This window comes from Vipera berus (assembly GCF_964194415.1).
Source record: "Vipera berus genome assembly, chromosome: 15".
NCBI lineage: Eukaryota > Metazoa > Chordata > Lepidosauria > Squamata > Viperidae > Vipera > Vipera berus.
Window position 1 is genome coordinate 3,675,561 of NC_138218.1, and position 69,167 is coordinate 3,744,727.

General features: G+C 47.9%; 4 protein-coding genes and 1 long non-coding RNA gene across 6 annotated transcripts; 2 read left to right on the forward strand and 3 right to left on the reverse strand.

The window, feature by feature from the left end:
- The first annotated feature begins 8,130 nt into the window (after positions 1–8,130).
- Positions 8,131–19,399, forward strand: DIPK1B (divergent protein kinase domain 1B). The gene is made up of 4 exons (XM_081340100.1): positions 8,131–8,343; positions 11,668–11,775; positions 13,977–14,153; positions 18,294–19,399. Exons 1-4 carry the CDS (start codon positions 8,278–8,280, stop codon positions 19,104–19,106), a joined length of 1,164 nt encoding a protein of 387 aa, XP_081196226.1. The 5' UTR covers positions 8,131–8,277; the 3' UTR covers positions 19,107–19,399.
- Positions 19,400–24,199: 4,800 nt separating this feature from the next.
- LOC308675034 lies at positions 24,200–25,615 on the reverse strand. Its single transcript, XR_014028043.1, has 3 exons — positions 25,544–25,615; positions 24,813–24,967; positions 24,200–24,460 (listed from the first exon to the last, which is right to left on the reverse strand). It is a non-coding gene; the product is annotated as an uncharacterized lncRNA (long non-coding RNA).
- An 8,043-nt stretch (positions 25,616–33,658) lies between these two features.
- On the reverse strand, positions 33,659–41,019 carry MRPS2 (mitochondrial ribosomal protein S2). Of its 2 annotated transcripts, none has more exons than XM_081339769.1 (4): positions 40,957–41,019; positions 39,155–39,262; positions 38,877–39,006; positions 33,659–35,803 (listed from the first exon to the last, which is right to left on the reverse strand). In XM_081339769.1, the coding sequence occupies exons 1-4, from the start codon at positions 40,985–40,987 to the stop codon at positions 35,194–35,196; spliced, it is 879 nt and encodes a 292-aa protein (XP_081195895.1). In that variant the 5' UTR covers positions 40,988–41,019; the 3' UTR covers positions 33,659–35,193. The 2 variants fall into 2 exon arrangements, with proteins under 2 accessions (XP_081195895.1, XP_081195896.1); XM_081339770.1 differs by lacking the exon at positions 40,957–41,019 and adding an exon at positions 40,501–40,832.
- Positions 41,020–42,873: 1,854 nt separating this feature from the next.
- On the forward strand, positions 42,874–46,831 carry PIERCE1 (piercer of microtubule wall 1). Its single transcript, XM_081339451.1, has 3 exons — positions 42,874–43,644; positions 45,271–45,349; positions 46,597–46,831. Exons 1-3 carry the CDS (start codon positions 43,493–43,495, stop codon positions 46,783–46,785), a joined length of 420 nt encoding a protein of 139 aa, XP_081195577.1. The 5' UTR covers positions 42,874–43,492; the 3' UTR covers positions 46,786–46,831.
- Positions 46,832–49,474: 2,643 nt separating this feature from the next.
- On the reverse strand, positions 49,475–57,625 carry PPP1R26 (protein phosphatase 1 regulatory subunit 26). The gene is made up of 2 exons (XM_081339768.1): positions 57,303–57,625; positions 49,475–54,825 (listed from the first exon to the last, which is right to left on the reverse strand). The coding sequence occupies exon 2, from the start codon at positions 54,761–54,763 to the stop codon at positions 51,398–51,400; it is 3,366 nt and encodes a 1,121-aa protein (XP_081195894.1). The 5' UTR covers positions 54,764–54,825; positions 57,303–57,625; the 3' UTR covers positions 49,475–51,397.
- Positions 57,626–69,167: the final 11,542 nt, after the last annotated feature.

The following is a 69,167-nucleotide window of genomic DNA, read 5'->3' on the forward strand; positions in this document are numbered from 1 at the left end:
GGAGGAAGAGGTGGAGCAAGAGGAGGAAGAAGAGAAGGAGCAGGAGGAAGAAGAGAAGGAGGAAGAGGAGGAAGAGGTGGAGCAAGAGGAGGAAGAGAAGGAGCAGGAGGAGGAAGAAGAGCAGGAGGAGGAGGAGGAGGAAGAGGTGGAGCAAGAGGAGGAAGAAGAGAAGGAGCAGGAGGAAGAAGAGGAGGAGGAGGAGGAAGAAGAGCAGGAAGAGGAGGAGGAGGAAGAGGTGGAGCAAGAGGAGGAAGAAGAGAAGGAGCAGGAGGAAGAAGAGAAGGAGGAAGAGGAGGAAGAGGTGGAGCAAGAGGAGGAAGAGAAGGAGCAGGAGGAGGAAGAAGAGCAGGAGGAGGAGGAGGAGGAGGAAGAGGTGGAGCAAGAGGAGGAAGAAGAGAAGGAGCAGGAGGAAGAAGAGGAGGAGGAGGAGGAAGAAGAGCAGGAAGAGGAGGAGGAGGAAGAGGTGGAGCAAGAGGAGGAAGAAGAGAAGGAGCAGGAGGAAGAAGAGAAGGAGGAGGAGGAGGAGGAAGAGGTGGAGCAAGAGGAGGAAGAGAAGGAGCAGGAGGAGGAAGAAGAGCAGGAGGAGGAGGAGGAGGAAGAGGTGGAGCAAGAGGAGGAAGAAGAGAAGGAGCAGGAGGAAGAAGAGGAGGAGGAGGAGGAAGAAGAGCAGGAAGAGGAGGAGGAAGAGGTGGAGCAAGAGGAGGAAGAAGAGAAGGAGCAGGAGGAAGAAGAGGAGGAGGAGGAGGAAGAAGAGCAGGAAGAGGAGGAGGAAGAGGTGGAGCAAGAGGAGGAAGAAGAGGAGCAGGAGGAGCAGGAGGACGAAGAGGAGGAGGAGCAGGAGAAGGAGGAGGAAGAGGAAGAGGAGGAGAGGAAGAAGAGCAGCAGCAGCAGGAGGAGGAGGAGGAAGAGGAGCAGGAGGAGGAAGAAGAGCAGGAGGAGGAGGAGGAAGAGGTGGAGCAAGAGGAGGAAGAAGAGAAGAAGGAACAGGAGGACGAAGAGGAGGAGGAGGAGGAAGAAGATTTAAGATTTAAGATTTATTGAGATTTTTATACCGCCCTTCTCCCAAAGGGACTCAGGGCGGTTCACAGGGCATAAATATAAACAACAGTACAAACATTAAAAGATAATTAAATTAATGCCCAAGTTAAAACCAGAATAATAAAACAAACCTATAAAAAACCCAAGTACCCCCATCAGGCCAGACCCGCTAGTTCGAATAAATGGGTCTTCAACCCGCGACGGAAGGATCGGAGGTCTGATGCCATCCGGAGCTCAACCGGCAGTTGGTTCCATAACGCCGGAGCACCCACAGAGAAGGCCCTCCCCCTGGGGGCCACCAGTCGACATTCCTTGACAGGAGGCACCCTGAGGAGGCCCTCTCTGTGGGCGCGCACAGGGCGGAGGGGAGTCGACGCCGGCAGCAGGTGGTCCTCGAGGTATCGCGGACCCATGCCATGTAGGGACTTAAAGATCATAACCAAAACCTTGAACCTTACCCGGAAGACAACTGGTAACCAATGCAGCTCACGGAGCAAAGGTGTAACATGGGAGTACCGGGAAACTCCCAAGACAACTCTCACGGCCGCATTCTGTACCAGTTGGAGCCTCCGAGTAGTCTTCAAGGGAAGTCCCATGTAGAGAGCGTTACAGTAGTCTAGGCGAGAGGTCACGAGCGCATGAGTGACCGTACACAAGGCCTCCCGGTCCAGATAGGGCCGCAACTGGCGCACCAGGCGAACCTGGGCAAAAGCCCCCCTAGTCACGGCCACTATGTGATCCTCCAAAGTGAGTCGTGAATCTAGGAGGACTCCCAAGTTGCGAGCCCTATCCACAGGGGGTAAAAGCTCACCCCCCATAGAAAGAGGTGGAACATCCCAGGTGTCTCGGGAAGCCGGAATGTACAGCCACTCAGTCTTGTCAGGGTTGAGTTGAAGTCTGTTCCTCCCCATCCAGACCCGAACCGCCTCCAGGCAACGGGACATCACAGCGAGGGCATCACTGGGGTGGTTTGGGGTCGAAATAAAAAGTTGGGTATCATCAGCATATTGATGATACCCAACTCCAAAACCACGAATGATCTCACCCAGCGGTTTCATATAGATGTTGAACAGGAGAGGCGAGAGGACCGACCCCTGAGGAACTCCACAAGCGAGAGTCCTAGGGGTCGACCTAGAAGAAGAAGAGCAGGAAGAGGAGGAGGAGGAAGAGGTGGAGCAAGAGGAGGAAGAAGAGGAGCAGGAGCAGCAGGAGGACGAAGAGGAGGAGGATCAGGAGAAGGAGGAGGAAGAGGAAGAGGAGGAGAGGAAGAAGAGCAGCAGCAGCAGGAGGAGGAGGAGGAAGAGGAGCAGGAGGAGGAGGAGGAGGAAGAGGTGGAGCAAGAGGAGGAAGAAGAGAAGAAGGAGCAGGAGGACGAAGAGGAGGAGGAGGAGGAAGAGGAGGAGAAGAAGAGCAGCAGCAACAGGAGGAAGAGGAGGAGGAGGAGGAGGAGGCGAGGCGGGCGGGCGGGCCCCGCAGGAGCAGCCGCTGCGGCAGGCGCGCCGAGGGGCCGGCGGCGGCCGAGAGGGAAGGAGGGAGGCCAGGGCTGCCTCGCCCCTCGCCCGCCTCCCTCCGCCTCGCCGGCTCCATCCTCGCCGAGAGAACGAGCGAGCGCAGCGCCGCCTCCGCCCGGGGCCCGCCGAGAGCCCGCCGCGCCGGGGCCAGAGCCGGCAGGGACGCCCGGCCCGCCCAGCATGCGGCGGCTGCGGCGGCTGGTGCCGCGGCTGCTCTTCTGCCCGCCCGCTCGGGGCCCGCAGGTGAGGCCGGGGAGGCGCGCGGGGGGCCGGGCCGCTTTGGGAAGCGCGGCCGGAGCCGGGTCGGTTCCGCTTCTCCCGCCGGCCGCTGAGCCTCCCGAGGTGGCGGCGGCGGGCCTGGGCTGCCCCGGGCCGGCGCCTGAAGCCGGAGCGCGCCTGGCGCTGCTGCTTCCTGGGAGCGGCGCGGATTCTGCGGGAACGCGGGTGATGCCGGAGGCCGGGAAGCCGGGAGTCGTCGGGCGTGGGAAGCCGGCCTGCGCTGGGCGGAAAGGCTCTTGCAACCGTTGACCTGATGCCCTTCATCTCCATAAGGGCTTCTGTGTGTGTGTGTGTGTGTGTGTGTGTGTGTGTGTGTGTGTGTGTGTGTGTGTGTGTGTTTGTCTGTGTGTTTGTGTGTGTGTGTGTGTGTGTGTGTGGTGTGTGTGTGCGTGTGCGTGTGTGTGCGCGCCTCCTTTTCTTTGCCTTGCTTTTTGCAGCAACTGTAGCCGTAAGAAAGCGCCTTAACCTGGATTGTTCCCAAATGGACTGTTCTCCTTTTTCCTGGACTTCTGTCTATTCTTCTCCAGACCGGCCTGAACTTCAGCTTGCGTGAAGCAGGCAGATTTTTATTTTATTATTTTATTTGGCAGACCTAGATGGAAAATCAACCTGGTTTCTTTGGTGCCCAGAAAGGGGAAGTTGTTGTCCCTACTCCAGCTGGGAGGGAGGGAGGGAGGGAGGGGGCGGCTGAAATGAAGGTCAGGACTATCCTAGGAAAACAACAAGCCCCAGGATGGATTTTACAGTAGACACTTTCTTTCTTTCTTTCTTTCTTTCTTTCTTTCTTTCTTTCTTTCTTTCTTTCTTTCTTTCTTCTTTCTTTCTTTGTTTGTTTATTTATTTATTTATTTATTTATTTATTTATTTTAATTCCATTTATATCCCGCCCTTCTCCGAAGACTCGGGGCGGCTTACAAGCTTAGCAAGCCAACATTGGTCCGGCCGTTTTATTCTTTAGCCTGGTAAAGATAAAAAGTTGGCTTGTTCCTGGGAACGCGATGCAGGGGTCACCGTGCGAAGGGAGCAATCCTTTCCTCCCACCGACTCTAAAATAAAAAATGAGCACTTCCCACCAGGAGCTGTCAGGATTGTGCTTGTCTGGAAATTGTCCCTAATATTTTTTATGAAGCAACCTGAGAGAGAAATCACAGCTGTAGCTTCATTTGGTGGCTGTTCAAAGTTACAGCATCCCTGAAAAAAAAGGGGGCGGCTTATGAGTGTTTTTCACACTTACGACCTTTGCAGCCTCCCCAGGATCATGGGATCAAAATTCAGAATACAGTAATATAAAAGAAATAGGAAAAAAAGAAAGTAGAAAAAAGGAATATTACAAACAGGAAAAAAAATAAGTAACTTCCTTCTTTGTCTCAACAAGTATAAACAATTTGAACATCAAATTCTTATTAAAATACAAGTTACTTCATCCCATATCTCATGTTTTATATATATATATATATATATATATATATATATATATATATATATATATATATATATATATATATATATATATATATATATATATATATATATATATATATATAGGGACGCGGTGGCTCAGTGGGTTAGGACGCTGAGCTTGTCGATCAGATGGTCGGCAGTTTGGCGGGTTGAATCCCGAGTGCCGCGTAACAGAGTGAGCGCCTGTTACTCGTCCCAGCTTCTGCCAACCTAGCAGTTCGAAAGCACGTAAAAATGCAAGTAGAAAAATAGGGACCACTCCGGTGGGAAGGTAACAGCGTTCCGTGCGCCTTTGGCATCTAGTCATGCCGGCCACATGACCACGGAGACGTCCTCGGACAAGCGCTGGCTCTTCGGCTTTGAAACGGAGATGAGCACCGGCCCCTAAAGTCGGAAACGACTAGCACGCATGTGCGGGGGAACCTTTACACTTACCTTTATATATATATATATATATATATATATATATATACATATATATATATATACATACATATATATAGGTAAAGGTAAAGGTTCCCCCGCACATGCGTGCTAGTCGTTTCCGACTCTAGGGGCCGGTGCTCATCTCCGTTTCAAAGCCGAAGAGCCAGCGCTTGTCCGAGGACGTCTCCGTGGTCATGTGGCCGGCATGACTAGACGCCAAAGGCGCACGGAACGCTGTTACCTTCCCACTGTAGTGGTCCCTATTTTTCTACTTGCATTTTTACGTGCTTTCGAACTGCTAGGTTGGCAGAAGCTGGGACGAGTAACAGGCGCTCACTCTGCTACGCGGCACTCGGGATTTGACCCGCCAACCTGCCGACCTTCTGATCGACAAGCTCAGCGTCCTAACACACTGAGCCACCGCGTCCCTTATATATATATATATATATATAAATATATATATATATACATATATATACATATATATATATATATATATATATATATATATATATATATATATATATATATATATATATATATAGTGTATGGCATATCATACATAAGGGACGCGGTGGCTCAGTGGGTTAGCTTGTCGATCAGAAGGTCGGCAGTTTGGCGGGTCAAATCCCGAGTGCCGCGCAACAGAATGAGCGCCTGTTACTCATCCCAGCTTCTGCCAACCTAGCAGTTCGGAAGCACGTAAAAATGCAAGTAGAAAAATAGGGACCACTCCGGTGGGAAGGTAACAGCGTTCCGTGCGCCTTTGGCATCTAGTCATGCCGGCCACATGACCACGGAGACGTCCTCGGACAAGCGCTGGCTCTTCGGCTTTGAAACGGAGATGAGCACCGGCCCCTAGAGTCGGAAACGACTAGCACATATGTGCGGGGGAACCTTTACCTATATATTTAGTATTTATAGCTCTCTTATCTTCCCATCCATCCATTTGATCTCTTCTCTTCTTCTCCTCTCCTCTTCCCATCCCATCCATCCATATGATCCCTTCTCCTCCCCATTTAGTCCTGGTCAGCAAAAGCCTACTAAGGATGACCAGAAATACCAACTTCTATTTTAACTTGGATCAAATAAGCCAATGTTACATTCCATCCATTTACATTTAACAATCTCGATCTTTAATCCCTTCAAATAATGTCCTAGATTAGAAGCTGATTGTTTTTTCTTTATCTCTTTTCACCAAAATTAAAACAGGTTTTAAAATCTACTTTCTGATCAGTGTCTTACTTGCCAGGTAAAAACGTGTTCCTCTTCCATTACATCGTTCACACAGATTCTATCTATAATGGCAGACTTCTTAAAATTTTCCTTCTGAGTTCATCATTCACATATATCCTTTAGCAGGGGTCTTCAAACTTGGCCCTTTTATGACTTGTGGACTTCAACTCCCAGAATTCCTCAGCCAGCCTGTCTGGCTAAGGAATTCTGGGAGTTGAAGTCCACAAGTCATAAAAGGGCCAAGTTTGAAGACCCTTGCTTTAGCACATTTTGTGTGAAGGTATTTTGCTCTATTCTGTGTTAGCAAATGAAAGAGAGATTCTGCTCCTTTAATTGTAATTTTATTTCCTTTTAGCTCCCTCTAGTGTCCAGCCTTCAAATTCCATCCTATTATGTCGGGTTTTCTCTCTCCAGAATGCAAAACACAGCCGTGAAGGAGTCAAATAATTTTAAAATTCCATTTAGACACATTACACATTTATAACTTTCCAAAACCAACATTCTAATCACAATTTCTATGTTTTTCCCCCAAACTGCTAAGTTTTTAAAGTCACACTTAAAATTTATTTTGTTGAGGATAGGAGATTCACCCAGTGATTGGCATCAAATTCGCTGTTCTGAAGGACAGTATTTAAGAAACAGTAGAAGAGTAATTCACCATTTAATGGCCATAGTTACAGAGCCTCTGTAGTGTAGTAGTAGTATGGTAGAGTGGTTAAAGGAGACTGAATTATAGGAAGTTTCAATAGAATTGTGTTATTAAATCCTGACTTGCATAACCATGGGCTGTTGAATAAGCAGTGATTAGTTGGAGCTATCCACACTTTGTTAAAATCTGATTCAAATCAAATTTGATTCCTGCTGACCCAATAGACAGGTATGATCAAACCTCCATTCCCATGCATATTTAGCAAGAATATGGAATTTGCAAGTATTGTTTTATTCTATTCTTATTATTACATTTTCCTACCATTGTGATTTTTATATGTTTTTATATTTTAACACTTTATTGTACACCACCCACAGTCCCTCCCTGAGGGAGATGGGCGATTCAGAAATGTGAAAAAGAAATAATTTCCGGTCTGCCCAAAAAGAGCCTTGGTGGAGCAGTGGGCTAATGCCTCCTTAAGTAACACCAGCTGCCTGCAATTAGTGCAGGTTCGCATCCCACCAGGCTCAAGGTTGACTCAGCCTTCCATCCTTCCGAGGTAGGTAAAATGAGGACCCAGATTGTTGGGGGCAATTAAGCTGACTTTGTAATAATGCCGCTTGGGGTGTGTATGAAAGCCCTAATAAGCAGGCATATACATAGAATGAAGGCTACTGCTAAGCTTGTAAGCCGCCCTGAGTCTTCGGAGAAGGGCGGGATATAAATGGAATTAAAATAAAATAAAAATAAAAAAAATCTGTGGGAGTTTCTTGATAGTCTCCCATCTTCCCATCCGCCAGTTCCAAGCCTGCTTTGCTTTCCTGCAAGTTCACACGCAAGCAAACCCCGTTCTGGCTTAGAGGAACCCATCTCTTAGTGAGCAAGGGAACATGAAGAGCTTTTGGGCTTACGTCTGGCTGGTTAGGAAAAACAACAGTTACTGCCTTTGCGTGACCTACGGTGGCCAAACAAATGAAATCAGCAATTGTTGGCAGGATGGTAAAAAATCTTCATTGTGGCAGGTTGTGGTTCCTGCTCTGTGGAGGGTTATCCTGGTGGCCCCTGGACCCGTGGCTGGTGATAGACACACAGATGGAGATCTGTGGAGGCAACCAACCCAGCAGGAGAGCCGGTTGAATGCTTATGCCTTGCTCCGTTGGCAAAGGGCTGATGTGGTTCCCATCTTCCAAGAAACCAGGAAACTATTAAGGGAAAACACTACCTGCTTCTCAGTTAATAGCGGTCTCCTAGGGAGGCCTCTTGCTTTGCATGCAAATTTCATTTAAAATGGTTTAATCAAGCAGTCAGTCACTAATACAACCACTGCAATTTCTGAACGGTTTGGCTCAAGAACTCAGTTCACACGACGCGCTAGATAGGGGGAAAAACTGGGGCACTTTGCAATTCATTTCAGAGTGGCCTCCTGCTTGAGCGGGGGGTTGGACTAGAAGACCTCCCAAGGTCCCTTCCCACTCTTGTTTATTCGATGTTATTCTGTGAATGGATCCAGCCAGAGCCGAAAGTCCTGAGTTAAACTTTTACCTGTCTTTCTTAGCCTTAGCTTGATTCCCTTTTTTTCTCTCTCTGTTTTGTTTCTTCCCCTATCAGAGCCGCCTTCCTGGCATCAAAGTGAAGTACCTCTTCTTCGCCTGGCTGGGCGTTTTTGTGGGCAGCTGGATGGTCTACATACATTATTCGTCCTACTCTGAGCTCTGCAGGGGACACGTCTGCCAGACGATCATTGTGAGTGTTTCTCTTGGGAAGGGGCTCAAGCACAAGGGGCAGGGCAGCTTTCAGGTGGACCACAACGCCCATCACGCTGAGCGGTGAGGAGAGGGCCTAAAGCAGACATGTCAAACACAAGGCCCGGGGGCCGGATCCAGCCCGCAAAGTGGTTTCATGCGGCCCGCGAAGCCATCCTGGAAACAGTGAGGGAACGGCCCCCGCTGCCTTGGCCCTGGCCCAGAGACCCTCATGCCAGAGACCCTCAGATCTGTCCCACTCCTGCCCAGGCCCCCATAGGCACCCTTGATGCGAACGATGTAGAGCTGGCCATGCTCACCTAGTAGGCTATATGCACTCTAGCCATGCCCACCCAGTAGGCCACGGCCACCCGGCCCCTTGAGGGCAACTGCAATGCTGATGTGGCCCTCAATGAAATTGAGTTTGACACCCCTGGCCTAAAGCCTCTCTCTCGAGCCTGTCCCAGAGTCTGCCTGGCAAGGCAGGGGAGCTCTTCCGGTGGGAACGGGGGGCTGGCTGGGCTCTGGGCCCCTGACCACCATCGGTTGGGACGGGTCTTGGCAGTTCCTTAATTAGGCTGTTGTTTGCTATTTGATTGTTGTTCTATAGATAGTCCAAGGCAACCTTGGCTCTTTTATGACTTGTGGACTTCAATACCCAGAATTCCTAAACCAGCCATGCTGGCTCAGGAATTTTGGGAGTTGAAGTCCACCAGTCATAAAAGAGCCAAGGTTGCCTACCCCTGGTCTAGACCAACAGTCAGGCGGTAAACAATCAAGAAACTAGCAACTCAGACAAACAATCCAACAGTAATTAACAGCCTAATCAAGGGACCACTGAAAACATTCCCACCAACGCTGACAGGGCAAACCATGGTATATAAATAGAGAATAAACCTCCCTCCCTCCGAGCACTGACGATGTTACCTAGTTGGGTCATGAAATGTCTGCAAGAAAACAACTAAGCTCAGAGACCACCAAGGATCCCACAGTAGTCGTCGTCATCATCATCGTCTTCCTCCTCCTCCTCCTCCCTTTCTTGTCCTCCACTCAACAAACCCAACTCCCTCCAAGCACTGATGATGTTACCTAGTTGGGTCATGAAATGTCTACAAGAAAACAAGAAAACAACCAAGCTCAGAGAGCACCGAGGACCTCACACTTCAACCCTGAGCTACATGTATTCTCTTCTGCTGGTGGCACATGTCCCCTGGCAGGCATCTGGCTTGCGCTGCTTGACAGGTTCAACTCAGACTGCTATTCCTGTTTTCGGTGGCTATTAAATATCAAATCGCCGTTGCTGGCTTTTTCTGACAACTCAAGTTCTTTCCTAGTGAAATCTAAAAAGGCAAGCAAAAGCGACTGCTTTGCACTCACGCACAATGAAAGCAAAAGTTCCTGTTTCTGACATCGCTCCCTTCGTGGGACTCATCGCCAGATGATGCATGTGGAGCTCTCTGTGCTCCAATTTAATCCTGGTTAAATAAGGCTGCAGCTGACTTGAAGTGAGGTTTGCACAGCAGCAATACCTGCCAAGATTTGGAACAGCAAACACGGTTTATTTTCCTCTCCTGACTGTGAAATGCCGCGACATTGCAACAGGAGGAAACATTGATTGATTGATTGATTGACATTTATAAGCCACCCGCCTCCTTAATCAGCCTGGGCAGCAACCAAAACAAAAACAAGACAATAATCCATAAAACAACGGCATCTCCTACACCCAAGTGACCAGAGCCGGTGGCTTTGAGAAATGCAGAGAAAGGCCTCTGCCCATGTCACTTGTCTGGAATGGTATAGGTTCTCCTGCTTGAGCAGGGGGTTGGACTAGAAGACCTCCAAGATCCCTTCCAGCTTCTATTCTATTCTATTCTATTCTATTCTAATTCTAATTCTATTCTATTCTATTCTAATTCTATTCTATTTTCTATTTTATTCTATTCTATTCCTTTATTTTATTATTCTATTCTATTCCATTCCATTCTATTGCATTTTCTATTTTCTATTCTATTCTATTCCATTCCATTCCATTCCTTTTATTATTCTATTCTATTCCTTTATTTTATTATTCTATTCTATTCTACTCTGGCAAATCTAGACAGCACACTAAAAAGCAGAGACATCACCCTGCCAACAAAAGTGCGTATAGTCAAGGCTATGGTCTTCCCAGTTGCAATGTATGGCTGTGAAAGTTGGACTATAAGAAAGGCTGAGCGCCAAAGAATGGAGGCCTTTGAACTGTGGTGCTGGAGAAGACTCCTGCGAGTCCCTTGGACTGCAAGGCGATCAAACCGGTCAGTCCTAGAGGAGATCAACCCTGACTGCTCTTTAGAAGGCCAGATCCTGAAGCTAAAACTCAAATACTTTGGCCACCTAATGAGAAGGAAGGACTCACTGAAGAAGAGCCTCATGCTGGGAAATGTTGAGGGCAAGAGAAGAAGGGGACAACGGAGAATGAGGTGGCTGGATGGAGTCACTGAAGCAGGAGACATGAGCTTAAAGGGACTCCAGAAGGTGGTAGAGGACAGGAAGGTCTGGAGGAACGTTGTCCATGGGGTCGCGAGGGGTCGGACACGACTTCGCAGCTAACAACAATTCTACTCTACTCCATTCCATATTCTATTCTATCCCTTTATTTTTATTCTATTCTATTCTATTCTGTTATCTTCTATTCTATTCTATTCTGCCCTGCCCTGCGTCAGGAAAGGCTGTCCCTTGCCCACTTTTGCAGCAGCCCAGCTGTGAGTGGGAAGGAGAGATGCCCGAGCGCTTGCAACTTTCCACTTTTACTCCAGGGGACTTCCCACCCTCTGTGGACCCCATGAAGAGGCTGAGCTTTAAGATGGTGATGATGATGTTCACCAGGTTTATGCACAGCCCATCACAAGATGGAAATCCCATGTAAGGCCAGCGTGGAAAGCAGCCATTCTGTTAAAACTCTAGCCAGTTTAACCCCGAGAGTGCCTGGGGAGAGAGAGGAATGGTTCAAGTTATCTTCTTGTGGCTTGAGTCCGAATTGTGATCATGTGACCTTGGGGATGCTGAAACATCGTTAAGTGTGTGAAACGGTCATAAGTCACTTTTTTTCCGCTGTAACTATGAACAGTCGCTAAACGAACTGTTGTAAGTTGAAGACCTCCTGTACTTAACAACTGATAAATTTGCTCAGCATCCCTTTTTTTTTTAAATTGATTTGAGGCAGTTTCTCGGTATCGGTAAGTAGATAAAATATTTGTAACCTGAGTTTATAAGACGGAAAGTGCTCGTGATTCCTCCTCATCCCAGCAAAAGGGATGGTCAGGGTTTCCCCCTCTCTCTCTTTCAGTGCGATCAATACAACAAAGGCATCATTTCGGGATCAATGTGCAAAGACCTTTGCGAGGACCACACCTTGGTTTTTGAACACTGCTTGTCACCTTCTCCCACCCAGCAGGTAGGTCCTGCGTATTTTACACTGAGGACAAATGACTTGTTTAGGACGGGCTGGGCCATCTCTGGAAGGATGTGGGGAAAAAGTCTTTTTCAGAAAAATAACTCCAGAGAACTGAAAAAATATGTAGCCTAATTAACACAGAATTGTACTCCAAGGTAATATTTTTGATCTGTAAGAGAACTCCAGTTTGCTGGGGTTTTGGCAGGTCTGTCATGGAAGATTTCATAATCTCTTCTCCAAGTTTATCTCTGAAATTGTGAGGACCTGCCTCAACTGGGTCCCCCAAGAAAGCAGAACTCTTGAAACAGGCATCGTTTCAAAAGGAACTTTTATTGAGTCAGTGATAGCAGAAGAGCAAAGCAAGGTCTGAATATTTCACGTGCGCATGGTTACATCAAAGGGCTTATTCAGGTCTCCACCTCCCAGTGTTCAACCGTCTGGTTGAAATCCAGCCAATCCATAGGGGCTTGGTTGTTTTGAGAAGCTAGTGATTTAGCGCCCCTCTCAAGCACTCTCTCAGTTTCGTTTCCCAACAGTCGCAGGCTCCATTGTCTGGAGATAAGGCAGATATTTTTCAGGCCACATTCCTTTCTTACGGAGGGAGGGCAAAGCAGAGCAAGGCAAACACATTCCCCTCCCAACAAAATGGAAGACCCCAAAAATGAATACATAAGCACAAGCAATAAACAGTAGACAAATCTATTGGAGGGGTCCTGACAGAAATCTTGTCCTTAAAAAGACTGCAATGACATGATAGCAATCTTCCAAAATTTGAGAAGCTGCCACAAACAAGGCGGCGTCAATCTATTCTCCAAAGAACCTGAAGGCAGGACAAGGAGTAAAGGATGGAAACTATTCAAGGAGAGAAGCAACCTAGAAGTAAGAGACATTTCCTAACTGTGAGAACAATTACTCAGTGAAACAGCTTATCTTCAGAAGCTGTGGTTGCATCATCGCTGGAGGTTTTCAAAAAGAAATTGGACAGCCATTTGTGCAGAATGATACAAGGTGTTTTGCCTGAGCAGTGGGTCGGACTAGAAGACCTCCAAGGTCCCTTCCAACTCTGTTAGTCTGCCATTTTATTCATTGAAAAGTTAATATTCAGGGTCTACAGCTGTTACCTAGGGACATCACGGACATCCAGATGCTAAGAGTAACATGTAGCTGACCCCTGGCTTAAATTAGACATGAAGTGGGACAGGATGAGATTTAGGAGAATCAGAAGCAACTGAGATCTGAGAGGTCTCCACGTGGGAGGAAACCAGTACAGGTCACCACGATGTAAACAAGATGTTGGGACTCTAGAAAGAGTACAGAGAAGAGCAACAAAAATGATTAGGGGACTAGAGGCTAAAACATATAAGGAACGGTTGCTGGAATTGGGGATGTCAAGTTTAATGAAGAGAAGGGCGAGGGGGGACATGATAGCAATGTTCCAGTATCTCAGGGGCTGCCCCAAAGAAGAGGGAGTCAAGCTATTCTCCAAAGCGCCCGAAGGCAGGACAAGAAGCAACGGATGGAAACTAACCAAGAAGAGAAGCAACCTGAAACTAAGGAGAAACTTCCTGACAGTTAGAACAATTAACCAGTGGAACAACCTGCCTCCAGAAGCGGTAAAGGCTCCAACACTGGAAGTTTTTAAGAAGAGACTGGACAGCCGTTTGTCTGAAATGGTATAGGGTTTCTTGCCTGAGCAGGGGGTTGGACTAGATGACCTCCAAGGTCCCTTCCAACTTCATTATTATTACTTATAATCAGACACTGAAAAAGGGACTTGTAAATACAAATTTAAAGTTCTGAAATTCCTCTCCCCCCTGAAGTCCTATGATTGCATTTGGCGTTATCCAGGTATGTTTACAGGGAAACGGTCACGACTGTGATTTGTATTTTCTAAAAAACAACAACAACAGCATTTACAAAATCAGTGCCCCATAGTGTGCAATGGGTTCAGTCAACAATCACCATGTCCCTTTAACCACCACTGCGCTTTCTTTGCAACTGCCGCCACGTTCATTTAACGACCGCCACAAAAAAGCCATAAAATCAGGATGATCCACTTTGTAACTTGTCAGGATTTGCCAAACAAAATTTCTGGGCTCAAATCACAGGAAGAAGTTGAGGCTATGTATGTTGTAAGTCTCCAGCTACTGAGGTTAAGGTAGCTAATGCAGTCCGGGCACCTTTTTTGTTCTACCTTGCAGGTCTACAGTGGCCTCTGGAAGGAGAAAGAGGTGATGATCAAATGTGGCCTGGAAGAAGCGCTGAAGGCCGACAGCAACCCAGATGCAGACCCCAGGAGAGACGTGGTTCTCTTCAACAAGCCAACAAGGGGGACATCCATGGACGAATTCCGAGAGATGCTTCTGCATTTCTTGAAAGTGAGTGCCTCTCCATCACTACCATATTTCCCTGAAAATTAAGACCTAGCCAGAAAATAAGCCCTAGCCTGATTTTTTCAGGATGCTCCTAATATAAGCCCCAGCCCCAAAATAAGCCCCAATTATGATTGTCAGCCAGATGGATGCAGGTAATATGTCTGTTGCAACACACGACAGGCGTATTGAATTATAAAATAATAATGTGTAATTAAGTATAAGGGACGCGGTGGCTCAGTGGGTTAGGACGCTGAGCTTGTCGATCAGAAGGTCAGCAGTTTGGCAGGTCGAATCCCGAGTGCCACGTAACAGAGTGAGCGACTAGCACGCATGTGCAGGGGAACCTTTACCTTTTACCTTTTAATTAAATATAAATACACAAATGTAGATCATTGCACATGGAAAAATAACACCTGAAAATAAGCCCTAATGCGTCATTTGGAGCAAAAATTCATTTAAGACCCGGTCTTATTTTCGGGAAAATGTGGGTATGAGAAGACCTTTGAACCACCTCTGCAAGGCCAATTCGTACGGGCCTTTGTGGCATTCAATCTGGCAGGCTGCCCTTGCTGCAGAATGTGTGAGCAGGTGAGCAGACAAGGACATGGGGTGGGAGGACGAGCATTTTTTTTTTAGGGGGGGATGCAATTGCCTCCATGGAAGGGGGAGCCCCCAAGATTAAATGACAAGTTTAGGTTTAGGTTTAGGTTTTATTTAATTTGTATACCGCCCTTCTCCCTAGGGACTCAGGGCGGTTCACAGGGCATATATAAATAACAATACAAAAGTTAAAAAAGATTAAACCAATGCCCAGTTAAAAACAATAATACAATTCTAAAACAACAATTTAAAAACCCATAATCCCCCATCAGGCCAGACCAGCTAATTCAAATAAGTGGGTCTTCAGACCGCGACGGAAGGTTCGGAGGTCTGATGCCATCCGGAGCTCCACCGGCAGTTGGTTCCATAATGCCGGAGCGCCCACAGAGAAGGCTCTCCCCCTGGGGGCCACCAGTCGGCATTCCCTGACTGGAGGCACCCTGAGGAGGCCCTCTCTGTGGGAACGCACAGGGCGGAGGGGAGTTGACGCCGGCAGCAGGTGGTCCCTGAGGTAACCCGGACCCATGCCATGTAAGGACTTAAAGATCATAACCAAGACCTTGAACCTCACCCGGAAGACAACTGGTAACCAATGCAGCTCGCGGAGCAAAGGTGTAACATGGGAGTACCGGGAAACTCCCAAGACAACTCTCGCGGCCGCATTCTGTACCAGTTGGAGCCTCCGAGTGGTCTTCAAGGGAAGCCCCATGTAGAGAGCATTACAGTAGTCAAGGCGAGAGGTCACGAGCGCATGAGTGACCGTACACAGGGCATCCCGGTCCAGATAGGGCCGCAACTGGCGCACCAGGCGAACCTGGGCGAAAGCCCCCCTAGTCACGGCCACTATATGATCTTCCAGGGTGAGCCGTGAATCTAGGAGGACTCCCAAGTTGCGAGCCCTATCCACGGGGGGTAAGAGCTCACCCCCCATAGAAAGAGATGGAACATTTTGAATGTCCCGGGATGCCGGAATGTACAGCCACTCAGTCTTGTCAGGGTTGAGTTGAAGTCTGTTCCTCCCCATCCAGACCCGAACCGCCTCCAGGCAACGGGACATCACAGCGAGGGCATCACTGGGGTGGTTTGGGGTCGAAAAGAAAAGTTGGGTATCATCGGCATATTGATGATACCCAACTCCAAAACCACGAATGATCTCACCCAGCGGTTTCATGTAGATGTTGAACAGGAGAGGCGAGAGAACCGACCCCTGAGGAACTCCACAAACGAGAGACCTAGGGGCCGATCTCTGCCCCCCTGCCAACACCGACTGCGAGCGTCCCAGGAGATAGGAGGAGAACCACTGAAGAACTGTGCCTCCCACTCCCAATCCCCTGAGACGCCGCAGCAAGATACCATGGTCGATGGTATCAAAAGCCGCCGAGAGGTCTAATAGGACTAGGACAGAGGAATATCCCGTCCCGAGCCCTCCAGAGATCATTCACCAGAGCGACCAATGCCGTCTCCGTGCTGTACCCGGGCCTGAAACCCGACTGGTAGGGGTCCAAATAATCCGCTTCATCCAGGACCAGAGGGAGCTGATGCGCCACCACACTCTCGACAACCTTCGCAAGAAAGCGAAGGTTGGAGACTGGACGAAAGTTGTTCAATACAGCTGGGTCCAAGGCAGGCTTCTTGAGGAGAGGTCTCACCACCGCCTCCTTCAAGACGGTGGGGAAATAACCCTCACTCAAGGAAGCAGATATAACCGCCTGGAGCCAGCCTCGTGTCCTCTCCCTAGCTGCATAACCAGCCAGGAAGGGCACGGGTCCAACAAACATGTGGAGGAGCTCAGCCTCCCCATAATCCTGTCCACTTCATCAGGGGTCACAGAATCAAACTCTTCCCAGGTAACATTGACAGTCTTGGAAATGATGAAATTATTATTATTAATTTGGTTTATATACTGCCCTACTCCCAAAGGACTCAGGGCGGTTTACAAGGCAAAATTTAAAAACAATACAATATAAAATTAAAATTAAATTAAGTCTAGCCCCAAAAAAATTAAAATCACAATTTAAAAACATTAAAACCCCTCAGTCCAGACCAGATAGCTCAAAGAGCCAGGTTTTTAGTTCCCAGCGAAATGAACGAAGGTCGCGGGCAGTCCGGAGTTCCGTTGGCAGTTGATTCCATAGGGCAGGCGCGCCCACAGAGAATGCCCTCCCCCTGGGGATCGCCCGTCGGCAATCCTTGACAGGCGGTACCCTGAGGAGGCCCTCCCTGTGGGAGCGCACAGGACGATGGGAAATTGACGCTGGCAGCAGGTGCTCCCTCAGATAATCTGGGCCCATGCCATTTAGGGCTTTATAGGTTATCACCAGCACCTTGAAATGAGTCTCCTCTTTTTATCCAAGCATGCAGGACGGCACTTAGCAACAATCCCAGGGTTGCTTCACTGTGTCAGTTCAAGGTGATGCTTGTCACCTTCTCAGACCCTTCCTTGCCCCAGGGCAGGTGGTCTGTAGGACTTGTCTCTCCTTGGAGGTTTCTGCTGGCTTCATCAGACCGGATAAAGTGGGGGAACTCCAGCCCCTGCCTCTCATCTAGTGGGACTTGGGCAGTGCTGCTTCTCAGTTGTGGCCCCGATCCTCCGCAGCCCCCTCCCTCTGACAGCCATCAGCCCCCACCCTTTGGGGAAGACCTTAAAAAGCTGGCTTCTTCCCAAGGACCGGGTGGGATCCGTTGAGGCTGGAGCACAGGCACGGTGGAGATCTGTGCGTCAGGGAGTGTTGTGGGTGCCAGGAGCTTTGGGGGGGGATGTTGAATTTTTGGATTGTGTGTGTCTTGTGTGTTGTGTTTCTTGTTGTTGTCATGAGCCACTTATAGGTAGAAAAGATGGGCAGCTATATAGGTTTCTTAAATAAATTCCTATTTTGTGCGCCGTTGGCTTCAACTAAAATAAGAAGAGTGGGGATCAAATGGTTTGGACCCAGAGGGTGCCCAGGTGGCATCTAGTTAAGACAGGCAGAAACCATCTGGGACTTATCCCAGGTCCCTACGTAACCTGGCTCCGTGGGCTTTCAAGCTGAAAATAGAGCCATCATTTGGTAAAGACCCATGGTCAACAGTTCCTCTCAACATTCAAAGTCTCCCCAAGCCACAAACAGTTGTCCCATTTTGGGTTTGGTTAATCTAGAGAAAAGGAAGGGCTAGGGAGTGACATGATAGCAGTATTCCAGCATTTGAGGGGCTGCCACAAAGAAGGGGGAGGGGGGTCAGCTTATTTCCCAGAGCATCAGAAGGCAGGACAAGAAACAACGGATGGAAACTAATCAAGGAGAGAAGCAACCTGGAATTAAGGAGAAACTTCCTAACCGTGATAACAATTAACCAGCGGAACAGCTTCTGTCCAGATGTTGTGGGTGCTCCATCACTGGACAGCCACTTGTCTCAAATTGTATAGATTCTCCTGCTTGAGCAAGGGGTTGGACTAGAAGACCTCCAAGGTCCCTTCCAGCTCTATTCTATTCTGAATGCCCCTCGCTGTTTTACCGTGTTGTGTGTGAGGTCCTCACAAGATGTCTTACGTTGTTGTTTTCACAGGCTGGTCTTGGGGATCAAGCCTCCCTCACCAACTTGGTGAACCAGATTATTGCCATGGCTGATGTCAGTCGGGACGGGAAGCTTTCTCTGGCTGAAGCGAAATCCATCTGGGCACTTCTGCAGCTGAACGACTTCCTGCTGACGTTCTCCCTGCACGAGAAGGAGCACACCCCGAGGCTGCTGGGGCACTGTGGCGATCTGTATCTCACAGAGAAGATCCACCACACCTCCCTCTACACCATGGACCTTCCTCCCTTCCTGCAGCCGCTGCTGCCTTCTGCCCTCCTCAGGATCATCCACCAGTGGTTCTCCCCTGCCTGGCCCCGGCGAGCCAAAATCGTCATTGGGCTCCTGGAGTTCGTGGAGGAGATCTTCCACGGGACCTACGGCAACTTCTACATCTGCGAGGCCGGCTTTGCCCACATGGGCTACAATAACAGATATGACTTCAAAATGGTGGATCTCAGGACGGTGGCCACGGAGATGGCCATCCAGGGGTTCCTCAAGGGCCGTCACTGTGAGCAAAACGCGGACTGCACGTACGGGAAGGACTGTGTGGCGCCGTGCGATAAGCTCATGAAGCAGTGCAAGAGCGATGTGGTGCAGCCCAACCTCGCCAAGGTTTGCGGGCTCCTGCTGGAGTACCTGCTCCACGGGGCCCCGAGTGACTTGAAGGAGGAGCTGCAGAAGCAGCTGAAAACGTGCACCACGCTCAGCGGCCTGGCCAGCCAAATGGAGGTGCACCACTCACTGGTGCTCAACAGCCTCAAGACCCTCTTGTGGAAGAAAATTTCAAACACCAAATATTCTTAAGAGGACCCGGGGAAGCCCCAGGACAAGCCAGGGAGGGCGGCCCCACTCTTGGTCTCTGAGTAGCGTGCCACAGGGGAGCCACGCAGCTCCACAGGCAGAACTTTGGGATGGGGATGAGAAAGAAAAGCAGTTTTTGTGGAATTGATAGGGATCTCCAGGTGAGCCTAGCTGGGGTGAGGACAATTGTCTATCTTGGGTAGGCAACCTTGGCTCTTTTATGACTCGTGGACTTCAACTCCCAGAATTCCTGAGTTAGCCATGCTGAGGGGAAAGGGAGAGGTTTCCATGCTGAGCCATGCTGGCTCAGGAATTCTGGGAGTTGAAGTCCACGAGTCATAAAAGAGCCAAGGTTGCCTACCCCTGGTCTATCTGATGTAAATAAATGGTGTCTCTCTCTCTCTCATATGACTTCTGCTTCAAGGACATGATGGCTGATCCCTCGCTGGGGGAGCCAATTCAGAACAAAGGTTGGATATGTTTTGTGGGATCCATGCTGCCAACTCTCAGGCTGGTTTCAAACAGCTGTAGTTTAATAACGTGGATTTCAGTTCTTTTAGTGAACTGAAATACAATGCATTGTGTCAGGCCAACAATAAGGTTAAACCCAACAATCAGGTTAAAAAGTAAAAAGTACTGTTTACTGTGTGATGAAGCCAAACGCAGGTAGTTCTCTGACCGAGCGTCATTCCTTGCCATGAACTGAATTTTTTTTTAACATTCCTTAGCTCCAGGAAACAGGCTAACTTTCAGCTCCGTAGCAGTCCACACATTCACCAGGCCCTAAATAGAATAATTCAGTGTTGTGGTATATGACAAAGAGCACTTGCTCAAAGGCAGGGGAGGTATCCTGCACTCCAGACAGAAAAAGGCTGGTTTTGCCTCCAGGCTCACCGCAGACCCATGCTTTTCAGTCTCAACCACCTCTTGTGCCTTCACATCAATTTAAAAAAGATGACTGCACTGACTTTCTGTCCCGGAAGGAAGCAGAGCTGAGCCAGCTATAGATGCAATCCTTGTTAAATGAGTCATTTTATAACTTTTTGGCATCATTAAACAAATCACTCCAGTGCAAATGGGCAAGTGAAACGGGCTTCCCCACCGTTTTGCTTGTCCCAAGCCGGCTGGGAAGGCCCCATATGGCCTGACCCTGGGATGTTGCAACCTTCGTAGTCATCACGTGCTGGTTGCCAAATGCCTGAATTTTCATCATGCCACTGGGTGCAGTCATACGTCTGAGGACAGTGGGGTGATCGTCCATCTAGAGCACGGGTGTCAAACTCACCATGTCACGTGTTTGGAGGTGGTGGGGGGGGAATTTTGCTCTTGAGGGCGACTGTTGTTCTCTTTTCAGCAAGCTGCAATGAAAAATTGGGTGTATTTGCTTGAGGGTTTTGGGTAGTTCCAATTCTACTGTTACTGGGTTTATGATTCTTATGATTGGAAAAGGTCCTATGTATTTTGGACAACGTTTTTTACAGGGCTGTAGGGATTTTAGGTATTTTGTTGACAAATATGCCATTTCTTTTAGAGTGCATGGTTTAGGTTCGACGCTCTTTTTGTCCGCCTGTGCTTTGTATGCTTGTCTAGCTTCGACTAAGGCTATCCTAACAATTGGCCAGGTGTTTTGTAATTGTGCAATCCATTTTTTCAGCGATGGGATTTCCGGTTGATTTGGGGTTAGTTCTGGCATAGGGTTGAAACTTTGACCAGTGGCTACCTGAAAGGGAAGTGTAGCCTGCGCTGGAGTGGACTGCGTTATTGTAGGCAACTTCTGCAAAAGTGAGTAGGTCTGTCGCGATTCTTTTTGCGTTGCCGGCAATGGGGTGGGCACGGCTTCGGTATGAAACCAGCCAGCAGTTCGACCCCCCTCGTCTAGAGGCAGGACCTGTGGGGCCTTATACCTTCCTCCATTATGTTAGCTGCAAGTTTAGGGCTTGTATTTAAACCTTGTGGCGTTTCTCAACTCGGAAGAGGAAATAACGCAGCCGTGAGATTCAGAACCAGGGTCAGGGGCTATGGAAGCACAGGCTAACAATCCCTATTAACAGAGAAGCATCGTTCTCAATGAGACTTTCCAAGGAGTACAGTAGGGGACCATCACAATTTGGGACATCCTGGCCTGGTCTTGCTTTCCCATTGCTGTCCGTCTCCTTGTCCTGGGTATACCATCCCAATCCTTTTGCGGGGGGTGTGTGTGCTCACCTGGGCTCTCCTCTGTCCCTGCAGGACATAGGGGGTAGGCAACCTTGGCTCTTTTATAACTCGTGGACTTCAACTCCCAGAATTCCTGAACCAGGTTGCCTAGCCTTGGCTTAAGGTCGATTTGTGACTGCCCGTGTGGAATGGTGCCAGTTATTGAAGCAAGCATGCAGATCTGCTTAGCTCACTCCCCTTAAGGGTGCAGATTATGCTGGGCTGCTGCTGTGGGGAAACTAGGAATTGGAAATACAGGAAGGCAGCCCTTGATGTACAATGGTTTGTTTAGTGATCATTCAGTCACAGCAGCACCCAAGTAACAGCCTTTTTGAAGTCAAATCCAAAAAAAGAAAGTCACGTTTCCGAAGCGTTCCTTCCAACGCAACTCTGCAAAAGTACCCATGGAGGCTGGATGAAAGCCAGGTGACCCAAAGAGATGCCGAATTTTTTTTTAAAATTCCATTCATATCCCGCCCTTCTCCGAAGACTCAGGGCGGCTTACAAGCTTAGCAGTAGCCTTCATTCTATGTATATGCCTGCTTATTAGGGCTTTCACACACACCCCTAAGCGGCATTATTACAAAGTCAGCTTATTGCCCCCAACAATCTGGGTCCTCATTTTACCTACCTCAGAAGGATGGAAGGCTGAGTCAACCTTGAGCCTGGTGGGATGCGAACCTGCACTAATTGCAGGCAGCTGGTGTTACTTATGGAGGCATTAGCCCACTGCTCCACCAAGGCTCAATTAGAGAATTGGAGCCTCCAGACCTCAAAATCAAAAAAGAAAGGTCTCTGAAGAAAGAATTGCAATGGATGCCCTGGAAAGGCCTCATAAGTGTTGTATTATTTTTTTTAAAAAAAAAACCTATCCAAAGGAATGCTGTCCTCCATCTGCCAGTGGCACCACAACGGGTCCTGTGGGAGTTGGACTTCACGGCCTCTCAGCTCCCACATAAGGCTCAGAGCAAAGCATCTTCATGATAGCCAGTGAGTAGAAAAGTAGATATTTACCTTACGTAACGTACACGGCTTGGACAGAACTGTATATAAATATGTCTTCATTAAGTCATCAAGGAAGCAAGGTAAAATAAACAATGAGTTACCAAGAAGTAAACCGCTAAAAGATGAAGTGCTTCAGCCAAGTGTATATTGTTTAACTTTTCATCAAGTAGTTCCTCCTCCTCCTAGACATATTAAAATGCAAGCATTTTTGTGGCAGACTTGAGACCGAGTAAAACTACTCTGCAAAGATGTAAAAAAAAGCCATCCAGAATTTTCCACCTGTGAACAAAAAGCATTTAAGTGGAAAAAAATGCAGCCTGGCACTTCTTTGGAAGGGTTTTCTGTCTGTCCCTAATGTAACCCAACAATACTCAGTCTTACAGCTGGCCAGGATAAGGCAAGATCCCTTCCTTATCCCCTCTCTCTTTTGCTCCAAGCAGCAAGAGAGGGACCAGAAGTGCAAACTGTTACGTGCACCAGTAGCTGCTTCTGCATGTCAGGGCTTATCCAGGCATATTTCAATTATTTTGCTCTTATGAATGCAACAAAACCTGCCTAAGTCGCACACTACCTTTCCTTTAGGTAGACCCAAACAGCATAATACATGGGTGTCAAACTGGCAGCCCACAAGTCATGCCCATCTCAGCTCTGCAAAGGCAAAAAAAAACACATCACAATACATCACATGATGCAATTGAGTTTGACACCCGTGGCATAATACGCTGGACAGACAGCGAGGGCCTGGCCCCTCGTCCACTGGGTGGACTGGAGGTGTCTTTCCTGCTGCCAGTTCAGCAATTAAATAAAGCTGTTGTCAAGTTTCCGACGATGGGCTTTTCAAGTGACTCTGAGGCATTGTTTACCTTAAAAGTCTTTTATTAGCCTAATACAGACATGTCAAACACAAGGCCCGGGGGCCGGATCCGGCCCGCAAAGTGGTTTCATGTGGCCCGCGAAGCCATCCTGGAAACAGTGAGGGAATGGCCCCCATTGCCTTGGCCCTGGCCCAGAGACCCTCCTCCTGCCAGAGACCCCCAGATCTGTCCCATTCCTGCCCAGGCCCCCATAGGCACCCTTGATGCGAAAGATGTAGAGCTGGCCATGCTCACCCAGTAGGCTATATGCACTCTAGCCATGCCCACCCAGTAGGCCACACCCACCCTGGCCATACCCACCCGGCCCCGAGGGCAACAGCAATGCTGATGCGGCCCTCAATGAAATTGAGTTTGACACCCCTGGCCTAATACACCTGCAAATGCTTGCTCGAAGGAAGCTGGAATCTGAAATCTCCGCCCCCTTGCACCATATATTAAAACACAATTCTCCACCTTTTTGATTTTGTCATTAATCATATTCTCCAATTAATTTAAAGAATCAAGTTTCCCTTCCGTTAGAAAACCCACCAAGGCCTTATCTTCTTTAGAGACATGGCCTTGAAGGTGCAATCCTACTCATTCCCCCTCCCAACCTTTTAAAGCAATACACAAGCTTAACATATGAAATGGCTACTTCTTCATCTCGTCAAGCAATAACATTCAGTGTTAGCAGCGTCTCGTGCTTTATTTTTATTTGTTAAATTTGCCACCTCTCACTGTGGGGACCACTCTAGGCGGCTTACAATAATAAAAAGGAAGAAACATGAAAGGTCTGTGAATAGAAATAAAAAGCATGTTCCAAAGGGTGGGCAATGCGCGCCCACTAAAACTCTTGTTCTAGTTCCTGTAGTTTTTTGACCAGCGGAATCCGAAGCTGTGCCTGCACAAGTCGGACAGGCTCGTTATGGGAAAAAATTGAAACACTCACCAGTGTGCCAGGACCCACGCCAATCCACATCTCAAGAAAGAGACTTGGAGACAAGGTTATCCAAGCAGGAACTTTTACTAAGGCATAGATGATAGAGAGGGAACAATAGACAGGATCTGAAGAATCCCCTCACAGATCGATATTTTTAAAGTGTCCCCAAGCAAAACCCCACCCCTCAGTTCATTCGGTCAGTTCCGGATCAGCCGAGTTCCAGGTGGCAAGCCCGTTGTGGGGAAAAAGAGAACCATCAATCCATTCGTAGCAGAATCAATCCCACCCCTTCGCATTCCATCCAGAGAAACAAAACAGTTTAATGCCTCTCATCGATCTTATTGTGATGGGTAACAGGCAGGCTAAATAAACGAAAAGTTACATCTAAGGAAAGGAAGTGGAGGCAATAAACCCCCATGTTTATTCCCTCTCCTCCTTGGGAATGGCAGAATCCAAGGGGGGGGGGTGAGATTTGGGTTTGCGCAGAGTTATAAATGAAATATAAATGGATTCTGACACAGTGCTTCAGTGGGGAGGGCAGGAGAAGGGGGCAGGAGAAGGGGGGGTATAGCTGTGAGGATGGTCAGGAGGCACCAGAGAGGTAAGTGATACACAGGTAAGTGATACACAGGACTGCAACTGCTGAAGAGAGGAGGGAAAAATTTCACTCAATTCACGCCATCCAGATTTTGCTTTAGCCAAAAGAAGACTCACCCAAGCGTCCCTGTCATGGCTCCATAGGATCCCGTTTTGGAGGAGTTGGATGGCACGGTCACCTTGGAAGGAGCATAGAATCCCAGGGCCAAGGAAGTCCCAGGGCCATCCAGCTGTGGGAGGAGGGGAAGGTGACCAACCAGGAGACGACACACCTGTAGGAGCAGATCACCTGCTGTGGAGGGCCAACAGGGATGACAGGCTCCAGAACACCTCTGGTAAAGGACCAGCTACCTCCCCAACCTGGACCATTCCTGATGAGGACCGGCTGCCTCCTCTGCCGATGCAAGGGCACAGAGAGCAGTGGAGGGAAGCCCAGAGGCCGTTGGGAGAATGTGAGGAAGCAGGCCCGGCCCTCTTCACAAGGAACAGCTGGGGAAGAGCCTTGGTGGAGCAGTGGGCTAATGCCTCAAGTAACACCAGCTGCCTGCAATTAGTGCAGGTTCGAGTCCCACCAGGCTCAAGGTTGACTCAGCCTTCCATCCTTCCGAGGTAGGTAAAATGAGGACCCAGATTGTTGGGGGCACTAAGCTGACTTTGTAATAATGCCGCTTGGGAAGGGGCGAAAGCCCTAATAAGCAGGCATATAACATAGAATGAAGGCTATTGCTAAGCACATTGATTTGGGCTTTAAATTGTAAGCCGCCCTGAGTCTTCGGAAAAGGGAGGGATATAAATGGGATTAAAAAAAAAGGAGGGGGGAAGGAAAGAGCTGTGTTTGCCAGGAACACCTGTTTGTGTTGGTGCACGTCTTGCTGGCTTTCATAGACTTTCTTCAACCTTCCAACTGTGTTTTTGGGCTCTGGACCTCAGACTTTGTGAACTTCAAACTTGCCTTCCTGTCTTGGGAATTTTGGATTCCCTGCTTTGGCTTTCAGAATCTTAAGCTGTGTTGTGAGGCCTGCGGTTCCGTGAGCGGTCCGTCTGGTCCTTGTGCCTCGGAATCCAGTTTGTGGGAACCGAGTGGTTCTGGCAGAGGGGGACGATGGATAAGGAAAGTGGGTGGTGGAGCTTTACCAGCCCCATTGGAGAGTTGTTGGGGCACTGTGTGAGTAATAAACTGACTTTAACTAACACCTGCCTCACCATCGTGGGCCAGGTCAGAACAGTCCCAAGTTTTCGATTTGCTGAACTGAGGAAGACCCAGAAGAGTTCAGAATAACTACTGGAATTGAATTCCATATTCAAAATGAAACGTATTTTCTACTCAGAAAACATTTGTAACCAAAAGAGAATAAAGGCTTCAAATCAACAGATGAAGACACACACAAAAAAAATGTTTTGGGAAAATGCTTACCGTATTTTTCGGACCATAAGACGCACCCAGTTTTTAGAGCAGGAAAACAAGAAAAAAAACATTCTGAACCAAATAGTACCGGTATACTAAAATATTTATTATATTAAAACAAAATACAGTAATGTTTAACAGCGTAAACTCAACAGTGGTGTTAAGAACCATCATTACTTCCATTAACAAATGAGGAAAGACTTAGAGGCTCAAGCACTTTTCTAGTTTTCTGGAAACCCTAAAAACTCATCCTCACTAGTGTCAGAATTTATGAAGCTCTTATATCACTTATATCACTCTTATATCACTTATATCACTTTCTTCGCTATCTTCACACTTTCATTCCATTTTCATCCATCCATCCTTTTTCATGAACATGCACAACAACTCCTCGTGGAATAACATCTTTTGGAAAGGTTTTCCTTTCGAAAATTAGCATCGGTGGCAATTTGGTGCACTCAGCACAGCAGGACAACACAGCAGTGTAATGTGTTTTCTCGTGTCCTGAGGTTTTCACGGTTATTGTTTTGGCACCTTTGAGGTCAACCGTCTTATTAGATGGCACATCAAAGGTTAGCGGGACTTCATCCATATTCCCAATCTGGTCCATTGGAAAATCATTTTTTTTCCCTAGCATCAATTACACATTTATGAAAAGACAGAATCTTCGATTCGCATTCTGGTGGCATTTTTTGTGCAATTGTAGTTTTGGCGCGCATAGCAAGGCCGCTTCTCATAAATCTATGGCACCACGATAGTGAGCCAGTAAAATCCTTAATGCCTTTCTCTACAGCAATGCGTTTGGCTTCATAGATGGATCATTTTTGTAGAAACTGAGCAGCCCATATTCCGGTGACGTGTGATCCATTCTTTCATGTCCACTTCTAATTGTGCCCATTTTTCAGCGTGCCCACGAAAAGCGTGCTTAATTTTACCAAGTTTTTGCAGCTGATCCTCCTGTTTTCTCCACTCTATCATTTTTTTCAGTTGGAGGGTTGTCCAAAATGTCTCTCCGCTGCTGTTTCCGTGTTCTTTTGCATATTTTACTTACCTCCAGTTTAAACGGAATTTTATATGCTAATCTTTTCATCTTTGACGTTTCGTACCGTTACGAGAAACGGTGTTTTTCTGAGGAAAATAGAGTAGTAAAGAACTGTCAGTTCTTATGAGAGACATATCACCACACACATCAGTACTATAATTTGACTTATACCACTTGGTATTACTATTAAAGGGCACCAACCAACCTGACAGGCAGGGCTTTGCATGGCAGGAGAGACTATGTGTGTCTCTCCTGCCATGACAAGCTCCTTGCCTGCCTGTCAGGGCACTGTGCTGCATCACATAGTCCCGGCTGGGACGTTACCTGGTATGGTACCTAGCTGCCTCCTGTCTCAATGTTTCTAATCCACAGCATGCGAACGGCAGCAGACAGTAAGCGGGTGCATGGGAACCCCAAACAAATGTTCCGGGGCAGGGCTTTTCAACCTTTTCACCCATTGTACCACTTTTAGGATAAGGCAACGTCTGAGTACCGCCAGTCGCCCAACAAGGTGTCAAAAACTTGACCAAAAAAAAAAGTAAAAAAAAAAAATGATAAAAGTACAGGTAGTCCTCGACTTACAACAATTCGCTTAGTGACCAAAGTTACGACGGCACTGAAAAAAGTGACTTCTGACCCTTTTTCCCACTTATGACTGTTGCAGCATCCCCAGGGTCATGTGATTTACATTTGGATGCTTAGCAACTGATTCATACTTATGACGGTCACAGGGTCATATGATCACTTTTTGCAACTTTTGACAAGCAAAGTTAATGGGTGGGGGGGGAGTCATCACTCAAGATTGCAGGGTGCCTATGTTTGGGGGGGAATCCATGGGTCTCTGGTGGAGGGGGGTGGGACTGGGGTGGGTGCCCTCCTTCCTCCCTCTCTCCCATTGTCTCTTCCTTCCTTCTTCCCTCCCATTGTCCAGCACTACGTCGCCCAGACCCCAGTCTGTAAAAAAATCAGACTGTGCCTCCGGCTGCAGCTTCTCCTCCAATTGGTCCCGCTTTCCCTGCACAGACCAAATGGGAGATCCACTCCAGGTTTTCCAGCCAGCCCGGCCAGTTCCTGAGTCAAAGGCGTCCTGGGTTACCACACCTTCGGACTATAAGATGCACCCTCGTTTCCCCCACACACTTTGGGGGGGGGGGGAGAAAAAGTGCGTTTTATGGTCCGAAAAATACGGTAATTCAATTTTCCCTGTCTTAAAGAATGCACAATCTGCCAAGAACAATTTTTGTGAAATTATTACAGCATCAAAACTCATTTGAACACTTACAATGTTACAGTACAATCTTACCTTTCACAGCTCATTTTAAACATCTGTTCAAGAGCCAGCATCACGTGCCTGTAAACAAAGTAGTTTAATTTACTGGTGGGACAATATTGGAAGGATAGTTTGCCCACTGTAGAAGAATAGGTGTTTAAAGTTTCGAATCTTGCAGAAATGTCTAAGATTTCTGCTTATCTGAAGGATCATTCACAGGAAAGATATATTTCAGTTTGGAGGAGATGGATAAATTATATTCAAAACAAATATGGGACTAAAAAAGTACCATTTAGCTTATGAGTAGATTTTAGTGGGATATTGTTATTGGTACGTTGTTGGTAGTTATGTTAAAAGAGAGTTAAAGCGCATTATGAATTTGGTTAATTGTATATTATGCATATTTTTTATTTAGAATATGATTATTGTAACTATAATCCTGTATTTAGCTCTGGGAAGTGGGGGGGGGGAAAGTGGGTGGGTTTGGGGTGGGAGGGATTTGGGGATATATTGTAAAATTTTGTTTTTCTAAAACTCATAAAAAAGTGGTTTAATTTGGATTCAAATTGCTGTGTCAATGATTCAACAAAAACACATTTTGAAAATTCCTAACATCATGGATGAACTGAAATCTCATAAATACTCCAAGACTGACTTGCATTTTCTTAAGTTAAAAGGACAAGTGAAGTATTAGAAACGGTAGTGTGTGTTCCTGTTCATTGGGGGGGGGGAGGAGAAAGGTGAACTTAATAGCCTTGGAAATAGTTTACACACACAGTCCTCCTTTCCTGGCATCCAATCCAGATATAAATATTTGGGAATCAACCCCTACAAAGGATCAAAAGACAACTTGCAATTTTGTCAGGCTAGTAATCATTCTGAGTGCCCACCCATCAGAGCACTGAGCGTAGACCTAGCCCGCTTCTCTGTGCCACCTACTGACACAAGCACAGCACAGAAGCCATGCCTGCAACGCCTGTAGGGGCAGCCCCCAACCCCAGGGATGCCTTGAAGAACAGGACAATCTGCAGGTGCCTCCCTTGCGGTCACTCAAGTACACTCATTCCCTCTCCTCTTTTATACTCTCTCATTTTGCCATGAAGCTCCACGAGCCCCCTCCTGTGAGCTGGCCTTACCAGCCGGTTACTTCCAAAAAGTTGGTTAGCTGGAACAGCTGCACGTGCAACACCTGGATGGGCAACGGATCTCCCAGGAAGTCAGACTCATCCCTGCTCAAGCAAGGACCTCCTGGACACATGGAGGCTTCAATCCTACAACGGAATGAAAAAGAAAAAGTGAGACCAAACCAGCCATTCACACCCACAATTATTTATAACCCAAGTGGGGCTCATAGTAGCACAAACACTTGGAGAAACTTAATGGCACCAGAGGCTAAGACAAGAAATGATGGAAAGTGATCGAGGAGAGAAGCAACCTGGAATTAAGGAGAAACTTCCTAACAGGGAGGACAATTAACTGGTGGAACAGAAGTTGCCTCCAGAAATCATGGACGCTCCATCACTGGAGGTTTTAAAGAGAGTGGACAAGCCACTTGTCTACTCTCCTTCTACTCATTCTCCTACCACTACTCCCTACTCTACTCCACCTCTCCTCCTACTCAACTTCTCCTACCCTCTCTACTCTCCTACTCCCCCCTACTTCTACTCCCTATTCTACCCACCTCTCCTACTCAACTTCCACTCCTACCCTACCACTGCTCCCTACTCTACTCCAACTCTCCTACTCAACCTCTACTCCTACCTTACTCTCTATTCCGAAGGCAGGCGAGACCGTTTCTAGCCTTCCTCCCTTTGGAGACAAGGGCTGCAGTTCCGCCCGCCCACCAGCCCTGCTGGTGGCCCCGCCATACCGGAGCAGGCGGAGGGTTCCCCGTTTCCCCCTCCCGAGCGCACCAAACAGGACCAGGCCCTTCGAAGGCGACCCCCCCCCCGAAGAAGACAGGGCAAAAGCCGCGAGGGGGTGGGGGGGAACCCACGCCGCTTCATCCTCCGCCCCCCCTCAGCAAGTCCCCGCGACGTGGGGAAAATAGCTGTGCATGGATTGCTTACATATATAAACATACATACACTAATAATAATAATAATAATAAACCTTTATTGTCAAAGTACAACATGTGTACATTGAGATTAGCTGAGCCTGCCCCCCCCCCGTGCTCTCTCCCCCCAACACACAGTGACAACAAACCCTCCATCCCACCACACCATGTGAACCAACTACACCACACACCGGCCTCCCAAGTCAATACATACATACACACACATATATACACGCAGTTTGGTCCGTGTGTGTGTGTGTGTGTATAATATATATATACGTATATATACATACATATACATATATACATATATACATATACATGCATATATACATATACATACATATATATGTGTTTTCTGAGGTTTTCGCGGGTGTTTGTATGTGGATCTTTGGTCATTCGGGTTTTTTCCCGCGTAGAATTGAAGGTGTAGGAGCAACGTTTCGACGGAATCCCATCCGTCATCCTCAGGCTGGTGGCTTCAGCTTCCTTCTTCCAGCCTGAGGATGACGGATGGGATTCTGTCGAAACGTTGCTCCTACACCTTCAATTCTACGCGGGGAAAAAACCCGAATGACCAAAGATCCACATACATATACATACATACATACATACATACATACATACATACATATATATATATATATAGACACACACACATACACACGCAGTTTTGGTCCCGGTTCTGGATTCCGATCCTGCTGTGCCAGGGTGGGTGGGGGTGGTGGAAGCCCACCCACCCCCGCGCTGCTTGAATTGCAAGCGGCAGAGACCTGCGGCTCTGCCTTTCCGCTTCACCCGGCTTCGCGCCGCGAAGGCAGCCGACCCCGTCTTCCCCAGCCGGCTGAGGAGGATGGGAGCTGCAGTTCCCACCCCGCTTGCACCGTCCCGACGCCGCCAGCAGCGCCCTCCGAACGGCTTCGCAGCGACCAGCCACCCACTCACCTGCCGAACCCGGCAAGAAACGGCCGCAGCCACGCGGGTCTTCGGCTTATATAGAGAGAGGAAGTGGGCGGAGCCACCGAGCAGCGCGCGCGACTCGACGGAAAACCTCGAGGAACAAAAAGTCTCCCGCTTCGCCAGCTTTTTTTTTTATTATTATTTTTAGACTTGACCGTTCAGATGGGAGGAACTACGGAGAGTTCTCGACTTACGAGCACAACAGAGCCCAAAGTTTACGTCGTTAAGAGAGAGTTAAGTAAAGTTGCCCCACTTTAACGACCTTTCTTGTCACAGCTGCTAAGTGAAGCGCAGAAGTTCTTAAATTAGTCAAGTTAAGTGACTTCCCCTTTGAATCTGCTCGCCTGGAGGTCACAAAAAAGTGACCACGCGACCCTGGGACACTGCGACCGTCATAAATATGAGTCAGTTGCTAATTGTCTGAAATTTGATCAGGTGACCAGGAGGGCGTTGCAATGGTCCAAGTGTGAAAAGCGTTCAAGAAGCTTGGATTGAGAAGCAAAACATTTTCTTCTTCTTCCTCAAGGAAAAAACAGCCCAGTTGCCTTTTGAAAAAAAAAAGCACTATAATCTGGATGGCCAAGAACCTCCACAGGCACTTCAACAAATGGTTGTTGAGATCTACCTTAGAGGCATAAACGTTAAACACCTGAATAGAGAATGAGAAGTGGATGACCCAGAGCTGAAGGGCTCTCTAACAGGGGTCTTCAAACTTGGCCCTTTTATGACTTGTGGACTTCAACTCCCAGAATTCCTCAGACAGCATAGCTAGCTGAGGACTTCTGGGAGTTGAAGTCCACAAGTCATAAAAGGGCCAAGTTGGCTGAGGACTTCTGGGAGTTGAAGTCCACAAGTCATAAAAGGGCCAAGTTGGCTGAGGACTTCTGGGAGTTGAAGTCCACAAGTCATAAAAGGGCCAAGTTGGCTGAGGAATTCTGGGAGTTGAAGTCCACAAGTCATAAAAGGGCCAAGTTGGCTGAGGAATTCTGGGAGTTGAAGTCCACAAGTCATAAAAGGGCCATGTGGGCTGAGGACTTCTGGGAGTTGAAGTCCACAAGTCATAAAAGGGCCAAGTCGGCTGAGGAATTCTGGGAGTTGAAGTCCACAAGTCATAAAAGGGCCAAGTCGGCTGAGGAATTCTAGGAGTTGAAAGTCCACAAGTCATAAAAGGGCCACGTTGGCCGAGGAATTCTGGGAGTTGAAGTCCACAAGTCATAAAAGGGCCAAGTTGGCCGAGGAATTCTGGGAGTTGAAGTCCACAAGTCATAAAAGGGCCAAGTTGGCCGAGGAATTCTGGGAGTTGAAGTCCACAAGTCATAAAAGGGCCAAGTTTGAAGGCCCCTATCTATAAGGACCTGCCCCAGCTGTCCCTCTCAGGAAACTCCCACTCTTGACGCCATGTGGTTGATCAAAAGAACTTTTACTGAGAAACCGTCACTGCAGTAAAACCAAGCGGAATCTAACATCCCCGCAGAAAGCAACAAGCTGTTGTTTCCCACTTTGAAACCCAATCCCCCTGACCAGCCTACCGGCAGCCCACACAAGTGCCCCGAGTTTATTTTGAGAACACTGAAGCGCTAGACAGATAAGGGTTCATCTTCAGGGCAAAGCGACCTTGGAGTCAGGCTGGAGTCTGTCTGTCTCCGAAGCCAATTCCCCTAATTCCCAAGCATCTATGACAGGGCTCTTCAAACTCGGCCCTTTGATGACTTGTGGACTTCAACTCCCAGCATGGCTGGCTGAGGAATTCTGGGAGTTGAAGTCCTCAAGTCATCAAAGGGCCACGTTTGAAGACCCCTGGTGTAGGGTCTTACAGCAAAAGCCAAAGTATGCAAAGAGGAGAAACCCAACAGCCGTCTCTTTGTGGTGCTTTAATGGGGAAGCTGGTGTTGGCTGCCTTGACGGGGCCTTCCAGTTTTCTAGGGCTTGGCAGAGCAATGCTCTTCTGCACCCGCTAGGAAAGGGGCCAGCATCCGGAACAGCTCTGCATTACGACAGAATTCCCATGGCTGTTCTCTAAAGCTGCTGGACCTCATCCTCTCCTTCGGGAAGAGGGGAGTCCTCCGGTGTAGGGCAAGACCAGGACATGTCTTGGTTCAAAATCTGAATGTCGCCCGTGGCTGAAGTGATCAGCTGGTGGAGGAAGAGAAGAGAAACTGTAGGCAAAATCTTTCCTGGAGGGTGAAGTTCAGAAAGAAACACCCAATTAATGGAGACGTGGCCCTTTGTGGAAATTAAGATTTTATTACTGATTTAGAATTCAAAAACAACCGCAGTGCAGGCAACTTAGAAAAGCAAACCCGTCTTAGAGTGACACTCAGTGACACTCCCGCCCTTTCCAAACTTTGGGTGTTCTCTCCAATTGCTCCATAATTTATTTTTTTAACGATGGAAAAAACAACAACAAAAAAATGCTGGGTGAGAAAAGCTGACCAGAACACCACCCGTTATTTTCTTTCTATCTGAGCAGCTGTGCACATATTTAATCATTCTTTTTTAAAAAAAAATTAAAGAAACGTAAGACAAAATGGCAGTTTCTGCTTTCACAGTGAAAGAGATCTCTCAGGAGCAGAAATAAGTTTCCTGGAAAGTAACTCAAGATTATTTCAAGGAATTGGTGGTGTTTGGCCATGAGATTCCATAAAGATGGAAATGACCATTTTTTGGAGGGGGGGGAAAGTAATATTTTGATGCTGAAAATCCAACTGCTTATTCCTCCCACAGAAAATAAGCAAGCTTATTCATCCAAAATGCGGATGAATGCTCAGAATGCATGTACCAACTCTCGTGAGTTGCGGCTACATACAGATAGTCCTCAACTTATGACCGGCCACTAATCGGCTGTTCAACAGATCCCTCAGAAGACACGACCCAGTCTCAAAGTTGCAACAGCCAGGCGTCTCCCACACTCGTGTTAAGTTTTGGGCGCTCAGCCAACAACCCACGTTTGCAGTCTCCCGCAGTCATGTGACCACATTTGATGCCATTTTTGCCAAAGCCCAGCATCTACTTCTATTTTTTGGTAAAACACACCCATAAGGGAAAAAAGAAGAAATGTTTGGCTAACAACCACAGCATTCTCTTCACAATTACTGCAAAAAAAGGAGTCAAAATTGGATCGGTCACCTGGGTCCCCATCACAACTTATGACCATAACAGGCAAGCTCCATTACAGTCATAATTCAAGGATTACATGTACATAGTTTGGGGGGGGAGGAAATGGCTTCATCCACCAAATTAAGATAAGAGCTGCCCTCCAGGGAATTAGCCACACAAAAGGATTGCAATTGGTCTCAATTGTATGTTGTGGCTCACTGCCTCTCCAATCCACACTCCTGAATCTGACAAGGGCTGTCTGACAGTCAAGATTTATCTTCTACTACCAAGCTGTGATGTGGAAACCAATGAACAAGGAAGACCAAATACCGTCCAGATAACAATTTATCCCCGGCGCTTCAGCTGCCAATTCTGGCGCGTTTGGTGCAGCTTGACGTCCAGTGACATTCGTAATTTTTAAAAAGGGCAACTCAAAAGGTGTAGAGAAGACTGAAGTGGTAACGTAAAGCGGGTGGCGTCAACATAGAACAGAATTGGGGTGGGGGGTGGGGGAACCCCTGGCCCTCCAGAGGATTAACTACAGGTCGCAGCGCCCCTAATGGTTAATGGGAAGGGAGGCTGTGATCTGCAACCTCTGTTTCCCAACCTTGTAGTAGAGGGTGGCTGAAGAAAAGGAGATTCAGTCCAGCGGATACGTAGACACAAATCCTAGCTTGAGGAGCCAGAATGCTCTTTCTCCTCATCCTCCCTCGCCATCGGGCGCTGGAGGGTGCCCGTGGGGCGGGCCGACTTCTTCTGCAGCCGGAATAAAGCCTCGAGGTGCCTCCTCTTCTCCTTGGCCCTCAGGATGGTGGTCTTGAAGAGCGACAAGTAAAGATGGATGGCCGAGGGGCTGTCGTCGTTCCCCGGAATGGGGTAGGTGATGAGGGAGGGGTTGCCATTGGTGTCCACCACGGCCACTGTGGGGATGCTCATCTTGGCCGCATCCCGGATGGCCAGGTGGGGCTCAAAGACGTTGTTGAAAGTGTTGAGGAAGATCAGGAGGTCCGGCAGGCGGACTCCGGCCCCGTACTGGATGGGGGCGTTGGTCAGCAACCCGCCCTGCCAGTAGCGGGTGTGGGCGTACTCCCCGCACTCCTTGGCCACCGTCTCCACCCGGTGGGCAGTCTGGCGATGGCGGCTGACAAAGAGGAGGATGCCTTTGCGGAAGGCGACGTGGGCCGTGAAGTTGAGGGCCAGCTGGAGGTGCTGCGCCGTCTGCTCCAGGTCAATGATGTCGTGGTCCAAGCGGCAGCCGAAGAGATACGGCGCCATGTATCTGCGGAGGAAAGCGCCAGACTCACTGGGGGGGGGGCTCTGAAACCGCCCCCCAGGCTAGATCAAGAGGCAACAAGGACCACAGGCCGATTTGAGGATCCCCCCCTCCCGGTGAGAGAGCAGACGACTGTACAGGTAGTCCTCAACGTACATCACAATTCAGCCCGAAAACTTACATTGCCGAGTGGAAGATTTGTCAAGGTGAGTTTTGCCCCGTTTTATGACTTTTCTTGCCTCGGTTGTTAAGTGAATCACTGCAGTCGTTAAAAGTTAGTAAAAGCAAGTCTGGCTTCTTCCCCCCGTAGACTCTGCTTGTCAGAAGGTCACAAAAGGGGATCACACGACCCCAGGACGTTGCGGCCGTCGTAAATATGAACCAGTTACCGAACATCCGAATTTTGATCACAAGATCAGTCGTACGTGCAAAACAGTCGTTAAGTCACTTTTTTCACTGCTGTTGTGACTTTGAATGGTCACTAAATGAACTGTAGTGGGAAGAGGGTCTGGGCCAGGGGTGGGCAACCTTGGCTCTTTTATGACTCGTAGACTTCAACTCCCAGAATTCCTGGGCCAGCCATGCTGAGGGGAAAGGGAGAGTTTCCAAGCTGAGCCATGCTGGCTCATGAATTCTGGGAGTTGAAGTCCACAAGTCATAAAAGAGACAAGGTTGCCTAACCCTGGTCTGGGCCTTGAAGCACAAGGGGAAGAATAGCTACCAAGACAGATAGCAGAAATTTAAGTATAGGACAGGAACGTAACCATGAAGGTCTCTCAGCAAGACCCACCCCCTCGTTGTCACAAAGGTAAAAGCCAGGTGGGGGACGCACATGGAGATGTGCAAGGTCAGTCTGAAGTAATATTGATCCGTGGGGCTTTGCTTTCCTATAGTCCAGCCCACCTTGAAGGGCTAAGAATAACCCAAAAAGCAATGGGACTCGTTACCTCCTTCCCCAAGGCCGTTCACACATACATTACGGGTAGCTGATGAATAAAATGGCTGCTTGATGATCATTTGAAGTGACAACAGGATCAAAGTTACTTACAACCCGGCCTCGGTCAACAGGCGCACTTGGGGAATTTGGCAACGGGCTTGCGTTTACAACGGGTTGCAGCGTCCCGTGGTCGTATGATCCCACTTTGCGAATTCTTTGCCATTTCCGTCAGACCCAGCTGGGTTCAAACTTACGACCATGTGATTTGCTTAACGGCCATTGGAAAAAAGGAAGTTGTAGAACTGAGCGTGGTTACAGGGTGACTCGACGTACAGCCACAACAATTGACAACAAATTTCTGAGCTTATTTCTGGTGATCGGTCGAAAACTACTTGTACAGCTCTCGTATTCCGTTTCACCAGGTGGGAAATGCTGAGCTTTTGCAAAGGGGCCGAATCAACCAGCCAGCCAGTGCTTCCCAAACCTGGGTCAATCATCCAAAATTGAGTAAAAATTGACTTGAAAGAGTTTTACCTACATTGGTAAAAATGACTTTCTGACAAGCAGTTTGGGGTAATGAAGGAAAAGGTTTGGAAAGCAGCGACCTAAGCAATGCGGGTTGGGTGAGACCCCCGGCCCCTCTCATCCAGCAGCCTGTTTTCAGAGTGGCCAGCCATCTGTGCCAGGAAGCCCACCATATATCTACCCATCACTTACACACCGAAAGTCCCAACTTAATTTTGTTGTGAATTACACAATGCTCAGCGGGTTAGGACACTGAGCTTGTCAATCAGAAGGTCGGCAGTTTGGCGGGTCGAAGAAAGAGTGCCGTGTAACAGCGTGAGCTACTCGTGTCAGCTTCTGCCAACCTAGCAGTTCGAAAGCACGTAAAAATGCAAGTGGAAAAATAGGGACCACTACGGTGGGAAGGTAACAGTGTTCCGTGCGCCTTTGGCGTCTAGTCATGCCAGCCACATGACCACGGAGACGTACAGGGACAAGCGCTGGCTCTTCGGCTTTGAAACGGAGATGAGCACCGGCCCCTAGAGTTGGAAACGACTAGCAAGCATGTGCGGGGGAAACTTTACCTTTACACAACACCAATAAAGATATTCTATTCTATTCTATTCTGTTGTTGTTAGCTGCGAAGTCATGTCCGACCCATTGCGACCCTATGGACAACGTTCCTCCAGGCCTTCCTGTCCTCTACCATCTTCTGGAGTCCATTTAAGCTCACGCTTACTGCTTCAGTGACTCCATCCAGCCACCTCATTCTCTGTCGTTTCTATTCTATTCTATTCCATTCCATTCCATATTTTCTATTCTATTCTATTTTATTCCATTCCATTCCATATTTTCTATTCTATTCTATTCTATTCTATTCTATTCTATTCTATTCTATTCTATTCTATTCTATTCTATTCTATTCTATTCTATTCTATTCCATATTTTCTATTCCATTCCATTCCATTCCATTCCATATTTTCTATTCTCTTCGAGCTCTCTGGCCCAGGCTGAGAATTTTAATTTTAATTTTAATTGGGGTTTTTTTTACTTTTTCAGGGACTGTTGTAATTATTTTTAATTGTTTTTAACTTTTGTATTTCTTGTTTTAAATACCCTGTAAACCGCCCTGAGTCCTGCGGGAAAGGGCGGTATATAAATCCAAATAAATAAATAAATGAATGAATGAATGAATGAATGAATGAATAAATAAATAAATAAATATTCTATTCTATTCTGTTCTTTCTGTTCTGTTCTATTCTTTCTATTTCCTATATTCTATATTCTACTCTACTCTACTCCTCTATCCCTATCCCTATTCTAAGTGAATCTCAAGAAAATCTGAGGACAATCCTAGTTAGAAAAGCAGGAAAGCTGGGTGAGCAATGCCTGGCTCTGAAGGTCTGATCCAAAGGCTGGATTCAAACAACGTGCCAGCCCAGGCTACAGTGGGTGGCGCCATGGTTGTGGGAATGAGGTTACAAAATCTGCATGCTGCCTGTTAAGCCCATCCGGGTTTATTTCTTTGGACCTAACCAAAAACACGGCAACTATGTTTTGGCAATCCGGGCTGAGAGTCGAGCGCTTTGTGTGAACCCAGCCAGGGAGTTTGCTTTGTCGTGGTTTGCAAGGACTGACCTGTGGCGGCTGCTCTTCTTGTGGCCGAGGTGGACTCGAGCATCAAAGAGCTCCTGCACCGAAAAGAGCTCCTGCAGATTGAAAAAATCTGCATGCTTCAACGGCTCCTGCAGAAGCCTCTCCTCAATATCTGCAAGAGGAACCAAGCACAGCTTGAAGGAGAAGCATCAGAATCAGACCTCAGTTTCCCCACAGGCAAGCACGCAGCTACCAGCTCCGCACCGGCTTCCTTCTCCCACGCCGCTTTCCTCAGAGCCTCCAGCCCTGGAGAGACTTACCATCCTCTGGCCGACTCCTTGCCACAACCGGGAGGGTCCCATGGTGCCTCAGCAGGCCGGACGTGGACCTCACGACAGGCCCACACCTGCTGGGCCGAAGAAGGGCTGCTGCGGGGGAGAGGAAGAAGGCGAGGGGTGAAGGGGGGGGTGAGGAAAAGCAGGAGACGCCTCTGCAGTCCAACTTGTCTTATGTCAATCACAGGAATAGGGGTGTGTGTGTGACAGATAAAGAGTTTTTGTGAACCCCAAAACCGTAGGGATTCTTGAAGATTGCCATACCGCAGCGTCCCCCCCCCTTGCCTGCTTTAAGATGCTGAACTTCAGGCTGGAGGGGGATTCTGGGAGACAGAGTCCAGCATCTCAAAGTGGGCAGGCTGGGCAAATAATTTAATTTAATTTATTGATTTAATTTAATTTATTGAATTTATATACCGCCCTTTCCCGAAGGACTCAGGGCGGTTTACAGGGTATAATTTTAAAACATTAATACAAAAATTAAGACCAATTTAAAAAAGATTAAACTAAGTCCCTGCAACATGTAAAACCCCAGTTAAAACCCAATTAAAACTCAGCCTGAGCCGGAAAGCTCGAAGAGCCAGGTCTTCAGGTCTCGGCGGAATGATCGAAGGTCGGGGGCAGTCCTAAGCTCCACAGGCAGCTGGTTCCAGAGGGCAGGCGCCCCCACAGAGAAGGCCCTCCCCCTGGGTGTCATCCGCCGGCATTCTTTGACGGGCGGCACCCTGAGAAGACCCTCCCTGTGGGAGCGCATAGGACGAAGGGAGCTTGATGCCGGCAGCAGGTGTTCCCTCAAATATCCTGGACCCAAGCCATATAGGGCTATATAGGTCATCACCAGCACCTTGAATCTCACCCGGAGGGCAACCGGAAGCCAATGCAGCTCGTGGAGCAGAGGTGTTACATGGGAGTAACGGGAAACTCCCATCACAACTCGCGCGGCTGCATTTTGTACCAGTTGCAGCCTCCGAGTGGTCCTCAAGGGCAGCCCCATGTAGAGAGTCCCAGGGCTAGGCAACCTTGGCTCTTTTATGGCTCTTGGACTTCAACTCCCAGAATTCCTGAGCCAGCCGTGCTGAGGGGAAAGGGAGAGGTTTCCAAGCTGAGCCACGCTGGCTCAGGCATTCTGGGAGTTGAAGTCCAGGAGTCATAAAAGAGCCAAATGTTGCCTACCCCTGTCCTAGACTTACAACAGCTTACCTAGTAATGCTTCAGAGTTGCAACCTCAGCGAAAAATGCTGATGCGACGGTATTTCTCACACTTAACGACCACCGCAGCAGCATCCCCACGGTCAGGCGACCCAAATTCAGACCCTTGGCAACTGACTCACACTTATGACGGTTGCAGTGTCCCAGGCTCATGCGAACCCCTTCCGCCGAGCAAAGCCCAAGAGGAAAGCCGAGATTCGCTTAGCGACTGCGTAAACAACGGCAGTGGTTCGCTTAACGTCTGCGGCAAGAAAGGTCGCAAAATGGGACCAAACACCGCCCATGTCTCATTTAACGGCAGAGGTTATGGGGCTCAGTCGCGGACGTATGTTGAGGACTACCTGCTTGGGCAAAAGAAGCCAGCCCAAAGCGGCGGGGCCCGGCAGAGAGAGACCCCCCCCCATCACATCGAGGCTCTGCAAGGCACACCCCAGACTCGCCCGGGCCTACAGACCCCCAGCCCTCCCGGCTCCGAAGGCCCCTCTCTTCCGCGGGCCAAGGACCGGAGCCCCGTCCCCGAGCGACCCCGTAGCCATTCCCCCCGCCCGAGCGCCCCCCCCTCCCGCTTCCCCGGCCACCTTTCCGCCACAGGATCCTGGAGGCCGCCATGCTTGGCGCGAGCGCATGCGCACCTGGCTCTCCTTCCGCGCCGGGATGCGGGGCGGGGCGAGCAGCGGTGGCCCCGCCCCCGCCCCCCCCCGGAATGGCTCCGCCCAGCGGCCATGAGTCGGGACGCCCGCTGCAAGAAAAGTGTCTGCAGGCGTCTTCAAACTCGGCCCTTTTATGACTCATGGACTTCAACTCCCAGAATTCCTCAGCCAGCGTGGCTGGCTGAGGAATTCTGGGAGTTGAAGTCCATGAGTCATGAAAGGGCCGAGTTTGAAGACCCATGGTCTAAGGCAGGGGTCTTCAAACTTGACCCTTTTATGACTCATGGACCTCAACTCCCAGAATTCCTCAGCCAGTGTGCCTGGCTGAGGAATTCTGGGAGTTGAACTCCATGAGTCATAAAGCGGCCGAGTTTGAAGACCCATGGTCTAAGGCAGGGGTTTTCAAACTTGACCCTTTTATGACTGGTGGACTTCAACTCCCAGAATTCCTCAGCCAGCATTCCTGGCTGAGGAATTCTGGGAGTTGAAGTCCACCAGTCATAAAAGGGCCAAGTTTGAAGACCCCTGATCTAAGGTCACCTTGGCTCTTTTATGACTGGTGGACTTCAACTCCCAGAATTCCTGAGCCGGCAGGGCTCAGCTTTTGGAAACCTCTCGTTTTCCCCCTCAGCGTGGCCGGCTGAGGGATTCTGGGAGATGAAGTCCACGAGTCGTAAAAGAGCCAAGGTTGCCTACGCCTGGGACTCTAGGACTATTTGCCCAGCCTGCCAACTTTGAGATGCTGGACTCCGTCTCCCAGAATCCCCCTCCAGCCTGAAGTTCAGCATCTTAAAGCAGGCAAGGCGGGGGGGGGGCACTGCGGTATGGCAAACTTCAAGAATCCCTGCAGGTCGTGGTTATCCCAAAGGGGCTTTTTCGGGAGGCAACTGTGGACTTCCTTGCCTTTTTTTCTTTTTCCATTCCCCACCACCCAGTCAAAGCCAAAGAAGCTTCTTGGATGAGAAACGAAACGTCTTCAAAGAAAAAGAAAAAGAAATCCAGTCGCCTCCTGAAAAAAAACCACCTTTGGGTCTGCAAGAGAGCAGCCCAGCTCAGAGAGCACCAAAAGCTTTGGAAGTCTTGTGGGGGGGGGACTGACAGGCATTTTAATTAATTATATTTAGAATTTTTAATTTATTTTGAGTTTTTAATTTTAATTTATTGCACAGATGATTTTAATTTTATTTTTATCTTAATTTCTGTACTTATTATATGTTTTGTTGTTAGCCGCCCTGAGTCCTTCGGGAGATAGGACGGGATATAAATCCCATCAATAAATAAATAAATAAATAATAAATATAAAAAAGCGGAATACAAAAGTTAAAAAAACGATTAAATATTTAGCCCAGTTTAAAACAGTATTAAAACATATTAAAACCCCTACCTATTTTCACATGTGGTGGACTTGTAGAAATATAAAAGCTTTTTGGATTAAAATTTGGTGGAACATTCAAAAGATTTTTAAGAGAAAGATAAAGTTCTCCCTGCAATTGTTTTTATTGGGCATTGTTGTAGATTGTGATGTTAAAGAAACTAACTTGATGTTGAACATGATAACGGCAGCACAGTTACTGGTGGGACAATATTGGAAGAAGGATAGTTTGCCCACTATAGAAGAATGGGTGTTTAAAGTTTCGAATCTTGCAGAAATGTCTAAGATTTCTGCTTATTTGAAGGATCATTCACAGGAAAGATATATTTCAGTTTGGAGGAGATGGATAGATTATATTCAAAACAAATATGGGACCAAAAAGTACCATTTAGCTTATGAGTAGATTTTAGTGGGATATTGTTATTGGTACGTTGTTTGTAGTTATGTTAAAAGAGAGTTAAAGCGCATTATGAATTTGGTTAATTGTATATTATGCATAATTTTTATTTAGAATATGATTATTGTAACTATAATCCTGTATTTAGCTCTGGGAAGTGGGGGGGGGGAAGTGGGTGGGTTTGGGGTGGGAGGGATTTGGGGATATATTGTAAAATTTTGTTTTTGTAAAACTCTTTAATTAAAAAAAAAGAAAAAAAATAAAAAAGACACCTACCCTAACCCATCAGACCAGGTCAGTGGTCGTCTGGTGGACTTCAGCTCCCAGCATTCCTCAGCCAGGCACGCCGGCTGAGGAATTCTGGGAGCTGAAGTCCAGCAGTCATAAAAGGGCCAAGTTTGAAGACACGTTCCCCCCTCCGTCCTACCCCATTTCTGACTGATGGCAGTTTTTTTTTGGGGGGGTGTCAACGTCCTTTGCCTCCCCTCCCCCCCCCCATCAAGGGTCGCCACTCCGGACTGTAGCGTGCAAGCTGCTATTGCTTTAAATGCGCCAGATGATGCCCGACGCGGGTTCCTAGCAACCTGGGCTTGGCATCCTAGCAACCTGGGCTTGGTTTCCTAGCAACCTGGGGCTTGGTTTCCACGCCAAAGCCGGCGCTTGGGTACCGGGCCGGACTCTTCTCTTCCCTTGCCATGGCCGAGGAGGAGCCCGATCCTGAAGCCGCCGTTGCCGCCTTGCGCAGCGCGGAGGAAGGCAGCGCAGCCCAGAGAACCAGCGATCTATACCGGGTGAGCCAGGACTTACCTGCCCGGTTCAACCACCCGGGGTGGTTTCGAGGTTACAGGTGAGTGGAAGGGCCGGAGCCCTTTGGAGCGCCCGCTTGGAGAAGCAGGCGGAGCCCGCGGCTCGCAAGGTCGGGGGGGGGGAGGGTCCTCCGTGGCGGGAGGGAGGGGCGCCTTGGTCCGGTTCGGCCCAGATGGGCGCAAAGCTGCCGACCTGATGGGCCAAAGGACGGGGTCCTGGCCGGGCGGGGAAGGATCGGTTTTAGGTGTTGGCTAAGTGTGATTTGAAAACCTAGCCCAGGGGTCTTCAAACTTGGCCCTTTTATGACTTGTGGACTTCAACTCCCAGAATTCCTCAGCCAGGCACACTGGCTGAGGAATTCTGGGAGTTGAAGTCCACAAGTCATAAAAGGGCCAAGTTTGAAGATCCCTGACCTAGCCACTGTGGGTGGTTAAAAACATTGAACAGAATAACAGAGTTGGAAGATTTATTATTGGGACTTATTATTGGGACTTATATGCCGCCCTAATCTCCTGAAGGACTCCGGGTGGCTAAGAACCATAAAATACAATAATACAAAAGTTAAAAAGAAATTAAATTAATAGCCCCAGTAGAATAAATTAAAATTAAAATTAAGTTAAAAATTAAAAACATAATTAAAATCCCTGTCAGTCTCTAAGCCAGCCTGATGGAAAAGGAGGGTTTTGAGGCCGCGGCGAAAGGACCGGAGATCCGGGGCCATCCGAAGCTCAAGGGGGAGTTGGTTCCCTAGGGTACCTAAGATACCTTGTTAGGTCATCTAGTCCAACCCCACACCCCACCCAAGCAAGCGACCCTAGCCCGTTTCTGATAGTTGGCAGTCCAGTCTCTTCTTGAAAGGCTCCAGTGATGAAGCTCCCACAACATCTGAAGTCAAGTTGATTGTTCTCACTGTCAGAAAATTCCTCCTTATTTCTAGGTTGAATCTCTCCATCAGTTTCCATCCGTTATTCCTTGTCCGACCTTCAGATGCTTCGGATAATAGGTTGACTCCTCCTCTTCTTTGTGGCAGCCCCTCAAATATTGGAACGCTGCTGTCGTGTCTCCCCTGGTCCTTCTCTTCACTAGACTAAACATGCCCAGTTCCTGTAACCGTTCTTCATATGTTTTAGTCTCCAGTCATCTTTGCTGCCCTTCTCTGCACTCTTTCTCTGCACATTGGTACAGGTTAGCAAACCACAGTTCACAGCAGCCACCTGAGTCTTCCAGGAGTGAATGAGGCTGGAAAAGTTTATTTATTATATGCATTTATGAAGTTTATATGCCACCCATCTTGCTGTTCTGCAGCTCTGGGCCACTTGCAATCCAATAAAACAATATTGTAGAATATTGAAAAAGTAATTACAACTTTAATCTAAAATCAATAAAGCTGCACTTTTTTTGTTTAGAGTGAGTGTTTAAGGGGCTTGCAAAGAGCTTACAGAACACAGGTTTAGGCATAACGCTAAAATGCCTTGCCTGTTGAAGACTTCAGTATGTGTGAATGCAACCCGGATGATGAAACCGGTTTCTTTGAGGAAGAAAAACTTTTTCTGAAGAAATAAAAAGGGAAGCGGGCAGTGATTTAGTTTTGGAATTAAAAAAAAGAGCAGACAAGGGAGGAGATCCTAAATGCTTAACCACCTGGCTGAGGTTTTTGTCGTTTCAGAGTGAAAGAGCGCAACCTATTGTTCAGGACGACGAACATGGATTATGGAGCAAAACCTCCAACAGTACACGAGATGCCGGTCAGTATTGAGAGCTAAAGGGAACACTTAAACAACACAATGTACTGTATTTAATAGTAGGATGTCTTATTTTCTGTTCCTTTTATTTTTTTGAGCAGTATATTTGCTCAGCATGGCATGCAATATGCTACAATTTACTACACCTCAAATTCCCTAGTCCTATTTCAGCTTAATTTAGTGTTTTCTCAGCTATTCTCTCTCATATTTTGCAGGGAAAGGTCAGGAGAAACATCCCCTGCCCTCCCATAGAGACAAGCTATATAGAACCAGCTAGCCATATATCCATTGAGGTGCCTTTGATTGTTTCTGGGATCAAAATGGGCTCCAGGAAACAGGCAGGCCGAGAATGTCAGGTTGTAACTCAACAGGTTTGAGGGGTGGTGAAGAAGCCTGCTTGGTAGCCTTATCGTGTAGAATAGAGGTGGGGAACCATGGCCTCTTTATGACTTGTGGACTTCAACTCCCAGAATTCCTGAGCCAGCATGGGGGAACTATTGCCCCTTCATAACTCATGGGCTTCAACTCCCAGAATTCCTGAGCCAGCATGGGGGAACTATGGCCCCTTCATGACTTGTGGACTTCAACTCCCAGAATTCCTGAGCCAGTATGGGGGAACTATGGCCCCCTCATGACTGGTGGACTTCAACTCCCAGAACTCCTGAGCCAGCATGAGGGAACTTTGGCCCCCTCATAACTTGTGGACTTCAACTCCCAGAATTCCTGAGCCAACATGGCTCGGCTTGGAAACCACTCCCTTTCCCCTCAACATGGCTGGCTCAGGAATTCTGGGAGTTGAAGTCCACGAGTCATAAAAGAGCCAAGGTTGCCTACCCCTGGACTAGGCTGACTACCATCCCTGTTCAGTCCTTGACCTCTGTTCCTAAGCATCTGCAAGAGGGCAGGTCTTCTTCCACCATGGAGGTCTCCATTTTATCTCCAGTGGGCCACATTGGGCTGAGAGACAGTGGCCAGTCCAAGTCCTCCAGCGGCCTCACGTGGCTGAGGGGAGAATCTCGGTCTATCTAGCCTCCAATGCCCTATCCAGATTCTTTCAGGTTAGGCTCACCCTTGCAAATTGGGGATTAATCAGGCTATGAACACAAGATCCTACTATCCGGATGGTTGCTCCAGCTAACCCTTTGGGAACTGGCACCTACTGTGAGGCAGACGTGGTTGTCAATGATGCTCCAGATGATTTGAATGGCTTCTTTCCTGATGGCTACCCTCCTCTTTTTGACTCTTGGCAGACCAGCTTCCATGTCAGTCCTCATGCCTTCTCTGATCGTCTCATCAAATTCGGCATGTACAGGAACTATGGCATCAACACCGCCATGGAAAAAAGCTACGTGACTGGTCCCGACAACTTCATCACTTTCCTGGATACCCTCAACTTCCACCCCAGTTACCGAACAAAAGGACCTTCCCTTTCGGAGTAAGGGGCACCAGAAGGCTTCCCGCCCTCCTTTAGCTTTTTACCCTTCTAATGACCAGACTAAAAAAAAATGATTCCTCAATATGAAGAAATGTTTGCAATGCTCCCCTTCCTTGGAAATTTCTTTTCAAAGGTGACCTGTACCACAGAGACTTCAAAATGCTCCTACAGAATCCTGGCTTGTAGCTTGCAAACCGTCTTAGCCTCTTTCTTAATATGATGAGCGTGTTAGAGCAAAATTACTTCTGCCTTAAAAATGTTGGGAATGATCCTGTCTGTGTGCCTGGTTTCAAAATTAGGGCAAGAGCTATTTTGCCAGTCAAAGATGCCACATCTGTCCCACAGCAGCCATAGCAACTAATAGGAGAGAATCTTCGTAGCTCAGAGTTAAACTGTGGGGTCTTTGATGCTCTCTGACGTTGGTGGTTTTCTTGCAGACATCTCATTGTCAGTCTAGCATTGATGATGTTACCTAGTTTGGTAATGACATGTCTGCAAGAAAACTGCCAAGGTCACAGAGCACCAAAGACCCCACAATCCTCCTCCTCCTCCCTCTAAAGCCCACTCTCTTCTAGCCCTGATGATTTATTTATTTATTTATTGATGGGATTTATATCCCGCCCTATCTCCCGAAGGACTCAGGGCGGCTAACAGCAAAACATATAATAAGTACAGAGGTCAAGATAGAAATAAAATTGAGAACATCTGTGCAATAAATTAAATTAGAGAATTTAAGAGATAAATTAAAAATACTAAATATAAATTAAATAAAATGCCTGTCAGTCTAGGTCGGCCTGGTGGAACAGGAGTGTTTTGAGGCCGCGGCGAAAGGATTGGAGGTTTTGGGCCATCCGAAGCTCAGGGGGGAGCTGATTCCATAATGATGTTTCCTAGTTTGGTAATGAAATGTCTGCAAGAAAACCACCTAGCTCAAAGAGAACCAAGGACGCCATAGAAACAGCTACGAAAATCTCCATGGGGCTCTGCCAGTCATTGAGCTGAATCAACCCGAGCTCTGATTAAGTTCAAGGCAGTTTCCTAACTTTGTGGCCGCTGCTTTTGTAGGCAGAAGGACTGTCTTGTCTTTGAATGATGCTCCAGGGCGGGGGTTCCCAACCCCCGGTCCGTGGACCAGCACTGGGCCACGGCATGCCAGAAACCAGTCCAAGCAGTACATTAAACCAGGCCCTCTCCGGTCTGCAGAAAAACCTCTCTCCGCGGAACTGGTCCCTGGTGCTCAAAAGGTTGGGGACCTCTGCTCCGGGGCCTATAGTCCAAAGAGAAGTGAGCTGGGGGAAAGAGAAAAATCTGGATCTGATGTCAGTATATTGATTAGGGCTGTGCAGCACTTCACATATGAAGCCGAATGGGTAGGGTGGGACTTGATAGGTGCACACGTGGCCCATGCCTGCAATTTGTTGAACCAAGGACGTCTTCACCAAGAATCAAATGGACATCTGTGCATTTCCCGGGGGAAAAATGCGGCTGCTTTAAGAATGGTGGGCAAGGAGGAATCTGGGGGAGCTTTTGGTGGCTCTGAAAATGTCCCTTGGAGGGGGTGTAGGGACACTCACAGCACTTAAGAACATCTTGTTGCAACCTGTTAGTACCCCTGAACTCCGACACGTTTTTTCTGGACCCAGGGGATTAGTGCGCAACGAGAAAAACTGATCTAGCTGGGAGGGAGTTATTTATAAACAAAGGGTGAACATTTAAGGGTAAAAATTAAATAAAAATGCTTAAAAACGCAAGACTGCTTGGGGCAAGGTAGATAGAAGCCTGAGTTTTAGCAATATCAATTAGGGAAAAGTTGTCTACAGTAAATGTAGAATGTGATAAGACTGTTAGTGAGGTGGACGATCCCCAAGAGGGTGAGGGGGTGCAGAGTAAGAGGCAACTCAGCCCAGATCTTGTGAGAGAAAGAGGGTGAAGAGAGCTCTTCTTGATAGCTCCAAGTACAGGTAGCCCTAGTCCAGGGGTAGGCAACCTTGGCTCTTTTATGACTTATGGACTTCAACTCCCAGAATTCCTGAGCCAGCCATGCTGAGGAGAAAGGGAGAGGTTTCCATGCTGAGCCATGCTGGCTCAGGAATTCTGGGAGTTGAAGTCCACGAGTCATGAGGGGGCCATAGTTCCCCCCTGCTGACTGAGGAATTCTGGGAGTTGAAGTCCACGTGTCATAAAAGAGCCAAGGTTGCCTGCCCCTGGCCTAGGCCTAGGCCACTTTATGACTTGTGGACTTCAACTCCCAGAATTCCTGAGCCAGCATGGCTCCTTCTGGTGCTTTGGAAAATAGTTCGTCCCCCTCATCTTTATGGCAGCCCCTCAAAACATTGGAAGACTGCCATCATGCCTCCCCTGGTCCTTCTCTTCACTAGACTAGCCAGGCCCAGTTCCTGCAACCGTTCTTCACATGTTTTAGCCTCCGGTCGCCTCATCATCTTTGTTGCTCTTCTCTGCACTTTTTCTAGTCTCAAGTTCTTTTTTAATAGCGTGGAGACCAAAACTGGATGCAGTATTCTAGGTGTGGCCTTACTAAGGCTTTACAGAGTGGGATTAAGTACCTCACTTGATCTTGATCGAATCCCTCGGTTAATGCAACATGGAAGATTGAAAAGGAAAAAAAAGCTGGGGAAACCCCCCCCCCTTTCAAAATATATGACAAAAAAGCTACAAAACGGTTTGGATCCGGGGCCATGATCTGAACTCAGTTTATTGAATCTTATAAATGTACGAATGTACACCATTTCTTATATACAAAACAAGGTTTCTTAATTTAAAAAGTGCATCTTCAATCAAAGGGCATTGAAATTACAAGCTACAAAACGTTGAAATCCAACAGGAAGTGAACACAAGAGGTTCCCACAAACATCCCCGTCCCCAAGAATGTCAGTGAAAGAAGGAATGTCCAGTAGGGTTTGACACGGGAGAAGAAACAAGACTTAACTGGACAGACACAGGGCTTTTAATCTTATAAAAGCAGCTTGGACAGGGGGGAAAAACGATGCTACTAGAGAAAAAAAAGATCAAGTGACATTTCAGTTTGGAATTAAGGCTGCTCTTTTACTTCGTTACCCTTCAGTGACCAAGCTAAAAAATAACCTGAATTTTTTTTTAAGAATCTGAAAGAAAAAGTGTGCCTCTGGTCTTGGGAAACCCCCTTCCCTTTTGGCATTATTGAGGATGCCAATTATTTTGAACTGAAGGAAGTTTTCCAGAAAGCACCAAACTCTCCCAAGTGACAAATGCCACCAAATGCTTGTAAATGCTCCTCGGCAAAGGCCCCCCAAGCAGGAAAGCAGCCCTTTGGGTTTGGCAAACCCATAAATAAGAAGGAAAGGAAAAAAAAGGGGGAATTGAAGCTGGAGGAAGAACGGTAAAGGGGCCTCTGTGAGATTCTTGGGGGGGAAAAAAACTACGCCTGTCAGTTATATACTTTTTTTTAAAAAAAATGTGTTTTTATAAGTGGCCCATTTGTTTTAACTGTTCTGCCTCTTTTATAAGATTTTCTCCTCCACTGCTGCTAACTGCTTTAAGAAGGGACTTCAGTTCTAGCATCCTGATGGGTCTTTCGTTGAACCGACTCCCATAATAATCCTGGCTCTCCAAATTTTGCAAGCTGGGGGGCCAGGAAGGCTGCAGGGAAAGAGTCCCGCAGATCTGGACAGCTTACTAGAAAAGGACCTGAAAACACAGCGACTGTAATCATCTGCTATGGAAATCCATGGTAACCACAGTTAAGCATGCTGTATAAATTGTCATATAAAGATTTCCTTCCAGTGTTGCCCTTCACACACACACACACACACACACACACACACACACACACACAAACAAATCATTCTTATAAAAGCTGGATAGGTGTAATTGGAGGTGTATTCCTTTGTTAAGCGTGGGCATCATGGATAGAACCTCTTCTATATACGCTGCCTCGCCTTTCTGTTTCAGGCCCTCTGAAATACGATCACTTTGGTTGCTTTGTCGTCATTAACCCAGCTCTCTTAAGAAAGATGAACCTCCGTGACGAGAGGCCTCTTATTTTTCATAACCACTCTACAAATGGACCACCTGAGCTCTTAATGCAACAGGATCACTCTTTGTATGTCCCCCAGCACAGAGATTACGTTTTGTGTGAGAAGTATTAAGTTAGGAATGGAGTTTTTGATTTAGTTGCCTTTTCAAATGTCAACCCTGTAAAACAAAGGCCTAAAGAACTGGGATCCTTTGTTTTCAGGAGATAGGGGGTGTGTGGCCCCATTCTACCCCAACTCTGCAGAACCACCTCCTAGAAGCTTCTGGGCTTGCTCCTCTGCTGTCCTACCTTGGCTGATCACCTTTCCTTTCACGGATAAATCACAAGGGCCTTCGGCAACCTCACACTTTGACCAACTGGGGCTGTACTCCAGCACTCTCCCTTTCCTAACAGTGTCTTCAACACATGCTGCCCCTGGGCCAGGGGTAGGCAACCTTGGCTCTTTTATGACTCGTGGACTTCAACTCCCAGAATTCCTGAGCCAGCCATGCTGAGGGGGAAAGGAAAGGTTTCCAAGCTGAGCCATGCTGGCTGAGGAATTCTGGGAGTTGAAGTCCACGAGTCATAAAAGAGCCAAGGTTGCCTACCCCTGCCCTGGGCTAATTGTGGTCTCTTCTATGCCAGACCCTTGCAAAGGGAGGCGTTGGCTGGCATCTCCTTCCTGGCTTTCCACACGATTATGTTTGACCAAGCTCACCGCTTCAGTGGTTACGGTCGTCTCCTGGGCACTTCCATCTCTTTCCTGACTGCGGGGATGCAAACTTCCTGGCTGGAACCCGGGGTCCTGCTCTGCATCTCTTAGCCCTGCCTCACTTTGGGAACCTACAATCAGTTTGGGCAGAGATCCCTCTCCAAACAAATTTGCTGCCAAGCCCCCTCCGTGCTTCTTGAGCAAAGAAAGGCTGATGTTCTTCCTTTGGCCTAAAAGGTCGGATTTCTTCCTACTCCCACCCCCTTTGAGTTCTGCCAGAACTTTGCTCGACATTTCGAATCCCCGCGAGGTCTTCCTTTTAAGAGAGGGCGTGGTCTTAAAATAATTTTGCCATTTACAACACTCTGCTTGGCCCTTCCTGGAGGAAAGGGTCCTTGGATCCATCCTGTCCTCCCGAATGTCCTTTCTTTGGACTGCAGCTCTTCTTTCGGGTAGCTCAATCCCCTTTGTGTCCGCAGCTGGTGGGTTTTCCACTGAAGCCTGGCTGCCCGCATCTTCCACTAATGATCTGGCTTGTTCACTGGGATGAGATGCATTTCCTTCACTCTCTCTTGCATATCTCCGGGGGCTGCTCAGCTCAGGGACTGGGAGGTCCACTTTGTGACCCTCTTTCTCTGAGGCAGGGCTTCCTCGCTTGAGGAGTTGCCACTCGGCTTTCAACAGAGCAGCCTGGGGCTTCTCAGCCCCCAAAGTCCCAGCAACTCCAGTGGCATCTGGTAATCCCCCTATCCTTGCGGAGGCTCTCGCCTTTTCAGCCAAGAACCTTTGGATTTCTTCTTCAATGCTGTCATCGCTGTCTGTGGAACTGCTCTCATCTGCCAAGGATGTCACAGCCCACAAACATGGACGGGTTTTTGGGGCCTCCTGGATTTCTGCTCCAGAAACTGGTTTGGTCTGGTATTCCTTTTTACATTCAGGTTCAAACTCTATGGTTGTTTTCGGTTTCCTCGGAGGCCCTTTCTTTACATTCCCCTCTCCAATGTCTCTCCTGGAACTTACAATACACTTTTTTAATAAGGTGGGAGTTTGGGATTGGCGCTCTCTCTCATTCTTATAAAAAATATGCATTTCAGCACCACCAAATTGGACTTTGTTTTTGCAGTGAACTCTTTGGTCTTTGGATTTTTTCTTTAGTTTCCGTTTGGATCTTAAGAGATCTTTGATGGCTGTATCCAAATCCTCATCGCTGTCAAAAGAGCTGCTTTTATCATCCGCCCCATGTTTCTGCAGACCTCGTGTGACGCTTTCTACCAGACTTCCAGAATCATGAGATGTGTGAGACAAGGGACTTGGAAGACGGATAGAATTTATAGGAGTCGGAGTATCTTTGGGATATATAACCGTCTTTCCAGTTCTTTCATTTTTCGGTTGGGTCACGGAGGATTTTGGAAGATTCTTATCCAAACAGTCCATCTCTGAGAAGATTAATTGTGCATCTTCGTTCTGGGGGATTATTTCACGTTTCCTCTTACATTTCTTTTTGTGATTCAGTGGCAGTTTTAGGCATTTGGGGAACCTTCTCTTGGAACTCTGAGTCCGCTGCCTGGACTGTCCCAATGAAAGAGGCACTTGGAAAGTGGATTTTGCTATCAAATGCTCAGTCTTTGCTTTGACAGCCAAGAAAGCTCTTATTTCCTGCTCGATACTATCGTCGCTGTCGACAATATTGTTGTCGCTTTCACACTGGGAAGGTCGCATGCTCTGTGAAGGAAAGGAAGGACTAGTTGAGAATAGCTTATTCTCACTTGCTGTTGGAAGAGGCAAAATAGTTTTGGAGATATCAAGTATGGCTTCTGCACACATTAATTCGGCCGCGGTGTCTGCTCGACACGAGGCCTGCAGTGTGACCGAGCATTTGGCAATAGTGTTTTCCGGAGGAGAGTAACTTCTGCTTTTCCTCAGATGATTCCAAGGTGTACCAGGCCTATTTATCGCCGCCGCTGCCTTCGGGCTGGCGTCCTTCCTCTTGCAGCTCTGAGCTTTCGGAGCGATTTCTGGCAAGGCACTTGTCAGGCTTGGAGGGATGTGCTCTGCCTTGCTGGTGCTGGACAATTCCTTCTGCAAAGAAAAACAGCCTCCTCTGGACTCGGCAGCTTTCTGAATCTTCTCAAACTGATAACGCTGAATGGCTTCTTCGATCCCATCATCGCTGCTCGAATCAGATAAATCCATACATCCAACTCTTTCCTCTCTGCCGGCATTGCCAAGTCTCTGCCTTTTCCCATTTTTTCTGCGTTCTTCCAGAAGGAAGGAATCACAAACTGCCGGAGTTGAAAAGTCTGCTTGCCTTCCTGTTTCGCAGGCTGCAGGCTCTTCGCTGGTTTTTGACTTCAAGCATTTAGCTGGGCTGAGGCTGTGTAGTTCTGGATGCTGTTTTGAGAAGCACGCCTTGCCTCCTTGCTTTGAAGAACTTTGATTCCTTCTGTTCATGCTGCTTTTTTGACGGAGAGCTAACTTCTCTTGAAGCTCTTCTTTCTGATGAAATGGCTTATTCCTCCTCATGATCTTCTTTCTGGCTTGCTGTTTCTTTTTCTTTAAGAATTGTTCAATCTCAGCTTTAATGCTCTGTTCAAAAGAGTCATCACTGCTCATACTACAAGGGGAGGAAACCCATTGGGCAACCTTACCTTCAATGTGCCCAGGGACCACATATGGGTGGGCCAAGCTGACTGGACCGCAGCCAGCAGGAAATAAATGACAAGCGGCATCAGGCGGAGGAAATTTCTGTTGGACTGGGTGATCTCCATCCTTACTAGACAAATTCTTGGTGTTATTTGGTAGTGGGGGAAGATTCTGGCTCTTGTTTCGCAGGTGCTCTTGAATGGCTTCCTCTATATCTCTATCAACAGAATCATCACTGTCAGAATTCAAGGCGAGAGGTCCAAACTCTGCACTCTCTTCCATGTCCATCCCATCAGAGTCCGTTGGATAGTTACGAAGGGTATAGTTAATATGTTCCTGTAGCAGATGGTCATTCCTGCTAAATTTGTGTCCTCGATCCTTTGCCGCCTTCTGTTTCTTCTGTATGATGCAGCCATATTTCCTGCTGGCATCCAAGGTGACTTCTTCACTTTGCAGATTGTTTATGATCATCTGGACTTTGGCATTGACAGCTGTTCTAGCCAGATCTTCTTCAGATTCTGAGAAACAGACCGGATACCTGCAATTCCTTGACGGAGGAAAGGGCTCCCATTTTCTCTGAAGGGCCACCAGAGGAGAAGTATTCATGAGAAACATCCTCTCAGGTAACGTAAAGGCTGGAAAATGTTATTGTGTGTCGGGCACACCGCTCTCCCATTCTAGTAAAAATATATAAAAAAAATGTGGATAAAGCAGCTACAGACACATAAATATTTCCCGAGTATTCGCAGGGCAAGAGTATTCGCTTTAAGACCGATTTTCTTTTTAACATCAACTTTGCATTAAAGTATCTGAAGTAACAAGACTAAATTAAAACACTCATTTATGAGAGTTTCTTTTATCAGTTAGATAATTTTAATTTTCCTTCTGCTTCTCTGGGTTTATTCTGGAGGAAGAGTCACATTAAAATAAAACCAAACGTGTAAATAACAGTAAGTAAGTAAGTGCGGGGGAACCTTTACCTTTACCTTTAAGTAAGTAAGTAAGTAGCACCATAAAGAATTGCACTAGGTTTTTCCTATCAAATATGTGAAATCTTTTGTCCATGCTTTTTTTAATTACTAGTTGCCACTCAATACCTGTTTATCGAGAAATTGTGTAAGCTCAAGTACAAAGTAATTATTATACCTTACTAATTTTTCACAGCCACAGCCACATACATATAAAAAGAGGAAAGAAAATCTTTTGATTTTACTCCTAGGAGGCAACCGGTTGAATTGACCATAAACTGCCTTGGCATTTATCCGGTTTACCTTATGGGCAAACAGATTAACCAAGAGAAAATCCCAAACAATGTAATGCCTGGGGACTAAACAGAAATAATGTAAAAATGACGGGACTGGTGAAAGACTAGTTGAAAGAGTTATCAAAAGGCTCCAAACTCTGTAGAAAACAGTACCAACATATACATTGGTGGCAATGAGATTAGGAATTAGTCCAATGCCTGGGGAGCTTTCTCTGAACTTTTAGTTCTTAAAAGGAATAGACAGGAGATGTATAAAACTGTGGCAAGGAGAAGATGGATAAAATTTTTCCTGTAATACCTAAACCAGGGTTTATCCAGGTGAAGCCGAATGGTCGCTGGAAAAACATTTCTTCTAAACAGACACAATCCAGAAAGTTACTCGTATGCTTGCAATTAAAAGCATTTGGGGGACTGGTATTGCAGGATGTGGCAAGCCAGGGTTTGCTTGAATCACAGTTTGTGATCCAACTGGCTGTGTTCACACAATATATTCTCAGGAGGTCACTGGTAATAGCCCAGATGTTTATGGGAATAAAACACCCAATATATCGCCAGGAAAAGCCTGGGAATTGTGCTTCGGATACATCAGCCCTGTCAAAACCCACAACAGCTTTCCTGCATTTGACCTTGGCACGGTGTGTGTATTTCTTTCCTCAGTTGCACATCGGTGCAACCTTCAGCAAATGCTAATAGGGACCCTCACTCTTGGTGGCCAAGGGCAAAGTTAATTTCTAATGGGAAATAAAACCAATTAACGCTGCTGCCGGGGTGGGTCTTTGGAGGCCCTCTGCAAACCTTGTGGGCCTCCTTGCTGTCATTCTGTGCGCATTCTGGGCTAATGCCTCCTTAAGTAACACCAGCTGCCTGCAATTAGTGCAGGTTCGAGTCCCACCAGGCTCAAGGTTGACTCAGCCTTCCATCCTTCCGAGGTAGGTAAAATGAGGACCCAGATTGTTGGGGGCAATAAGCTGACTTTGTAATAATGCCGCTTGGGGGGGGGGGGCGAAAGCCCTAATAAGCAGGCATATACATAGAATGAAGGCTACTGCTAAGCACATTGTGCTTTAGATTGTAAGCCGCCCTGAGTCTTCGGAGAAGGGCGGGATATAAATGGGATTAAAATAAAATAAATAAATAAATAAATAAATAAATAAATAACTATAAGTAAAAGTATATTGATAAATATCTTAACCGATGGTGTTATAACTAGAAGTGTATTAACTTGATTGTGACATAGTAATTATGGGAAACAGGGAATTTTTGGATGTATTTAACCTGAGATATGCACAAAAGACTTTGTTACTGGATTATGGACTACCCAATCATCCCGCTGCTTTCTAAACACTTTGACATTTTGATGTAAAATTGGAAAATTAATAAAACTCGTTTCATTAAAACAAAAAAAAAAACAACAACAAAAGGGTTGCCTGGCTGGGGGCAAAAACCAACTCAGCACAAAGACACTCTTGCAAAACACCTAACGGCTGGAGATGGGGGCTTACACTTTTACCCCCATATATAGATGTAGTAGATAAATAAATAAATAAATAAATAAATAAATAAATAAATAAATAATAAATAAATATGGGCCCAAGGTGGCAACCTGCTTTCCTTGCCCAGTTAGAATCACCTGGCAGCGCAGGTGAGGCAGAACCGGGAGGGGCCGGCGACCCTCCGCCTCCCCGGAGCTCGGCTTTCCCTCCTCGGCCCAAGGCCTCCCTCAGCTGCTGCCCGGCCCTCCCCGCAACACAGCCACGCTGGGGAAACTCGGCCCCCGCCGCCCCCTCTTCCGACACCCCGCCGCCGGGCCTCCCCAACCGAGGCCGCCGCCGCGGGGACCCGGCCCGTGTCGAGGGCCCGTTGCCATGGCGACCGCCGCCTCCCGCTCACCTGCCGGGCCGCGATGGCGCCTCGCGGGATCCGCCGCCCTCGCCGCCGCCGCCGCCGCCGCGAGGAGAGGCGCCGCCCGCGGGGAGGAAGGCAGGGCCGGCGGGGGCGGGACCGGGCGGCCATCAGCCGGGCTTGGTCTCCCGGCCGTCCTGGCGGACCCGCCCCTGGCGACGCGGGGTGGGGAGGGAGGAAGGAAGGAAGCCAGGCCTCGCCTTTCTCCTTCTCCTCCATTCCTTCTCTCCCCTTCTCCTTGTTTTTTCTTCTCCTTTCCTGGGGCTTGGTCTCTCCGTCCTTCCTTCCTTCCCTTTTCCAATCCGCATTTCGCCACCAGGCCCCTACGGCGCCCTTTTCTTTCGTCTTTGCTTTCTTTGGGGCCTCTCCGAGACATCTGATGACCCAACTAGATGGCATCGTCAGTGCTGCAAAGGGGCTGAAGTTTGCTTTTGATGGCGCCAGCCTTACTTAAGAAATATAAAATGAGAGCGAGCCTTACCGTCTGGTTGGGAGCGCTGATGAGGTTGCCTAGTTGGGTGGTGAAATGTCAGCAGGAAAACCATCCAACTCAAGACAGCACCAAGGACCCTAAACCCTTCAACCCAGCCAGCTAGAAATATTCTCCTGTTTCGTTTTCTCTGACTTACTGGAGTTAAGGTTGACGTGGGCTTGGGAGAATTGGTACTGTGAATAAATTTATTTATTATCATTTATTTATTTATTACATTTTTATACCGCCCTTCTCCCGAAGGACTCAGGGCGGTGTACAGGGCAATAAATACAAAAACAGGATACAAAAGTTAAAAGCGAATTAAATAAATGCCCAAGGTTAAAACAATAGTTAAGATGTATTTAAAACCCCAACCCTAACCCATCAGACCAGGTCAGACTGCTCAAATAGATATGTTTTTAGATCGCGCCGGAAGGAGCGAAGGTCGGGGGCCGTCCGGAGCTCAACCGGCAAGCGGTTCCATAGGTCTGGCGCGCCCACAGAGAACGCTCTCCCCCTGGGGGCCACCAATCGACAATAAATGAACCTTTATTGTCAAAGTACAACATGCGTACAGTGAGATTGGCTGATGAACCTCAGTACTGATTAAGGAGAATATTTCTAGCTTAAGAGTTGAAATGGGGGGGTCCTTGGTGCTCTCCGAGCTTGTTTTCTTGCAGATCTTTCATTACCCAAACTAGGTAGCATCTTCAGTGCTAGTAAGGAGTGCTGTTTCCTTGCTCCTTAAATGGACAGTCATCCATTTAGTAAACCATGGTTCAACAAACCAGGACTAGCGATAGAGAAATTCTTCCCTGCACTTGCCTGTACCTTTTCTTCCTGAATTCTTGGCTCTTTTTTAAGAGCAGGATTGGGGCTTTGCAGTTTGCCATCCCCAAGGTGGGGAGACGGAGAATTGGAACGCTTACATCCCAAAGATGGACACTTTTTGAGTCCTGCGTCCATGTTCCATTTCCTGCCTGTGTCCCTTTTCAGTTTTGCTTAATTTGAAAATATATATATATGATGAACACTTGGAGGACGTGGGTATGTCTACCCTAAGGAAGAGAAGGACTAGGGGGTTACGTGATATTTGAGGGGCTGTGGAGAAAAAAAAAGACAGGATTAATCTCCAAAGTATCTGAGGGCAGGACAAAAAATAATGGAAGATTGAGACCCAACCTAGAAATAAGAAGTTTCCTGACAGCAAGAAAAAGTTGGATCAGTGGAATGGCTTGTCTCCAGAAGCTGTGGGTGCACCATCACTGGAGGTTATGAGTGGTAATAAATATTTCCATTAAAATTAACTAAGTTAATTATTAACAAATTTATACTGCAAAGCTGAACTGCAATCAACCACCTGCCTTTTTCCTGTTTTTCTCCATTCAAGAGTCTGTGTGTCAGCGCAGGCATGTCAACCACACAGCCTGCAGGCCAGATCCAGCCCACACAGGCCATGTCCACCCTGGCCTCGCAAGGGCAAAACAAATCCTGATATGGCCCACAATGCAATCGGGTTTGACACCCTTGTGTCAGAGAGTCCAAGCCAGTCTTGACTTTCAGTTCCTTGGATCTCTTCTTATACTTGCATAAGCTTCTTTTCCTCCATTCAGAGTAAGCCTGTTCTCAGGATTGCCGCTGAGGTCAGCAACAATGTTCATTAGAGCAGACATGTCAAACACAAGGCCCGGGGGCCAGATCCGGCCCATGAAGTGGTTTCATGTGGCCCGCGAAGCCATCCTGGAAACAGTGAGGGAACAACCCCCACTGCCTTGGCCCTGGCCCAGAGACCCTCCTCCCGCCAGAGACCCTCAGATCTGTCCCACTCCTGCCCAGGCCCCCATAGGCACCCTTGATGCGAATGATGTAGAGCTGGCCACGCCCACCCAGTAGGCCATATGCACTCTAGCCACGCCCACCCAGTAGGCCACGCCTACCCTGGCCACACCCACCCGGCCCCTTGAGGGCAACCGCAATGCTGATGCGGCCCTCAATGAAATTGAGTTTGACACCCCTGCATTAAAGATACCACCTACTTAAATTTCCCCTCCCCTACCAATTCTTAATAAACCGTGAACTAAATTCAAAATGAAGAGAAAATTGGCTGCATTTGTAGTGTTCACACAACACACTAAACTGCTTAGTCATACCTTTGACTTGTCTTGTGTATGTGGCAAAGCAACTATGCTATTATCCTAGCCCATTGGCTTAATTTATGGTTTAACGTAATTAAGAATCCAGAAAAAAAATTACCTCCACAAAAACAAGCCTGTGAGCTGCAATAGGTGCAAGAAACAGGAATAAATAAATGTATTTATGGATATTTCCAAGCCCAAAAGACATTGGAGGAATTCCCCTCATCCAAGGCAGGAGGAATGAGCCAAGTTTCTAAGTCTTGCTGGAGCTGGAAGCCGAGAATGAGAAGCTTTTGGTGTGAGGGATTTTTTCCCAGGACTCTACTTGTCTCTTGCAAAGTGCCTCTTGCTTCAGTGGTGGCAAACAAACCCACATCACTCCAAATTTGAACGGGCGACATCAAGGGCCCACTGGCAGAAAATGCCAACAGCAACTGGAACCATACTCTAATTTCCCTGCACACCCATCCAAGAGCAGGGACACTCCCCACCATTCGGATCCCATTGAAGGCTTAGAACTGGGTGGGGCAGAGTTCCAGGTGGGTGGAAGCACCGCAGAACAATACTAAAATACCCTGCTGTGACTATGCACCATGTATTTCCATTACTAACAGTTCTGTCGTAACAAAAGTTATGACTTTGTTTGGAAAATGCATTTTTTCTCCTGGGAAAAAAACCTGAAGAGTTTCAAAAGGCCACTTGGGCCCAGTTCCAGCATTAAGGTAAATGTTCCCCTGCACACGTGTGCTAGTCGTTTCCATCTCCGTTTCAAAGCCGAAGAGCCGGCGCTTGTTCGAGGACGTCTCTATGGTCATGTGGCTGGAATGACTAGACGCCAAAGGTGCACAGAATGCTGTTACCTTCCCACTGTAGTGGTCCCTATTTTTCTACTTGCATTTTTACGTGCTTTCGAACTGCTAGGCTGGCAGAAGCTGGAACAAGTAACAGGTGCTCACTCTGTTACACGGCACTCGGGATTCAACCCGCCAAACTGCCAACCTTCTGATCAACAAACTCAGTATCCTAACCCACTAAGCCACCGCGTCCCTTATTCCAGTATTAAAGTTCTCCATAGTTTACTGTTCTTTAAAATTGGAACTCTTTCGTTTAGATATGTTTTCACAGCATTCCTCAGTAGCCTTCTAGGGCTGGGTGGATTGCCGGTGAGCTAAACCAGTCCTGTTTTCATTATTCACAAAAATAGTTACTTTCAACCCCACCAGGGTCACTACAGGGACCAGCAACTTCGGATGGCAGCTTCATGGGAGTGCTCTGCACAAGATGAATTAGCTATGACCTTTATGTTGTTCAAATTGCATTACCCTAATTTGTACAAGAAAATTAATGGGAATAAGCCCCATCCTAACCTCCTGAGATACTGAGCAACATTTATTAGCCTGACACTTTTCCTGGTTTAGCTTGTCTCCGTTTCACCCTCTACACAGCTCACACCCCCAAGCGTTCTGATCACAGCATGTACATTTTGCAGTAGGGGAATCTCAGTGATGGCATATTTGCAATTTATGTAATATACTTTGGCTCCTCCAGGTGCAGTTCTGTGGAAGCTGCTGGCCTACAGGTGCTTTCTGAATTGATAAAAGCAAAGAGCAGCCCAAGGTTGGGGTAAGAAAAATATTGTCCATGGACGTCAAGAGGGGATTTAAACTTTCTCTCCCAATGGTGCTGACAATATCTTCTAAGGAAATATAGTGTAACAATGAAGGAGAATAAAGGTGCCACACGGATCTCTTCGTCCGAAAACAAAGAGAAGCTCAAAAATGCTAACCAGAATCGAAGTGTACATCCACTTTAGAGCCGTTTCCTTGCGGCTCCCATTTGCATTTTTAAAGATGTGAAATTGCAACATCATGTCTGGTTTGAATGCTACATCCTGTTCTTACGTTCAGTTATGTTTGGGTCTCCAACAAAATGCTCAGAACTAAACAAATAATTACTTCTGAGGAGAGGAAATGGAGGCATGTTTATTCCCTTTCCTCCTTGGGAATGGCAGAATCCAAAGGGTGTGTGTGTGAGATTTGGGTTTGCACAGAAAGAGAGTTAGAAATGAAATATAAGTGGATTCTGACACTTGGTTTCTGGCCCTAACTTTAAGACTATCATATCTACACAAACGGAAAGCACCATTATTGGAATGTCAAAGGAGGCATGTCCCAAATGGCATGCTTAGAAAATAAAAAGATTAGAGAGAATCTGGAGGGTGGGTCTGGAAGTGTGCTCACTTGTTAAAGAAAATGGCAAAACTATGGAGAACTCCAAAGGAACATCCCGTCAGAAATTGGGCAACTGACTTGTCCACCTCCTCGGCTTTCCCACTTCCCCACGCCGGAAGGGCTCCCAGGAAGTACGTCCGAGCACAGTCCACAACTGCCACTCCAGCCAACACCATCCTGTGTAGTTAATTCCTCAGGTGCGAGTGGAGGACCGTCCTGTTCATTTTCTCGATGTTCCCTGACGGACAGAACCTGTTCACTCCCACGGTGTTTGCCCTGCGAGCCGCCTGTGGGAAGGGCAAACTCAGATGATCTTCAGAAAAGAAGGCAATGACCGAACAGATATTTGGCCAGACTTTCTTGCTTTAGGACTGCTGTTGGCCACCGGCACCCAGAAGAGCCCTTGCTGCTCAACTCGGCTGATAAAAAATACAAGCTCCAGAGAGCACCAGGGAGGGAGCGTTCCTCTCCTAGAGACAAAACCCGAAGCGCCCCACAACCTCCCGCTCCTCCGATTGGCAAGATCAAGAAGGCTGTCATCTCCTGGGGAATCCTGAGGGCTTTGTGACCTCATCATCCCTGCAGGCTAAACTGTCAGTTATGTCAGTTATCGGAGGGAAGGTGGCTCCTAAGAGGTCAGCTGGTCTCCAGAAGGGCTCCTGGACTCTGGGCAACCTTGCCTCTTTTCCTAACCATCAGGAAGATAAATAGTGGTGAGGGTAAGAGTTAGGTTTCCGATGAGCATTAAGGTGAGGCTGAGGGTGAAAGAAAGGATGAGGATGAGAGGGAAGTTGTGAATTAGGATCAGGGACAGAAAGAGGAATGGGCAGGCGGAAAGGCCCAAAGGGCTCCACAATCCCCCGCTCCTCCGTCGGCCGGGAGGACCGAGGCCGCTTTGGGGGGAGACCGGGGGGACTTTGCCCCCCCAATGCCGCCCCTCCCCCCGGGCTTCCCTCCGGCTCCCCAAGCCCCCAGCAAAACGAGGCGCGCCTCCGCCCCGCCCGACGAGCAGACGACGCGTGTCAGGGCAAGGCGAAGCGGCGTCTCTTCGGGAGAGGATCCGGGCCCGCCTCGGCCCCAGCAGACCCCCAAAGGCTCGGGCCGCCCTGCCTCCCCGGGCTCGATCGGGGCCTCCGAGGAAGGGGAGCCCGGGCGCCGCGGTCGCAGCGGGAAGCCCGGCCTGGCTCGCCTCCCTCCGGGCGCGGAAGCCTCCGCAGCGGCCTCCCCGCCGATCCGCTCCCGCCATTCGCGCCTCCCGCGCCTCAGGAGGCGGCTCATGTCGCCTCGCCAGACAGGCAGGGCCGCTGCACCAATCGGAGGAGGCAGGAGGCTGGCCGAAAGGACGGAGGTCCCGCCCCCACTTCCGGCAGCGGAGAGGCAGCGGAAGGAGCGTCCCGGTTCGAAGTGCACGGAGGCAGGTAGGCCCCGGGGGATGCTGGGAGTCGCGGGAGGCAGGACGGGGAGCCCGAGGCTGGTCCGGGTGGGCGACGCTGGGAGGGAGGCCGAGTCCATGAGAGGCTGGGACTCCCCTCCGGGAAGAGACGAAGCCGTGACCCGCCTCTCCCCGTTCGCCCCTGCAGGAGTTCGGGCAAACCCGGCGGAGGAAGGAGGAGGCCCCGCGGAGCAGCCCCGGGAGGAGACGGCGGAGAAGGCCCGGAAGGGATGAACCGAAGGGGACTCCGGGAAAGGAGGCCGCCTGGAGGGCGAAGCGCGGAGCAGGAAACGGGCGGAAACGCCGAGACGGGCCTGGAGGGCGGAGAGTCCCTCAGAAGAGGCGGGAGACTCGGGCAACGCCACAGAATCCAGGAGGGAGGAGAGAAATATCAGTGCCCGGAATGTGGAAAATTCTTTAAAATAAATGGAAAACTTAAAGTGCATCTAAGAACCCACACTGGAGAAAAACCATATAAATGCCTGGAGTGTGGAAAGAGCTTCACTCAGAGGGGAAGCCTTCATAATCATCAAAGAATTCACACCGGAGAAAAACCATTTAAATGTCTGGAGTGTGGAACGAGCTTCAGTCATAGTGGAAGCCTTTATGCACATCAAAGTATCCACTCAGGAAATAAACCGCATAAATGCCTGGATTGTGGAAAGACTTTCAGACAGAGGGGAAACCTTTATGAACATCAAAGGATCCATTCAGGAGAGAAACCACATAAATGCCTGGAGTGTGGAAACAGCTTCAGTCGGAGGGGAAGCCTTTATGCACATCAAAGGATCCACTCAGGAGAGAAACCACATAAATGCCTAGAGTGTGGAAAGACCTTCAGTCTGAGGGGAAACCTTTATCAACATCAAAATATCCACACCAGAGAGAAACCCTATAAGTGCCTGGAGTGCGGAAAGAGCTTCACTCAGAGGGGAAACCTTTATAATCATGAAAGAATTCACACTGGAGAGAAACCCTACATGTGCCTGGAGTGTGGAAAGAGCTTCACTCAGAGGGGAAGCCTTTATAGACATCAAAGCATCCACACTGGAGAGAAACCACATAAATGCCTGAATTGTGGAAAGAGCTTCACTCATAGGGGAAGCCTTCATAATCATCAAAGAATTCACACTGGAGAAAAAACATTTAAATGTCTGGAGTGTGGAACGAGCTTCAGTCAGAGTGAAAGCCTTTATGCACATCAAAGTATCCACACTGGAGAAAAACCATATAAATGCCTGGAGTGTGGAAAGAGCTTCACTCAGAGGGGAAGCCTTCATAATCATCAAAGAATTCACACTGGAGAAAAACCATTTAAATGCCTAGAGTGTGGAAAGAGCTTCACTCAGAAGGAAAACCTTTATAGACATCAAAGGATCCACACTGGAGAAAAACCATACAAATGCCTGGAATGTGGAAAGAGCTTCAATACGAGGGGAAACCTTTATGTACATCAAAGGATCCACACGAGGGAAACCACATAAATGCCTGGAGTGTGGAAAGACATCAAAATATCCACACTGGAGAGAAACCCTATAAGTGCCTGGAGTGCGGAAAGAGCTTCACTCACAGGGGAAACCTTTATAATCATGAAAGAATTCACACTGGAGAGAAACCCTACATGTGCCTGGAGTGTGGAAAGAGCTTCACTCAGAGGGGAAGCCTTTATAGACATCAAAGTATCCACACTGGAGAGAAACCACATAAATGCCTGAAGTGTGGAAAGAGCTTCACTCATAGGGGAAAACTTTATAATCATCAAAAAATTCACACTGGAGAGTGTTGGAATAACCATGATCTCTGTTCCTATACATGAAGCTGGCTAGTATTTTTCTACCTTGGAGAGATGTCATTGGCTACAGCCATATAAGGGCATAATTACAGAATTTTTCACACCATTGGCTATTCCATATAAAGCAAATTCTGACACCTCCTGCAGGTGATTGGTCATTACTGTATCTGCAAATTAACACCAATGTCTCCTTTTAGGATAGGCTTAGAAGAACACGTGTGTACTTAAATCATGCAGGATTGGCACGATGTAACTGTTTTGATCATGATTGGTTGATTTGAACTATAAATAAACAAGGTCCACCGCTTCTTGTGGTTTGGTGTTCGTCCCGGGAGCAGCGGAGCCCGCACCCCGAGAAATCCCTGTGTCCTTTCATGGGTGCCAACCCTGGGCGGGAGCAGCCACTACCCAGCCTCACCAGCGGCTAATTCTTCTCAACCCGGCTGCTCACAGCAGCAGGTTCCCTTCTCAACCCGGCTGCTCACAGACCCGGTGGGGTCAGACAGCAGCAGGTTCCCAGCAGGAGAGAAACCACATAAATGCCTGGAGTGTGGAAAAACTTTCACTCCATATGAACGCCTTAAGTGTGGAAAGAGTTTTACACTTCGATCGACATCAAAGTATTCACGCAAGAGAAAAATCCTATAAATGCTTGAAGGTGGAAACAGCTTCACGGAGAGAAAAGCTTTATAGATATCAAAGATTCCATTCAGAAAGGAAATCATTTAGGTGCCTGGAGTGTGGAGAATCATTCACAACAAACAAAAATCTCAGAAGTCATCAAAATATTCACTTGGGGCGAAATACCTAATAACATACGATATGTGGGAAAGGTTTCAGTCCAAATAGGTCTTAGGAAAAATTATAAACTTTACACAGAGAATAAAGTTTTTAAATGCACAGAGTGTGCTAAATTTTTCCAAATAAATGGCAGTCTCAAAATCCAAGCTGTTTTTTTAAGAGGCAACTGGACTTTCTTGTTTCTTTGAAGACTTTTCGCTTCTCATCCAAGAAACTTCTTCAGCTCTGACTGGATGGTGGAGAATGGAAGGATATATATTCCTTACAGACAGCTGGTCATTTGCATTCTTTTATAGAGCAGGGGTGTCAACGTTCCAGCCCATGGGCCAGTTTTATCATGCGGAAGCTGCGCCTCTGTGTAACAGGGCATGTAACACGGTGGTATTCAGTCATGATTGGCAGCCACGCACATGGGGTGATGATTGTCGCTTTCCACGGTGACTCACGTGGGATGATGGTGGTTGATCTCGGGCAATAAGAACTTACAGGAAAAATGGTAGTACATTCCTGATAACAGCAGCTGGCATAAGGCAATGGTAGTCCATTTTTAGTAGCAGCAACCTGCTCAGAACAATGGCAGTCAGCCTCTGGTGACAACAACCTGCCCAGAATGTTAATCAGCCTCTGGTGACAGCAACTTGCCTAGAACAATGGAAGTCAGTCTCTGGTGACAGCAACATGCCTACAGCAATGATAATATCTGGTGACAGGATGATATCAGTCAGTCTTTGATGACAACAATTTGCCTAAAACGATGGTAATCTCTGGTGCTGGCAGAGCCCTCTTCTGTCCACTCTCCTTGTCCCTCTCTTACCTCACTCCATGTAACCCCTTTTTAACTCCCTCAGCTGATCCTATTAAAAAAAACCTACCTCCCACTAAAAGATCTATGTCAAACTCTTTCCTAACTCCCCCTGCCTTACTCCAACTGAGGGAAAGGAATTAAAACTCCCCAAACTACCCTCTCTCCCTCTCTTTGCCTAGCCTGCCTGCAATGAAAGAGAAAGAAACAAAACTTCACCTTCCCTATCTCTGTCCCTCTCCCTCTTCCTTGCCTGCTTCAAGCAAACAGCTCCAGCAACTACTCTCACACTCTATTCCTCTACCTAGCTGCTTCAAGCAAACAGCTCCGGCAAGCTGCTCTCACTCTATCCCTCCCTGACTGCCTGCTTCAAGCAAACAGCTCCAGCAACTACTCTCATTCCCTATCCCTACCCCTTTCATCCGGCTTGCTTGTAATGAAGCAAAAACAAAGGAAACAAAAATCCCAGGTTCTTTCTCTTTGATCAGCTGGCTCAGAATGGCAAGCTCCACCTCTCTCCTCAAGCCTTCTCTCCTCCCTTCTATCAGTTTCCTACTCCTTTTTCTTCCCTCCTCTGAGCCACGTCCCACCACCAGAGCCATAGCAGCTGCTGGAGGTCCTCATCTTCCTGCTGAATTGGCAGGGCTCCTGCAAAGCCTCTCAGCTGGCCCCATTCTCAGCTCAACTCTGCTATATGTAAATGTAAAGAAGGAAGTTTTTACCATCTATGGTGGACCTGTGACAGAGCAAAGAAATATTGGAGTAGGATTCATATCTTAATACAGAATCTAAAGATAAAACCAGAGACTTGACTTTTAGATCTAATAGAGAACTTGAAAAAAAATATTGAAACATTGATGTGATGTATAGTATATGCCAGTGGTGGTGAACCTTTTAGAGACCGAGTGACCAAACTGCAACCCAAAACCCACTTACTGTATGTATTGCTGGGTGCCGGGTGTGTATTGTATGCGGCGGGTTCCCGGTAAAGAGGACAGCAGGCTTGGATATGATCAGCTGTTTATTATCTCCACAGGCACAAGCAAGCATGTTTTGAACCCCCTTATATAGAGGTGCCGGCGAGCCTCTGGCCAATCCCCATTCATTGATTCTCCCGTCGTTTTGGTCTTCTCCAATCCGCGCGGACCGCGTGCACAGCTGTCAGTTCTCAGCTGTCATCGGTAGCCTCGTGTGGAGCTGTCAGCTGTCAAAGAGCTGTCACTTGCATTTCCTTAATCTTAACAGTGTTTAACTTACATATATCACATCCCTTCCCCCCCTACAATTAACAGTTAACTATTTACATGATATTGCTGTGTGGTGTTCATTTGGCCTGACCCTTGGGTTTCAGCCATAGTCCTGTATGCAGGTGGTCTGGTTCTGCTGCAGCAACGTGGGGGATGGCCCACTGTACTATCCCTGGGTTGGGGTAGGGGATTGGTAGCCTTGGAGTCTCTGTTGTCTGGGTGCCTTGAAGCGGCGTTGGGGCTTGTCTGTGGGATAGGGATTTCCCCTGGGTCTGGGAGGTTCCTGGTTTCCTCATTCTGGGCTGAATCCACAGTACTAGGGGCAATGTTGACAGGTTCCCTTATAACTGGTTGCGCCTTGGGGGCAGGAGGGTGGTTACTTGGTCCCCTTTTTCTTAACTGGTCTATGTGACGTCTTAACTGCCGGCTCCCTTCCCCCTCAACCAAATAGGAAACTGGCCCTGTGCGTAGAATAATCGCCCCGGGTAGCCATTTGTCTCCCAGTCCAAAATTCCTGGCCCATACAGGATCCCCAATGTCAAATTGTCGCAAGGAGACTGGTAGTTCAGGTCCAATTGCTACCCTGTCTGGGTGCAGTCTGTCCAGTCTTGTAATCAGGTGACAGCCCCAACGTAATTCTGCAGGGCCCTTGCCTGTGGCTGTGCAGGGGGTCGAGTATTGTGCTAACAGGAACTGTGCCAGACATTGGTGCCAGTTGCCGGAGATGATACGGCATAATGAGTCTTTGGTAGTCCTTACCATGACTTCTGCAAGGCCGTTAGTGGAAGGCCAGAAAGGAGCCGATGTGACATGTTTAATTAAGTTGGCCTTGAAGAAAATCTGGAAATCAGCAGAAGTGAATTGTGGTCCATTGTCAGAGACTTATATCCGGGAGACCGTGTGTAGCGAAGAGCCCCCTAAGCACTTGTACAGTGCTGGCT

What these genes read in the sequence shown, in the direction of transcription:
- PIERCE1 (XM_081339451.1), top strand. Translation starts at nt 43,493, where the DNA reads ATGGCCGAGGAGGAGCCCGATCCTGAAGCCGCCGTTGCCGCCTTGCGC. An exon ending in GGGTGGTTTCGAGGTTACAG is followed by an intron (nt 43,645 to 45,270) that starts GTGAGTGGAAGG and finishes TTGTCGTTTCAG; the next exon opens with AGTGAAAGAGCGCAACCTAT. An exon ending in CAACAGTACACGAGATGCCG is followed by an intron (nt 45,350 to 46,596) that starts GTCAGTATTGAG and finishes GACTCTTGGCAG; the next exon opens with ACCAGCTTCCATGTCAGTCC.
- PPP1R26 (XM_081339768.1), bottom strand. Translation starts at nt 54,763, where the DNA reads ATGTTTCTCATGAATACTTCTCCTCTGGTGGCCCTTCAGAGAAAATGG.
- MRPS2 (XM_081339769.1), bottom strand. Translation starts at nt 40,987, where the DNA reads ATGGCGGCCTCCAGGATCCTGTGGCGGAAAG. An exon ending in AAGGAGTCGGCCAGAGGATG is followed by an intron (nt 39,007 to 39,154) that starts GTAAGTCTCTCC and finishes TTCCTCTTGCAG; the next exon opens with ATATTGAGGAGAGGCTTCTG. An exon ending in AAGAAGAGCAGCCGCCACAG is followed by an intron (nt 35,804 to 38,876) that starts GTCAGTCCTTGC and finishes TTTCCTCCGCAG; the next exon opens with ATACATGGCGCCGTATCTCT.
- DIPK1B (XM_081340100.1), top strand. Translation starts at nt 8,278, where the DNA reads ATGGTCTACATACATTATTCGTCCTACTCTGAGCTCTGCAGGGGACAC. An exon ending in ACGTCTGCCAGACGATCATT is followed by an intron (nt 8,344 to 11,667) that starts GTGAGTGTTTCT and finishes TCTCTCTTTCAG; the next exon opens with TGCGATCAATACAACAAAGG. An exon ending in TGCTTCTGCATTTCTTGAAA is followed by an intron (nt 14,154 to 18,293) that starts GTGAGTGCCTCT and finishes TTGTTTTCACAG; the next exon opens with GCTGGTCTTGGGGATCAAGC.